This window comes from Amblyomma mixtum, chromosome 2 (assembly GCF_055824585.1).
Source record: "Amblyomma mixtum isolate Tamu chromosome 2, ASM5582458v1, whole genome shotgun sequence".
NCBI classification, from domain to species: Eukaryota; Metazoa; Arthropoda; class Arachnida; order Ixodida; family Ixodidae; genus Amblyomma; species Amblyomma mixtum.
Window position 1 is genome coordinate 235,929,370 of NC_143013.1, and position 56,183 is coordinate 235,985,552.

At 45.1% G+C, this 56,183-nt stretch overlaps 2 protein-coding genes across 2 annotated transcripts; one reads left to right on the forward strand and one right to left on the reverse strand.

Moving 5' to 3' along the window:
- The first annotated feature begins 2,767 nt into the window (after positions 1-2,767).
- LOC149363003 (uncharacterized) lies at positions 2,768-34,532 on the forward strand. The gene is made up of 8 exons (XM_089568411.1): positions 2,768-2,990; positions 6,422-6,635; positions 15,025-15,175; positions 16,765-16,880; positions 20,588-20,708; positions 24,298-24,483; positions 26,260-26,370; positions 34,377-34,532. The coding sequence occupies exons 2-8, from the start codon at positions 6,424-6,426 to the stop codon at positions 34,530-34,532; spliced, it is 1,053 nt and encodes a 350-aa protein (XP_089424537.1). The 5' UTR covers positions 2,768-2,990; positions 6,422-6,423.
- A 7,061-nt stretch (positions 34,533-41,593) lies between these two features.
- LOC149363004 (uncharacterized) lies at positions 41,594-50,230 on the reverse strand. Its single transcript, XM_089568412.1, has 4 exons — positions 50,056-50,230; positions 48,646-48,713; positions 42,450-42,539; positions 41,594-41,722 (listed from the first exon to the last, which is right to left on the reverse strand). Exons 1-4 carry the CDS (start codon positions 50,117-50,119, stop codon positions 41,594-41,596), a joined length of 351 nt encoding a protein of 116 aa, XP_089424538.1. The 5' UTR covers positions 50,120-50,230.
- Between the last annotated feature and the right edge of the window lie 5,953 nt (positions 50,231-56,183).

A 56,183-nucleotide genomic window follows, 5' to 3' on the forward strand; every position in this document is an offset into this window, starting at 1 on the left:
TAATACGCTATGCATAACTAAACAAACTGACACTCCTACTATTGATAGAAATCTGGGAATGATTGTTGAGCATTTGGAGATAACCCCGCATCCAAGATAAAATTGCAGCCAGTGAACAGAACACTACAAATCATCTAACACTTTGTCGGCAGCCTCTCAATTCCGCCAACCCATGTAGGGTTGCAAAATGCGGCAATTAACGCTCGTACAGTGCTCATGAGCATAACTACTCTAAACACGTGGGTAAATTCTCGTTTCACACGTCGGACGTTGCATATTTAGTGCTACATCTCTGCTGGTGGAACCGCAACCGCGTTGAATAGCTAAGAACCAGGCACACACTCCCAGTTATTGTGGGTGTGGTTATCGACGGAGTAGCTCAGGCGAGACAGAGGATTCCGCACAAAGAAAAAATAGTCAGTAACCAAATCTTTGGTTTGTTGATTGCGCATATACACAATATGCGACGAGCAATGTATGTAGTGCTTTACGGTTCCGGACCCATAGCAAACAAGGCATCTTTTCAGGGGACGGCGCAGTGGCGCCACTGTCGTTCTACATGCGTTGGATAGTGCTGGTGAGCAATTTAATCTAGCCAGCATTTCCTTCCTTGAGCCCTCTCCCACATTAGAGCTTGTATATGGGCCTTAAAACAAAGATACAGCAGACCGCAAACTTTTATGAGCTGAGAATTTTACATATGCACAACTGCACAGACCACTCTTGAACCGGCGGGCGAAGTGTAGCTGCCAGTCTCAGTAGCACCCCACGCCTTTTTCTTTTTTTTTGTCTGACGCTACTCTTACCAAACAAGCGTTATTAGCTGCTTGGGCAATAACAATTCATATTCGGAAGAGTGACTGTGTTCAAACCTCATTTACTTGGCTCGCATAATTCCTGTTCTTATTTATACCTTGACTACTTAAAACCGGGCAATAATGTCCGCCGTTCAGAAAGCGCATCATCCGATTACAAGACAAGATTGGCCGGGACAGTGTCTGCTAAGCTAAGCACTCAGTTAGCATGCTCTCCTAATTGACTCTGGTAGACGGCTGATCTTATTAACTATGGGACCAACGCCTGACATAATGCAGTGCTTTACCATTCTTCGCTACGCTTGCTGCGCCGCTAATTGCGGCACTGCTATGCAGCCGAGAGGCCTACTTTTTGCCCATCATCTTTTGCCTGTGCCTCCTCGGCCTGACCGTACTTGTAATCTCCGTCGTCTTTGGAACCATGGACGGTGAGTACATCCTGTCGCCCGTCGGTGTGAAACTTTCACTTTTGGATCATAGATAAATGTGGTGAATTGGTCGTGTTGGTACATGTTTGAAGCTGCGGCAGCGCAGAAAAAGACTGGGACGGAGGCCACAAGACAATAGCAGCGATGTCCTTGTCTCGTCTCCGTTCCTGTACTTTTTGCGTCGGAGCGCTTTCAGATCTTAGGCGCTCTCTATTCGGTGCGAATCCTCTTTCATTCGACGTCAAATTGGGTTGCATTGAGCTTGTAGGCCAGAATTTCGTGGTGCGTTTCTAAGAACGTCCAGTTTTTCCGAGAAATGAACGAGCAACAGTGTGGTTGAGTGGATAGACCGGCATGTCCGAAGAAGAGCCACCTTTGGAATGAAAAAAACTTCTGTTTTTCCGTAAAGTGCGCTCAATCAATTTGTAGACAAATAGCCGCCGAGATAAGCAGGAAAGCTTAAATGTGCATTAAGTAACGCATATTCTGTGCTCCGTTTACGAGGCGCGAAGAATCTCTTTTGTGTTGCCGAAAATGTTAGCGCCCTAAGACTAGCCTAAGGGTTCGAGTCTTGTTTATGAAATTGCTCCTTCTGGACATTTTTTACTCCGTTCATGATTTTATGACGGCAATCCCTTTGTCTCGCGATCAGGCGGCGAGAGATTTTTGAATGATTATGTAACAGAGGAATGGTCGAGCGACCTATGGGAGAAACGATTAAAAGAGTGCCGATGCAGGCCTGTCTTGCCTGAGCCCTTTGTATTTTGCGCTGCAGTAAGCATTCACTGCTGTAAATGAACTCATAGGAGTTAGGCTCTTGTTATGAAGCAATGGAACAAAACTCTTTAGACAGAGTACTCACACCTGGTTGCACCCGCAGCCGCCGACCCGACTGAGGACCTGGCTGACACTACCGCGAAATACATCAGCGGTGGCGGTGGTAGTCCCCCGGCTCCACACACACCGACGCCGACACGACCAGCGCCTCAGACTATGAGACCAGCGCCTTCGACTATGCGTCCGACGCCTCCGACTATGCGTCCGGCGCCTTCGACTATGCGTCCGGCGCCTCCGACTGCGCCACCGGTGCCTCCGACTGCGCCACCGGCGCCTCCCACTACACGACCAACATCTACCACTGTTGCTACCACAAGACGAACGACTCAACCACCAACAACGCCGACAACTCGACCAACGACGACGACCAAGCGCACAATACGAACGACTCAACCAACCACAAGACCGACAACTCGAGCAACGACGACGACAAAGCGTACAATTCGAACCACTAAACGAACCACTAGACCGACAACTCGACCAACGACGACGACGACGACAAAGCCAACCACAAGGCCTACAACTCGAGCAACGACGACGACAAAGCGTACAATTCGAACCACTAAACGAACCACTAGACCGACAACTCGACCAACGACGACGACAAAGCCAACCACAAGGCCTACAACTCGAGCAACGACGACGACTAGAACGACAACTAGAACGACAACTAGAACGACAACTAGAACTACAACTAGAACTACAACTAGACGGACAACTACTAGAACGACAACTAAAACTACGACTAGACGGACAACTACTAGAACGACAACTAGACGGACAACTACTAGGACTACAACTACAACGACGTCTACCACAACTACTACTACGACGTCTACTACAACCACAACCACGACGTCTACAACTACTACTACCACGTCTACCACAACAACTAGCACGACGATCGGACGTAAGTCTGCATGAGTGTGCTGTGCGGTATGTAGTCCTTCGCTTGCATGTAGCGAGGATTCATTAGAATTGTAATGTGTTTTCAGTCATGATTTCTTTACTTACCATAGTTTGCAAATACCAGCGGGTCGTAGCACTATTCAGCTGAGGTAGAAAAGATAAAGTATAACCACCTTTATGTTCATAATAAAATTGCTCCAGAATCTAATATTTAGCCCGACAGACACGAGGCAGACCACGTGGCAAAATTGTTTCGATTGAATTTTATTTTTAAGAACGTTGTGAAGAAACGCCAGTGTTGCAGCCGCCAAGAGACGGCTCCGCTCAGACAGATATTAAGTGTAGTAACGTGAAGAGTGAAGTGAGTGACAACCGTGTGACGAGGGTTCTTTGTGAACAGCTCCTTCACCCGATGTTAGAAGGCTGGTGAAGCTCGCTCAACTTCTGTGGTCATGCGGTGTTATGTGGTCATAGTAAAAAAAAAAGATTAAACAGTGTTTGTGCAGCTTTCAGAGGCTCTGCTTTTCTGCAATTCCATAGCTTCTCGCGTGTCGCTATACACTCGCACCAGAGACGCACATGCGAATGTAATAAAACTACTTTCTTCATTTCTTCTGTAAAAGCATGCAGAATGTTCCAAGTGCGGCAACGTTGCACATCAAGTGCAATTATGTCGGGCTTTAAATTATGTATTTTTATATCCTTTTTTTTCTCGGATAATCTCAGTAACGCTCCGTGCGGCCTGATATCTAGGCCAAGCGCGAAGAATTGCGGAAAAACTTTCTAGAAGCTTTTAGCGGCTGTTCGCGTCAGCGTGAGTTATCATGTTCGCAGAAGGTGCGGCAAAATCCTCCTAATCGTGCATGTCACAGGTGAAAAAACGTGCAGGGAATGTCAGTGTAAACATAAAAAAAAATATTCGCTACCGCTTAGCTGATCGGACCATGCGCTGAGCCGCCGTGAGGATGTATTGCTGCAAGTAAACCTTTCCAAGTCTTGGACACGAATAATAGAGCTGATCCCCGCGAATACTTTAATGGCTATTCATTAATCCGAAAATTCTTGCCTTTTTACATTTTGATAACGGACAGTAAACATAGCTTTCGAATACAGTACGAAGATTTAATGCATTGTACTAGATTCGCAATCGTCGTTTCCGAATAATGTTTTTAAGAAACCGAATATTCTTAAGACCCCTCTACAAATTACACGGAGAAAAAAAAAGACTCTCAGCTAGGTTACCACTGTTTACCGCGCTGGCATTAGCGAGAGTTGTTTAAGAGAGTGAATGTGATATTTTTGAATAACTAAGGCCTTTTCCTTCTTTGGTTAGAAAGAGCGCTTAACGTCTCCACGCTGTAACCCTTGAAGTCACATTTTCACATTTTTCGTACCCCTTAGTATGTCGGTTGCCATGGCGCTTGCAGTGACGGCATGCATGACGTCACTGCACTCTGACAATAGTGAGTTGCGTGGCGCTACGCCAACATCAGCGTGACAGTGCCGGTAAAAATGCGCTTAGAGGGACACTAAGGACAACTCCAGGCAATTATAGTTGTCAATTGAGGCTTCTCTGGTTCTTTCTTCCTATGTTGACTTTTGTCCAGGAACAAAATACTTATTGCCGAGAAAACTGGATTTAAAACTCTACCCGTCAGTCGATTCCTACTCGTGATGTCGTTACTGAAAAGGACGGATTGCCGCTGTTTTAAAGTCAATGGCAGTGTAGTATAGCCTCTGGGATCCGCACGAAAGGCGGTGTGTGTGGCGCACGCATTTAACTTTTGAAATTGGCCGGTGATGGCGACACCTGTAGTTCGTACTCCATGGCAACTCTTTCTGGCAATGAAGTAGAGGCAGTGAAGCCGAAGCCCCCCCCCCCCGCACTTATCATAAGTTGCGCAGTATAGTCCCCGCTCGCAGTTACTATTTTGATCTTGAAACTGTGTACTGTAAGGTTTCATTATTTGGGAGAATTTTAAATATAACTACCATTTTCCAAGGTTAGGAAGTCAATAAAAACCGTTTTCTTGATTAAAACAAAGGTGCCAGCCGCGTCTTCTTACAAAAAGCTTCAATAGATGGCGCTAGCTGCACATTCAACAGGCGCACCGACTTGCTTCCGAACTATTTGGCCGAATGGAACAATTAAGGTCCACTGGACCCTGTAGCCTTCCCTTCATTGCCAAGAAAAGCTGTGGCTGAATATAGCTGCTAAAAGCTCTGTTTTAGGTGCGAGTGATCTCTTTGATTCGAACACAGTGCACATCGATACAGGTCAAGTTCTTTTTGACCTCAATTTTCCTTCAACCACTTTCGCTCTGAAAGAAGCACCCTTGGGATCTTCACAGCATTTTCCCGCACTGCCTGTCAGCGTCCTAATTAGCTATGCATGATGGTGCTTGATTCCCTCCTTACCGGTTTGCACCGAGGTGCAGAATCACGCCTGCTACTGTGTTATTTGTCCTAATATTGTGCTAAACAAGTAGCTCCTTATTGTCCGGCGGAGACACACCAATCTAGCAAACTACCACAGCATAGCGAAATCATTAAAAAAATAACACATTCCGCATGGATTACATGGTTGCAACTGAATTCATCGTCCCTGGCTATGGAACCACATAATCACAAGCACTGCAAAGCCGGCAGGCAGGAAACCGAAATGTTATCGTTGGATGTGGTTTACGGCGAGCACAATGGTCTTTAGCCAGTCGCCTCATTTATTAAAATAAGAGCCATTATTTATTCCTGATAACCGGAAATATTTATCTCCAGCGTAGCATCTCGAATCTTGCGATGAAGTTCATGCCTATTTCTAGCTCGTTCTGCACTAAGTCGCACTTAATGGCAATATTTCAACCTTTTCTGGCGTTAAAACACACACAAAAAAATTTTCCCAAATTTTGTGAAAACGAAGCGGTCGGTGCAATACATTCGAAAGTAATTACAATAAGACCACAAAATTATTTGCTATGCGGAAACAAAATATTTAGAGCAAATTGTTAACGTACATTTATGAAGTGCCTAATATTCAGTGAGTATTTTCTCGGGGAACATAGCACTCCGCTCATTCTGACCGGACCCTGTCATTCAGAAGAAATGCTTAACCTATGCTTGCACTAGGTGGCGAGAGTTGTCATTGACGTGGAGTCCTGCTATCTTGGTATTTCTACCGTTTGCTGCTTTCGCAGCAAGTCACTCCATACGAAATGGAACATGGATATTCATTTGAAATTAATGATCAAAGAATACGGCCCCTGCGCGGTACACCCGGCACAAAAGCGTATAGTTTCAATGGGCCAGCCATTTCACAATATTGAAATTAATGTGACCGAGAAAAACTCGCTCTTTAGGCGTTGGCAGTCACAGCATCTTAGTGCTGCGAGTGCCGATTGGCGCGGCTTCACATGGTTTTTAACCGGCACGCCGCAGCGATGAAGGAGCTGGTGTGCACGGTGGGCGACACGGCCGCGCTGCCTTCGATGTACCCGCCAGACAGGCTGTGCCACTACATCTTCTACACGCACGTCTACGTCACTGAGGCAGGACTTATATTTCCCACGCGACTTGTGAAGAGCTACGATGTTTTCAAGAATGTGATCCTAAAGTACACTAAGACCGAAGGAGGTGTTTCCATCGACATCAGGTGAGTGCCCTTTCTGGCAATCAAAGGAGGGAATGAGGAGAGAGATATCGATTGTGTGCGAATGAATCAACACTGACGGAAAGAAACCTGTAGGTCTGAGTGCCCACGCCCGTGTTCGCACTGTCTTCTGGAGGACTATGTAAATGTACGTCTCTATGGCGTACAATTCTGGCTCATTTTAAGCGAAACTGTTCTCTTGAAAGATAAAATTTGGCAAAATATGAGCCTGGAAAAAAACAACAACAAATGATAGCTGAACACGGCGCCACATTTAGCTTCTCCCCTTTACTACGGTTTGCCTGCTGCGAAGCTCAGTACACAATATTTTCTTGGGAGTTTCATCTAGATTTGTCGAACAAAAAAAACTTTCAAAAAATTAAATATTCGCGATAGTGTTGCAATTTAAGAAAAAAATATATTGATACAACCGCTCTCAAGTTATCCACTAAGTACTGCACAATATGTATTTACATTTCTTCCTCTGGAATCAAAGATTGCTTGGAAGCCTCTGATAAGCCCGTTTTAATCTTTCTCATGTGGTGGAGTACTTGTCCACCATTCCCTCCATGAATCCGCCAATCAACCACCGACCGGAAATTTCCTACGGCTGCGGAGCACCTGAAAAGGTTTCGGTCAGACGTGTCACTTAGCGGCGGGGGCAAATAATCTTTCGATCCCATCCGACACCTATTAGAAACTGAACCTGGATACGCATAATGCTAGAAGCTTAGCTGTTGAACCTTATCTTATCTAGAAATGTTGTTACAGGTATTAGCTGTTGTGAATAAGCTGTCTAAGTGCTTGGTGAGGCTTGCAGGGCAGATGAACAATTTATAGTGTTAAAGAACAGATACATACTATGCTATTATGGTTTAGTCGACAGGTTAGAGTTAGGTCTGAAGCTCCTAATTATTGAGTAAATATATCTGGCAACATAGAGGAATTCTACAGCGTTAATGAGATGGAGGCAGTTAGTGAACCTCAACTTGATAACAGGCGGAGGGTGAAGGTTATACATGCTACACCTATACTTCTGGCTATAATGAAGTCGAAAGGTCGAATGAAAACATCCATTCGACCGGAATTACTAATAATTCGAATTACACTGTACTGATGGGCGACATCAGTGACAAGGTAGGCAAGAAGCATAAGCAAGGCAGGCTGTGGCAGAATGGAGCACGGATTCTAGTAGGGAGGCGCTGTTAGTACACGTAGCAGAACAAAGCATTGACGGGTCACAAATGCCGTATTGCACAATCGGCTGGGCAGAATAGGACTTCGAAGCACTTTAATGACGACACTAAAAGCAATGGACTTATATTGCACGCCCATCTTTGCATTGTGCACAATGTGCACGCGCGAATGTGAGATGTGGTGACCACAAAATGGCGAGGTATGTTTAGCCTAGATTTAAATAGGGAATGGAAGAACCAGGTAAAACACAACATGTGTGAATTAGCCGCAAAACGGAAAGTATGTGAACTGAGCATTTATCGGGGGAACGGATATACCAGTATAGCCGAATACGATGACATTAGTTTCCAGGAGATCAGTGGTAACCTCTGAAATACCATTACGGTGTTTGGCATAGATGACGCAGCTCGTAAGGATAGTGGCAAGCTATCCAAGGAGGCAAAACATCCAATTAAGAAACGCCAAAGTACGATAACCTCCAACCGCAGAGATAAAATAAAGCTTACAGAACTATGGAAGACAATAAATAAGCCTGAGATAAACGACACAGAAAACTGTATTATGGAGATAATTGAACAGGGTGTAGAAGAAGGAAGGTAGCCTTAAATTGGTCGGGAAAAAAAGTCAATGGCAAAAGAAGCCGAGGTTTTCGGACATCAGTTTTGTTGTCAGGCAACTGTGATATATTTTAAGATACTGTTATGGAGGTTTTCAACGTAATGGTCCAATCCTCCTGGGGCTAGCAAAACCTTTCCTTTAAAATTTGACCTCGCTCGCACCAAGTAGCTGAAACTTCATTAGAAAAACAATAGCGGATTTTTTTGGCTAGAGCAAAAATATTGTAAGCGAAACTTTACAAACCTTCCGAGGGGAGATCTGCGAATACAAAGATTGCTACAGTATCTTACGCTACGTGAAAAAACTGCATTTCTAAAAATCCACCCGTTGATAAATGCGCCGGTCCAGAATTTCTGGGTGTGATGACATGTACGCCCTTAGTGACGATGAAGGCAATTATATTACAAATATGTACTGAAAGTTTATTCATCAAGGAATGCTACACTGATCTTTAAGGTAATCGAAATGATCAGGTTGGTAATAAAAAAGCCAGTGTTTTTGAGGAATTGGACATTAAACTACTTACGAAAGGGGAAGTCAAGAAATCTTCGTAAGCAATGAAATAAAAGGAGAAAGAAAGGCAGATGAGGGTCATTTAGCTGAAAATTTATTAAAAGATGGTGGGAACATTGCGCATGGAATAATTGACAGGCTGTATAAGAGGCGTCTCATGACCGCAATCCTAGCAGAATCTCGGAAGAACACTACAGTTATCTTATTATAATAGAGAGGCCGTGTCAATAACTTGAAAAAATTAGATCGATAAGCTTACTCTCCGCTGTTGCAAGGCATTTGCTAACGCAATTGCTAATCGATCTATATAAACCCTAGTAGTCAAAGTACCAAGCTTGCTTTCAGAAAGGCCACTCAAAAATAGCCAATATTCGCTCTCTGTTCGCTCACCGCCATGCAGAAATGCGCACAGTATATGCGACACGCACGCACGCACGCACGCACGCACGCACGCACACACACACACACACACACACACACACACACACACACACACACACACACACACACACACACACGCACACGCACACGCACACGCACACGCACACGCACACACACGCGCGCGCGCGCACGTATAGCGAAGTGTACGCTTCGTTAAAGGAAACATATTTATCGATCTTCCGATCGAAACGTCGAGTCGAATAAATATGTTTCCTTTAACTAAGCGTATACTTCGCTATATATTCTTGTAAGCAGTCAATTACTTCATGCTTTCGCAACCTATATATATATATATATATATATATATATATATATATATATATATATATATATATATAAGGAAAGAGTTGAAGTACACTTCTTAGAGAAACATTTATTTACCGACGGTTTCGGGCGGTGGACCGACCTTCATCAGGGTAAGGTTGTTTGTGAACAAAGACGATCCACTTGCTCACGGCACCGCACACAGATGGAGAGGGAAAGACGCTCTCCTTTGAGGAAACAAAACAAAACACGAAAAGCAAGACAGTGGCGGACAAGGTTGCTCCTGCCGATTAAGGGGAAAATGAGGGCTGCAAAGCGAGCAGACAAAAAAGAAATGAACGTACTCAAGAAAGGGGAAAAGAGGGGGTAGGGGGAAGGGAAGGAGGCAAAAGGTTGTAGCGGAAGTGGAGAGGGGTGAGCTGTCTGCGAGGAAAACCGTTGAGAAGAAATATTTTGGGCGGAGGCTTCCTTCGGCGGGAGCGGGACGTTCGAACACGCGGGAGGAAAACATTATCGCGTCCGTTGCATCAGAGTGCCAACCGCCCGACAGAAGTGTGGTTACTGACTGTTTGAATGTGAGTTACGGAGGCGGCGGCGCGGTCACATCGACGGAGAGTTAACCGGCCAGACGCCGGACGGAAACCTGATCCCGTGGTTGGGCCCCGCGGAACCCAGCGCAAGCCCCCGGCCGCTACTCGTCAGCCACGCGCCCCCTCGCAAAGACACTGCGCCGCCGACGAATTGCCCTTTCAAGGAGCGAAGTGGGGGGCAGAGCAACGAAAAAGCGAGAGAAAGAGAGGGCGTACGCAAAGCAGGAAAAATAAAAAGAAAACAAAAGAAGAGAAAAGAAAAAAAAGGGGGGGGGGTGGAAGGCCCCCTTATGGCTTACTGCAGAAGTCGTTTCAGCAGCAATGTTTGGGCATAAGGAAGAAAAGAAAGATTGGGGTAGGAGACAGGCGGCTGGTAGACGCAAACACCCAAAATGGTATGACCTCAGGCGATTCAGTGAGGAAGCTGTGAATCTCACTGGGCCTCTGATTTCTGAAGTGCGGAGAGAGCTCCGGGGTTCTCATTTATACCGGCCTGCACCGTATTAAATTTGAAAATAAAGTATGACGCCCGTTGTTCCCGCTCACGGGTATTTTTGAAACCGCTCTGTAGCAGAGTGACTTTAATTTTGTCGAAATCATGATTTTCTTGACGGACGTGTTTCGACAGGGGGAGGAGAGGAAGTGATTTGGCATGCGCGCGGTGATTATTGAATCGAATTCGGAAGGGATTCTCGGTCTGGCCAATGTATTGCATTTGACAGTTGCCGCACTCGAGCGTGTACAGTACGTTACTACTGTCACAATTCAAGTTCTCTCGAATGGAGTGTTTGAAATTAGAGTGTGTGCTCTGAGCCAACGTCGTTTTCTGCATGTGCTTGCAAACTTGACACCGATTCTTCCCGCAAGGCACGCAACCTACAGGCTCTTGTTTACTGATACTAGAGTGAACCACATAATTTTGCAAATTTTTTGGTCGTCGGTAGGTGACCCGTGGAGCCGTTGGGAAAATCTTTGAGAGTCGGTCGCTTTGTTCGATGATGTTAAAATGTTTTCTTAGAATTTTGTTTACATTCGGAAGGTTGTTCGCAAAGGTTAAGACTAGATTAGAGCGGTGTTCATTGGGAGCTGCTGACGCGGGATCCCCAAACAGTTCGTCACGATTTCTCTCTTCCGCTTTTCTAATTGCATCGTCGACAATAGAGAGCGGATAGCGCTGATGATTCAAAACCTCTCGCATACGATTAGAATTTTCCTTAAAATCTTCTGAGCGTGAGCACACTCGTTTGAATCTGATGGCCTGAGAGTATGGAAGAGGTTTTGCAGTGGCGTGGGTGGCAGTTCTTGTAATGGAGGTACTGTTGTCTATCAGTGGGCTTCCTGTAGACACTGGTGATTAAGATGCCCTGTTCTATTCGAATCAAGACGTCCAAAAAGTTAATTTGATTGGTCGAATAGGTGTGCGTAAAAGAGAGGTTTGGATGTATGTTGTTAAATGATGAGATAAACTGGATGAGCTGGTCCTCAGCTCTTCTCCACTTCTCCACTTCATTCTCCACTTCCGCTACAACCTTTTGCCTCCTTCCCTTCCCCCCGCCCACTCTTTTCCCCTTTCTTGAATTCGTTCATTTCTTTTTTGTCTGCTCGCTTTGCAACCCTCATTTTCCCCTTAATCGGCAGGAGCAACCTTGTCCGCCACTGTCTTGCTTTTCGTGTTTTGTTTTGTTTCCTCAAAGGAGAGCGTCTTTCCCTCTCCATCTGTGTGCGGTGCCGTGAGCAAGTGGATCGTATTTGTTCACAAACAACCTTACCCTGATGAAGGACGGTCCACCGTCCGAAACCGTCGGTAAATAGATGTTTCTCTAAGACGTGTACTTCAACTCTTTCCTTATGTTATCAGCAGTCGAGCAAGTTTTTTCATCGTAACATATATATATATATATATATATAGAAGAAGGGGTCACAACATTGCAATTATCTTCATTTAATAACGAGAGTTTCGAACGGAGGACCGTGCTTCCATGTGTATACCCTTAGGAAGGACGGTCCTCCATGCGAAACTGTCGGTATTAAATGAAGATAATTGCAATGTTGTGACCCCTTCTTCTACAAGTATTCCTGGCCCATTGAACGACAAGACCTGCTGCAACTATATATATATATATATATATATATATATATATATATATATATATATATATACAGAGTGTTTGACTTAATATGTTATGCAATAATCAAGGACGGTCTTTCTGAGCTAGAAGAGCAATTTTCTGCACAGCATTGTCTGCACTGTAGCGCATCGGAATAGAGGTAACACGTACTAACTAGCAGGCTTCTTTTAACTAAACACTTTTAACTATTACCGTTATTCTCCGTATTTAATTAGAGGCGTGTGCTGTGCGTATGTAGTATCCGTATTAGTGTTCAGAATTTTAAAAACCCAGCTTTCCTCGTCGATGTGCCTGAACAATTTTTGGCTTTTTCAACGAGTTACACGCTGTGGAGGCGTTTCTTTGCCTGGAAGCATGTCCGAAGTGCATACATTTTAGCGCGACGTAGACTGCCGAAAAAAAATTGTTAAAACTCAAAAAAATCATTTTTTAAAATTGCAGATAGTCTTATTTGAAACACTCGGTATTACGAGAAGACGTTCCTCGAAATCTCAGCAGCGATGCATGTATTGGGTAATCCGAGGGTAGAGGAGTCGAATTTAAAGGTACAAGAGAATAAATAGAACGGCTGCACAAAGAGAAATCTACAATGCTGTCATGCAAGGAGACAAGATCTCTGCAGCACAATTCAATCCGCGTTTAGAGCACGTATCGTACTATTTTAATGAAGAATACTTTACTAGGCTTAGATTCGCTGATTATATCGCCTGGCTAAGCAACTCAGGGGCTGAATTGCAAAGAGTGATCGAAGACCTTGACAGGAAAACAGGCAAAGCAATAACGTAGGTATAAAATTCAAATTAACAAAGCCAAAGTAATCTTAAACAGTCCCTGAAGCGAACAAGTCGCTATATCGCTATTCCTCACAAAGCTCAAGAGTTAAACCGCCATTCGACTAAGTTTAACCAATAACTTTTTTAGCTTTGACTTTAGGAGGCAGAATAATATCGCAAAATTAATGGTCGTGAACATCAAAGCTGAACCCAGTTTCGGAATTTTCTTAATCGCGAATGTAGTTTAATGTACCGAAAGCCAGAAATAAGCATTTGAAAGCTCGTTGAGTTGGCTTGCTCCCCATGAACATTTATAACATAGTGTTTATCGCGTTTATAATGCAGCAAATGCGTACACCGCTTCTGTATTTTTTTTACTTACAAGAAGTTAAGGTGATTTCCGTTTTATATATGTGAAGTGCGGGATGAACAACACAAGCAGCTTTTGAACGCATATATTTGACGTTGGATATTTCGAAATACATTGCCGCTTAAGGATACTTAAACATGTGTTCACCTGCAGTGTTGCAGGCTGTCAGTTTTCGTAATTTAATCCAGTCCATGAAATAAAAAATGAGTTAAATTCACGTATTTGTCCTTTATTAATAGAGCAACAGAGCTAGTAGAAAAGTAGCTAAACAGAGCTAGCAGAATCCACCTGCACAAACCGCACTGTCGTATCTCTCATGACGTTTCGAAGGCACATCTCTGTTGAACAACTTGAAACATCCTGTGTAGGAAGTTAGACTCACCTACGACACTAATGAAAACCAACCACATCCCGCTACCTGAAGTACACTTAAAAATATCCCCTTTATTGTTTATGCACAGACTCTTAAGAAAAGTAAACCTACCTCATATCAAAGTTTTTAAATAGTTATCCTCGAGACAAACATACTAGTGAGAAAGCCATTTGCTTGAACCAGTTTTCGACACCATTGAAACATCTATGCTCTGTTTTTCTCGCGGACTGTTTGCGACTGAAACTTTCTTCCGGGGGATGTTTTGCATCCCTCTAGTTTTGGTCGCGTTTCTGAATATCATTTTTCGAGTAATTGGCTGTTGTATCTCTTTTCATTGTTTGTAGCTTCGTGAGCTTCAGTTTCTTGTGCCACTGTTAGTGTTCATATTTTGTGGAGCCCCTCCTGCACGAGCAAAAATCTGGGTCTATGGTGATTTGAAATAAATAAAACCTAACCACCGAAAATTGTAAGTGGTTAGGTATCATAAGTATTTAGGCCAGGGAGTTATCTTGGCCTCAAAACTTATATAACTGAGAATAGAAGAGAGTGCATTTAGCAGCAACGAAGAGCAGTTCTCACTATTTGGCAAAAATAAAGTTTACAAAAGCCGTATCTTACCCCTCCGAACTTATGGGGCAGAAAAGGGGGGGGGGGGGGGGGGGGGTGGACGCTACCGCAATGGGTTGAACCTTAAGTGAGGACGGCGCAGTGGGGTATGGTAAAGAAAATTATAGGTCCAGTATTAAGTAATTAGAGGAGAGCAACATGGGCAGGAAACAAACACGGCTTAATGTTATCACTGTCAAAAACGTGAAGAAATGCACTAAGCCGAAGAAATCGCAAGGGTAGTTGTGTGCGTCAGTCAGGTTGGCTTAAGCGTTCAGTTAGATTATGGGGATAAGGTTATCAGAGATGACATAGGAAAGGATTAATTGGAGACGTATGGGGAAGGCTTTGTCCTGCAGGGGACCTAATTAGGCTGAAGCTGGTAATTCTTCCTCATTCGCATTGGGGGCAAGTGGGAGTGGCAGCAAAAAGTAGGCATGTCATAGAACGCTCGAATTATTCTCTGTAACTTAGCCTGTTGTGCGGTGCTGAGAACAACTCCTGCTGTTTTATTACAGGTACCTTCAAGAAGACAAGATACACCTGTCGCGGAGTCATTTTAAGACGCTGGCGGATAACCGAATACGGCACTACGGCTTCCTCAATGTCATCGAGTACATCAATAACCTGGACAAAATATTAAGGAGCATTAGCAAGGTTTTTAAGACGGTGCGTGCCAAGAGCTTCGCTTGCGGTGTGGGTGGCATTAATGCCATGTCTTTTCGGCGGTCAACTTTCAATAAACACAGGATTATATTCCTCCCACGCGCACGGCTCGCGATTGCAGAAAACTGAGGTAGAAACTTCTTGGACCAAAATTTCGGCCAGTGATGGGTTCTTCGTGCTTTCCAGCAAATGTAACCATGATGACGGGAGTTTGAAAATCACGAACATGTGGAAGCGAGAGTAGTTGGGGGTGCCACGAAGTTGCGGATGGCCGTGTTTTGCTGCAAAAAAGCGAGCGAACCATTTTTGTGAAGGTAAAATATGTGACAAAGTGACTGTATGTGCTGTTTCTATATTTTGAGCGAGAAACGATTGATGAATAGAGGTAGTTTCCTAGCTTCGGTTCTCTCGTAACGGAGCTAAGACTGCCTTAAAAGTGCATAATTATTTGTGCCCCTAATTATAACCAATCCAAGCTGCTTGGAATCTTGGATTGTGCAGCGATAAGGTTCTCGTTCCTGAAGAGAAAGGGAAGAATAGGGAGACACGGAGATGAAACCAGGCAGTGTCCGGTAGGCCACTTTACAAGAGGGTATACGACGGTTATTATGAGCGAGGTGGTGCTACCAAGAGCCCAAGAGCTTGCATCCTTTGTTGTCATGATCAACATGCGCATAGCGGTAGCTGAGAGCGACTTTATAGCTCTGAAAGAATGGTAGTACGTTTTGTAGGACAAGCAGAAAGTCGATTAATTTGTGCTTATGATAGGCCATTGGGATCTAAGCTATGTTTCATTGACATGATGCTTACAGTGTGGCTAAGATTTTAAAGAATGAAGCAGACAGAATTTCTCTTAACTAGTTGGAGCGCATGAAAGCAATAATGTCTGATGTGCTGTTGTAAAGGAGGTAGAATTTTTTTACTTCTTATGAGCACCTGTTTTGTAGCGTTCTAAATTTAAAAAAGGGACGCTGTAATAAAATGTCGGCACTAACAACGCGACGTACAAATTGCACCTTTAATAACTAAGCGAATGCAGGAATTCTAAGGTCGGGCGGGATTATCAAATCATTATGCGTCGATATGACAACGGTGCTTACTGTAAGGAACGCAGTTGAGTACGCACAATTAGGCAGCATTTTCTCGAGAGAAACAGAGTAGTACGCATTTTTTAGCTCTCGGTTTTCGATGATGACATAAAGCACATCGCTCCTAGTCGGATTCTTCTGTCTGAACAGCGATTTCAAATAGGGATGCTGCGAGTTAAATGCTTTAAGAATGAGAGGATCATTTGCCGCTTCCTGTTATTCATGTTCCAGATGGCGGCCTTGGTGACCAATTCTGATACAGAACTTGCTCGTAGCAGCAGCAGATTACTTATTAGCGAGTTAGTGCTCGTGGCGGCGATAGACTGGAGATTGCTGTAGCCATTCAAAAGGTCGTCATTCCTGCCTTTCTCCATTGACCGTGCACATTGTTTCCATCACTATTCGAAATTCCTCGTTTACATATCATCTCTCTGGGCCGGCGGTTTTCGGGCTGTGGTCTCTGTTTCTTCAAGTCGACCTTACAGCAAGAATTTTCGTTTCCAGGAGCTCCCACCGGTTCCAGGAGGAAAAACCATAGTAGCCATTGGTGTGATTGGTTACAACTCTACTACAGACTGGAACAAGTACAAGGGTTACATCAAGCGAGCCGCTGGTGCCACGTGAGTCCACTGCACATAGGTTTCGTGCGCGCTGCACAAGAACAAGCATGTTTAGTGTGGGCACTTGGTGAGGCTCCAGAGTGTGGCACAGGTTACGAGTGAAACGCACCTATAAGGAGCCATTTTGCGGCGGAAGAAACATATATATAAGGAAAACTGAACCCGTCCCATGTACTCTTCTAGTATTTAGGGTTGTTTCACGTAATTTGAGCAAGGTTTACATGAAATGCAATTTTTTGCGAAAAAGACTTAAAAGGTCTAGCTGATGATCGCCGAGAGAGCACTTCTCAGTGCGTTTCTTCGACATATTTTTATTCTTTTTTGATAAAAGGAACTTCATAATTGTTTTTCTTACGTCTTGGAGAAATTTATGACAGAGAATTTGCGCTTGTTGGCAGTGTTTCGCGCACTGCCTCATGTTCACCTTATAGCTAGGGGCTCGGCTTTTCAATTCAACCCCCCTCCCCCCCCTCCGCGCAAAGAAAAAAAAACGAAAAATGTGCGCCGAATCCAATCTCTGAATTTCGGTCTCAACCGAAAAAGGTCAGTATCTATGGCATGGAGGCCACAGCTTGTTTGCTGTTATTACCGAATCAAATAAGGAAATACAGGGTCTGTTCTGAAAGTAGTAGGACTGGTTTTTTCCTGGGCGAACGGGCGGAGGAGAGGCGGTCTGCGCGTGCAGGATCGTTGAAGGGGGATATTGGGAATGCTGGGAAAAATCAGCAGTCGGCTCTCGGCCGTTGAAGAGAGCAGGTCACTTGTACTGTGAACCCTTGTCGAAACGTCTCGTCACGCAGAATCAATGAGCGTTTACTGGATCAGCGATACGCGATAAAATTTTGTGTAATTCTTCGTAAAATGGGCAGAGGCTCACGACATGATTAAGGAGGCCTACGGTGACGCTGCCATGAGTAGATCAGGTGTTTTTTGTGTGGAACAAGCGGTTCCGAGAAGGTCAGGAAAGAGTGGAAGACGTCGTCCGCTCCGGACGCCCTTCGACCAGCAAGACCAAAGAAAATGTGTAGCGAGTGAAACATTTACTGAACTGTGATCGCAGGATGAGTATAAGAATGATTGCTGATGACATGAGCATTCCTTAAACCCAAGTTTTTGTGATCGTGACAGAAAACTTAGCCATGAGGAAAGTGTTCGCGAAGTTGGTGCCGGGGAGTGTTGTCAGAGGAGCAAAAGGCCAACCAGAAAGCGATCTGCCAGGATCTTCTTCATCATGTGAATGAGGACCCCAACTTTTTGCCAAGCACATGGCGGCAACGCTGCCTCAGCACCCCTACAGCCCCGACTTGGCCCCGCCAGACTTTTTTCTATTCCCGAGAATAAAATCGACGCCCAAGGGGAAGCATCACGGATCGGTAGAGGTGGTTCAAAAGGTCGTGACGAGGGAGCTAAACAGCATTCCGGTCCACGCGTTCCTGGAGGCGTACGAAAACTGGAAAACTCATTTGCCGCAGCGTGTAGGTGCGGAAGGGCGCTAGTTTGAAAAGTCTAGTCGTTTGTACTATTCTCTTGAATAAATTTTATAAAATAAAATGAGTCCTACTACTTTCAGAACAGACCCTGTAAATCATGTATGCCAGCCAGGAACTTGGTGAGCGTGGTACGTTGGCAGTAAGCAGCGCATTCGTGCGTTTTGAGGCACGTTCTTGCACGCACCTGCGCAGAGCGCTGGTCACTGCCATTACCCCCTAAGCCAGCTACTTCGTCAAGTAGGTTCCTGCACTGTACGTAAGGACGCTGACGTGAAACCATGTGTATATGTCATAAAATGTCTAATGTTCTAGATATCGGGTCTGTTAAAAAGGAGTTCCACTGCTGCAGTCCACACGCAGGCTGTGCGATGCCCCTGTGTCCCAACCCAGTGCAACATTTCAATGCTAACCCGACATGCCGCCGCCTTTAAGAAGTCTACTTAAAGCTTTGTCTCAAGATTGATCGTTTAACTTCCGTTACTTTAACTAATGGCGACAACTTATCCTTTAACAAGCACGCCTCTGATACGACCATTTACGCGATGAGTAAATCGAAGGCTTGAGCCTGCAAAAAAGGCTGAGATAAACATAAGACTTTTTGCCACACTGTGATCCAACATCATATCACCGTAAAAAAAAAATCAGTGATTCGTCTGCAGAAAATAACGATCGCCGAAAAAAAAGATCGTAAACTAGGTTATGAAATTAAAGACCGCAAAAAGTACTCCGAATTTTTCGAAACCAAAACCGGCGATTGCAAGCCTACTAATTGGCCTATCCCTCCTAACGACTATGTCAGCGCTTTCTACGTAGCTCTAACTTTCATGGCAATTTGTGCGCAAATATGACGGATACAGGTATGCATAAAGCCATCTTAATGTATCCTGGCCCGTTAACACTAAATTTTGAGAAACGTTCAATGAAAAGAATCAGGGAAAGATGGCTCTACCCATAACTGTAAAACAAGAACTGGAACCGTAAAATGCAACGATCAGCCGGCCCGTTGCCATTGCCGCGGGACTTTGGTATAGGATGCTCTTTATCAGCGGTCTATGCTCGCGGTACATTACTAAGTTCATGGCTTTTATCAAAACTTCATGGCTCCTACTTCATGGCTCTTATAGAAGGGTAAGGACTACGAAAGAAGCACTAACCACACACATGAACGCAATCTTCGAAACTGCTGCGCGAAAGGACAAGAACTGGGAAATAAATACTAATGACGTACTTCAACGCAGTTTTCTTTGCGTTGTTATTCCTTCTAGGGAGAGCCAAATGTTTAGTCGCTGTTCCTAGAGTCTTGAGAGTCTTAATGGATGGAGTCCCAAGTCCAGGCTTTCCTCGGCTGCAGCTTTGGCCCATTCACCAGTGAAATCGGACTTCCGGGATTCCAGCTGGACACCGCTTCCTCCCATTGCTCCGGCGTGGCACTGTGTATGACTGGGACTGTTGCGTTGTGCTGTCATCTTCATGCGGTGTGATAAAGGATGGCAGTCTCTGCGCATCATGATCATGCGGGCCTGTATGTGGTTATGCGGGTAGTAATAACGAAGCAAAGTAAAATGATCATGGAAGCATTAACAAGACACAGAGAGAAGCCAGAAGGACAGCTGTTAGTGCGCGAGCACTGATCCGAACGCTCAAAGCCTAAAAAAGGAAAACCGTCTCTTGCCGATGTTTCTGCACAGGAGAATTAGAAACAAAAAGAAAGAGAAAAGAAACACTACGAGCTCCGAAGTGAGCGCGGTGCCTATTTCGGTGTGTCTTTTGAGCGTGTGGTATTGTTTATCCGTCCTTTGCCCTTCTGCCTGTTTTTCTTTACATGTTCACATCCTCCGGCCAGGATCCGCACATGTGCACTGGAGACATGCCATTTCATGCGGCTATAAGCAATGGTCTCCATTTGTTCTCAAGCTTATAATTTTCATCAAACTGAATAGTTTGTCAGCATGTTCGAGGATTGCGTGGTTGCAGGGAGCTTTCGTGAACAAATCACCGCGCTGCAGTCCATCTGGTATGCTGGTAGTTCAGTTCGTGCCATAGAAACGCCGTACTCCCGATTTCAACGCCGCTACAGAGGAGTAAGGATCGCGAGAATGGCAGCCGCAGTTATTTTATTCGTGTGGTTGGACAATAAAGATGGCGAAAGCGACATTAAATTTCGCCTTGACGGGGGCTCTAGTGGAGGCTGACGACGGCCTGCGTTCTGGCCTGCAGGTTCGGAGCCAGTACCGTTATCGCCATCTCGTCCATGGGCAAGTGGCACGAGGAGTTCAGTCGCTGCAAGGCCGTTCCCCCCACGGTCATCGTGACGGGCGACGCGAACTACCCGTCCCTGGTAAGGAACGGGGACGCCATTTGACCAGAAAATGCGACTATTTATTTTCCAGGCACGCCCCCCCATTCCTGTATTTTTTGTTACTCTTTAAAACATATAGGAAGATAGGGCCATTTGAATAATATTGTTACGAGGTGGCAAGCCTAGGAAAAGCACGACATGATGACAGATGATAATATGGTTTAATGGCTGTGGGCCTAGCACGAGCGCTCCGTCCCGCGCCACTGCCCTCTTCTTCTTCGTAACACGACCCGGGTCCTCCGAGCGATCGTCCCGATCGATTGGTTAAATTCTCGAAGATGAGGTGGCGATGACCATGAACACAAAGGATAGAAGAAGATGAAAGGCTTGCCACCAAGATGAACGAGATGATCCAATGAATGGTTGTCCCTGGAGCTTCAGGTCCAGCGGTCGGTCGCCCACAGCCGAAGGTCAGGGGTTAAGGACTCGCCGGACAGCTTGGGCGGGGGTGCCGTCTTGATTCGGGTCGTCGTCGGGTCATGCTGCGTCTGGTCCGGTCGTCGTGTCTTGTGGTCGGGGCTGGGGACGGGGCTGGGGAAAGCGGCTGGTCGGTTCTGGTCAGGTCGGGCTCGGGTTGAGCTGGCGGCGGAGTCCAGGTCCCCTCGGCCAACGACGAAGGCGAGCAGAAGGTGGCGATGCTCCAGGGACCAGGATGACGAGGAGGAACCCGCACCTCACACCAAATGTAACGAGGTGGCAAGCCTAGGAAAAGCACGACATGATGACAGATGATAATATGGTTTAATGGCTGTGGGCCTAGCACGAGCGCTCCGTCCCGCGCCACTGCCCTCTTCTTCTTCGTAACAATATTTTCGCTCTGTGGTCCCCTATCAACTCTATCCGACAATTCTTAATGCACCATACGAATTTCACCTTCTTTGCGCACGATGCCTGATCTTTACTTTTCTGTATACGGCACCCTCTTTACAGCTGAATGGGTTTCCGGAAGTGATGTTATCCAGAACGAAACGTCAAAAGTTGACAGCAAGTGCACTTTCCCGCATGGTGTTACATTCCTCGGCTATTGTCAAGCTAATTGCGATAAATGGGGGGGGGGGGGGGGGGGACATCCCTTTAAACAAGCCACAGGCATTGGAATTTCTTGTGCTAGTAATTTCTTCATGTGATTACCTTTCTTAATGAGTAACAAGGTAAACTTTCACACCGCTCCATTTCCTTCCTCCCGCAGATGAATGCTGTTTGGCAGTCATGAATGTTGTCGCAGGTTTAGTAACTTGTATTCAACTAGACATGTTCGTCACCGTGCACTTGTTGCAGATTAACAAAAACCTTGAGACGAAAGCTGCTCCCTTGGCTTGTGAACTTAAATAGCCTTCGTTCTGGTAAACACAGTTAGCTTCGCACTGACACGAAAGGATCTCACACAGCTGCCTGTTAGACTAGATTTGGCGTGACGCTTGTGTTTAATCAGAAAATGTTACACGGTGCCTATGAAAGTCGCAGTGCCGGAGTTTTTTTTTTCGCAAATAGGAAAACGGAAATGAAAACGCTGTTTTGCGGTTTGTTTCCGCTTGCAATTGTAATAAAAAAAGTCACTTTATTGGCTTTCAGCTTCGTATTATGTTTTTACAGAAATCAAGGAGTCAGGCTGCTATGATTTGGTACATGCGAGCACGCTAACGTCCCCTGCAGCAATGTCAAACCGTCCCGCTGGGGTGTCTCCACTCCCGAGGGTTCGCCCAAGCGCTGAAAATCTGACACAGAAGTTTTGACTAGTAGGACTTTGTTACTAATGGTCCCTTCGTTGCAGAAATGCATAAAAAAAATTGAAACCGAAATTTAGCTCGTTTTTGATCATTTTCGAATACGTGAGGAATACAGTAAGATTGCAAATAGGCAGGCGAACAGTGATATTTAAAAGCAAAATTTAAAACTTTTAAATCAGGTGCGCAATTGACTTGATTACGGCCACAGCACCGCAATGTTCAAAACTGAAATGCGCGGAATCAAAATGCCACCCAGTTTGCGAAATTTGACAGAAACAATGCGAAGTCTGAGCACCTGCATACAACAAAGTTGCCCTATAACCACTTTTTTTTTCTTCTTACTGCGGTACGTTTTAATTACTGGATGAGGTCCTGGTAGCCGTTTGAAGAGAACTCGAGTTTGGCATCTATGTGCCAAAGTTCGTACTGTATTGCTTTGAACGTAAGCTGTTTTTTCATGCAGTGAACATATCTCTATCTCAAAAGGAATTCCGCAGTTAGATTGAATGTTCAGGCATGTCTAGAATGGGTGCATAATGGCCACAAACGTACATGGTAACAAAATCACGAAAAATACTAAAAACAAACAACGCATCAGGTCGTTCCTTCCTTTTCTTTTTGCCTTATTTGTGAAATGAAAAGAATTGAATTTTGATAAGAAAACCAATTATGGTCATGGACAATTCTCCATGTGTTGAAATATTCACCCAAACCCGAAACTCTCTAATACAAAATGGTTTCTATCCGCTTTTGGCGCAAACGAAACAGCGTACTAGGTTTACGGCCTCAATTTTGGAAAATAGGCAATCAAAAATTAAGTGCCCTACTTACAAGCGACTCGATGAACGCCCCTATTGAGTAAAGGTTGTTTACGGAACTGCTCTTTAAGCAGTTAACTGCGTGCACGCTACACCAGACGGCTTCTGTGGACAGTAATTCGGAATATGCAGCCGCGGGAAAAAACATAGCGGAAAAATACAAAATTGTTTCTATTCTAGATTGACCTTAAATAAACAATTACTTTTCCTTCACTATTCAACGGGAATTGGTGTTCGCCGTTTTCGTTCATCTACAAATCTCCACCGTTTGGTGGCGTGTTTCAAGGGTAGAAATCTCCGCAGTCTTGGAAGCAATAGAGGTTCTGCGCAAGAATATAAAATTTTCTGAGCTGCTGTGCAATTAGCTATAAAAAATTTAATTGACATACAATGGATCAATAACAGGTGGTGTTCTAAAACGTGACTAAGGAGGCCTTCCAATTTTGTGCTTAGTAAAAATAGACTGGATGGCTTTGCCTGGCTATGCTTACTGCGTGGCAGCAAAAACGCATTTTTCGTCTCGAGAACTAGATTTACGTTCTCATGATTCACACACGTGATCGTCGTTTGGGACTGAACGCAGCCATAGTTCATAGCCTGTAGGGTCGGTGCTTCAGAAAAGTTCCTTGACGTCGGCGCAGTTTGCTAATGAAAACGGCCCTTCGTCGTAACACCTCTCTTTTATTTTCTAACCATTTCTATCTTATAAGAAATTTGTTTTTAGTGAATATAGCGTCTCTGTCATTTAAAACACGGTAATCAAGCGATACAGCCCTCTAAGAGTGTACAGAGTGGACAGGTACCAAAGGATGATAACGTAGCTCGGCGAGGCAGTGTCAAGTGGAGAGATCGGATCAAGAAACATAGTAGGAATGGGTGGCCCGATTGTGCAAAGGGCATATTGGGGTTTAGTTGCTTTGCTCTAGCACTGAACTGTTTTAGGGCTGATGGTGGCATAAGGAATGTTCACGTAATGTGAGCGTGTTTTGATTGCGTGCCGCAAATTTCGGGCGGGTCGTGCAGGAGCGGCACCTGCAGCTGGTGAACTCGTCGACCGAGCGCTCGTACAACAACCCAAGTGCCGTGGTGGGCCTGTCGTTGGAAATGGGAGCACTGCTGTACTACCTGAAACCCAAATACAGCGGCTCCCTCAAGGCCGACGTTCTCTACAAGACCTGCTCCAAGGCTGCCCTCTTATCCCTTGATGGGGTACGCGGGCGAGCGATGTATAGAGCGCCAAATTCTTGTTCTCAGGCGCATTTTAGTTCAGCTTTCTCTTACGACCCGCGGAGATTCACTTGTCGCCCCAATATACCTTCAAAAACAACGACTCTTTACCGCGACAAGAAACCAGATAAATTTGTCCACGATATTCGATTCTGTATCTCGAAGCGTTCAGTGCACTCAATGTAATTGCAGAATTGTGCGCACGCGAACTGTGATTGAAGTCAAAACGCATATTTAAATGCAGTTCGAAGCAAAAGCCGCTAGGTGCAAGTGTGATTGGCTTTCCTTAGCTGTGCCAGGCATTGCTCGCTAGCAGCTGCATGCGACTAAACAATCTATAACAGGCGCAGGCGGAATGCAGCTTGGACCGCGTCCGAGCTGCATCTTTGTGTATAACTATGTAGTTATACGCAAAGATGACGTCGTCTGGAGAGGGCCTCCGCTTCAATGGTGCTATTATAGCTTGCACTACGGGAACATGGACCCCGTGGCCTCGCGTACTGAAACTCTCTACATATATTCGCTGGTATATAGCGGTCTCGTTAGAATGTTCTGATGGTTACCCATGTTCCCTAAAAATATGATTAAGTTAGCGCTCCTGAACTCCAGGAGAGAAATCTGCAGGCAGCAGAAATGGAAGCACATTTTGCAGCTACGCCCAACATTTAGGCTTAAATGCAATGTACGCTACTTTACTTAGCGAGGGCTTTTCATGGCAACGAAGAAAAGTGGAGACACAGTTTATTGTTGATAACTTCTGGGCTCGCTAGCTGTATTTAAAAGAAATAACGCTCAGGCACACGGTAGTACGTGGTCGGTCTCTTATGCATAGCTACAACCTAGCTCAGGCGCAGTTAGTACTCGAGGAAAGCCACGGCCATATAAAATGCAGCTTAGTCCTTTATTTCAAGCAATGTGGACAGAAGCTATTATTAATGGTTGGTGGCTTTATTAGTGTCTGTGCTCCGGCGGTGGGGCACTGGTTTGCAGGAGCTGCGCAATTAACATCAGCTTATATTCAATAAGCGTGATGTCGCCACCATAGTCACACGGTAGTACGTGGTCGGTCTCTTATGCATAGTTACAACCTAGCTCAGGCGCAGTTAGTATTCGAGAAAAGCCACGGCCATATAAAATGCAGCTTAGTCCTTTATTTCAAGCAATGTGGACAGAAGCTCTAGAGGAATATTAATATGTCCCACACGAGGTCAGTATGCCCGGCTTCCAATAAAGAGAAACCGAAGGCACCGCAGCTCTATCCGAACACACGAATAGCTGGAAACAATACAAAATTGCATTAAAAATATGTTAATACAAATAGACAACAATATGGCGCGTACATACCATAAAAGAGAAGTTTCCTCAATTGTATTGAAGGCGCTAAGACGAACCTGAACTAACACGCAAACACTCAACCAATCTCCTGCCATATAAATTTAATGAAGGATATTCATTATTCATTATTCCTTGATAATGTGGAGAGCTGGCGTAAAAATCGAAAGCAAGAAAATGGGTTCAGTCTACCTGCATGAGCTTTCGTTGGTTTAGCTTCGTATAGATAATCTCATAGCTTGAAACCGTGGCCTATTTTTAACTGTTGGCGGCTTTATTAGTGTCTGCACTCCGGCGGCGGGGCAGTGCTTTGCAGGAGCTGCGCAATTACCATCAGCTTATATTCAATAGCGTGATGTCGCCACCACCCCCTAAGCTGCGAAATTTAACCCTCCGCCTGCACATGCTGGGCACCTTCTCTTGCAGGGTTGCGAAGGCCGCAAGCTCCGTATTGGCAACTTCACCAATGCTCAACTCGTCGTTGCCACGGACGACAATCTCATTCTCTGGGACGACAAGGACACGATGCTCGCAAAGGTGAGGAAGTTACTGGACCTCCGTCTGCGGCCGAGAACTGAGAGGCTAGTGGGTTCCTAGTGCGCAGCTTGCCTGCATAGCTCCAGTAATCAGGCCAAACGTCGGTACTGTGATAGGCAGGATGTCAGGGAACCGGTACTTGTCGCATTGTCGTCCATCGATCGCCAATTTGAGTAATTGAATTCATATTCGTTTACTATTTCCGCCTTTCAAATGAGCACCTAAGACGGACGAAAATTAATGTTCCATGTACGTAGCTTGGAAATGGCAGTGAAGTGAAAATGTAGTTTCCGGACCGGTTCTACTCTAAATAACGCAGGTAAACAACTCAAGATTTTCCAAAGAATATAGCAGCCTTATTGCTCAGTCGTCAGAATCGGGCGGAGCGAACCGTAGTGTAGGGGAGGGCGGAGGAAGTGTATTGAGCGGTTTTATTATGTCAACTGCGCACTGAAAGAACTTTCTGGAAGCGGTTATTTTTTTGCCCACTGTTAATTTTCTTAACCCTTCGAGTAAGCACGTAATGACCATAGTCAGCTATCGGCCCCAATACAAAGTTTAAAACCTTCCGCACAGTTCTTCGTCCCACTGTGTGATCTACCTCTCAGCTAGAAAACTGCACTTTCTCTTCACTTTTCTTCACGTGGCGGTGATTTTTGAACCGCTTTTGACAACAGCAGGGCGTAGAAGTTCCGGTTGGCTGCCTCCGCCAAAGTGGCACGCGCCCCGATATGCAGCAAATTTAGTGATTCAGCTGAGCACATGGTTAACTTAGTCGACCAGCTAGGAAGCAGTGACTCTTTAAATACTGCCTCATCACTTAAGTTTAGATAAGAGCCCGAAGGTGACCCGAGGAACAAACCTAAAACACGGCTCCTATTGTCTCATTTATTTTTCTTATTTCGGCCTGTGTTTCTCCACTCTGCTACTAGTTGATTTTAGCGATTTTGGAACTTCGCTGCTATCAGGACGAAGAGGCGAAAGTTGAAGGGCCGACATTTCCCGACTACGGCCTACTTTGCGAGCACGCTGTTGGCATATTGGGCAAAAATGGGAACTTTTATCGCCAACCAAACGCCTTTCTTCTCTGTCTCGCTTTCCCCGGTGCGTCTTCGTAGAGAGAAGTGCACATGGGAAGGTCCCATTGCTAACTTGCAGCCATAGTTTTATTTGAAGCAAGAAATCTCGGGTGGCAAGGACTGTCCCCTTTACTATGGACGCAGCAGCTGTATAGCAGCTGTCTCCTTTACTATGGACGCAGTTCCCGCTGTCTAAATTGCCTTATAATACGAACACGTGTTCTACAATCGCTTCGGAATAGAGCAGAAGTGTATGTACGTTTCGAGTAAGGACAAAAAGTGCGGGAGCTACGGCATTCTATGACCTGCTTCTTACAATATTCTTTCATCGCTGGTACTGCAGTAACGGATAAAGAGATATCTTTCTGACCGCTAGGAACACAGTGATCTATCTCAGGGAAGACACTTCTGCTCCTTCTGCTGCCTTTGCCTTGGCGATTTTTCCCGCCAAACATTGGCAGCTGTGTCATCGAGCAAAGCGATTCTAAGATGTTAAGGATCAATTCGAACATCTTTGTTTATTCGTTTCGAAGTAGAGACCTTCTGATGAAAGAAACTGTGTATTTTTGATTGTAGCCTAAAGAAACGCAGGAACAGGAGGAGCGAACAAGACAGAGAAGCGCTATACTTCAAACTGATTTTGTTGGAGAGCTGAATGCTTAAATGCACTGAGTTCAGTACGTAGCAGCTAATCGCACTCCGCTAAAAGCGCAGTGTCATAGTTGTGCATATACAGTGACGTAATGCTTAACAAATTGATGGGTAGTTTAGTGGTGTAAAAATCCTGTAGGTATTCTAGGGTGAAAAACGTTGTACAAGCTCTAGCATATCACCAGTTTGTGGGTTGCTGGCCGGCTGTTTCTCATCACTTCTCCAAATGCGCACCTCTGTAAAAGCAGAAGCTCACGCGTCACCATTAACATCTTTGGAGCTTTTTGAATGATGGAAAGGGGCGGTGCATGGAAGAAAGGTAAATTATTTAGGGTTTTGTACCTAGTGAACGGCCTAATGATCCGAGTGGTTGCTGCACCACTTCGTATGAAAGTATTTACGTGTGCCCTGTGAATTTTGCTTTGGGAGTGGCCTCTACTGGAGGAAGGCTCCTTAGTTTAGCGAGGAATCGGAAGGATTTTATCGATTGAATCTGTAAACGGTTAGACAAGCCACCGTTTGCAATCTTTTTTTGGTCAGCACACTGCAGAACGTAATGCAAGCCCTGCTTAGCCAATCTTTTTGGTGGTCGCAGTTTATGTCGTTGTTTCGTGCGGCAGCTACCTTCCCCTGTTTTCGTGTTTTTCAGTATAGACCGAGTGAAATTTCACCTGAATTCATCACTTTACACTGAATTCATGGAACAATTCAGGGTTACTGGAAATAGGCTGCACAATCTCAGCTCTTTATCGAGGCACTTCCTCGTGGGCGCACAATAGCGAAGTGAGTGAAAAAAAAGTTTTACAAAGATAAGAATGAATCACTCTTTCTCATCCCCACTGCCCTGAAGCATGTACTGGGCAGGTTGACGCGAAGGCGTTCCAAAAATTTTTAAAGAACTACTAGTATTTTGTTGAGCGAAAATCTTTTCTTGTTCTATTACGAAGTGCCTTTTTTTTCGCGCGAACGATGATTACAACGGAAAGGTTTATATATCCTCCATAAGGCCCGCTGCTTTCTGTGCAGGAGGAATGACCAATACAGCCTGTTTTCCACCACGTTTTTTTTTCTGTAAAAATTCCCAAATGGCTTGAGAAATTGTTTCTCCTTGCCCCCACCCGCATCATTAGATACCACCCGGCTGAGAATAGGAGTGATGTGCCATGTGATCTTCAGGGGCTGTGGATGTAATCATAATGGTTAGCGGTGCGTCGCAGACATTTGGACGCACGCCGATTTCGTGAGTTTAAGAACAAAATTTTAAGCCTTAGGTAATCCTTTTTTTCCTCTACAATTACGAAATCGGGCACTACACTGCTCACAGGCTACTTCTGAAGGAAGTGGATTGCTTTCCTTCTCACTCTCTCTTTACAAGAGTGCGACATTTGAAAAGGAGTATCATATTTTACAAGCATTATGGAAAATCTGAAATAAAGGAGCCACTGAGGCTCGTTTCGTTTCTAGAGCGTAAGTAAATCTGGTCCCGTTGATATGTTGCCCACCTGATTGCCTCTTTGTCCACTCTCTTTTGATGTGCATCCGCTTTCAATTCTAAGGACATAATTTTAAAGAAGAACCAAGGATGCCCTGACCTTCGGCCGCGCGCCACCGCTTAAGGGAGCCAAGCAGCGGGCAACCAACAAATTGCATCTCGTGTGCGGAGCCGGTACCGTCCGGATGGCGCCTCCCTAATTTACGGCTACCGCGACGGACGGCCGCGAAGATTACAAAAGATTGAAGGCAACATGGGCCTACGCTGCCAGCGGTTAATTCGAAAGAGCAGGGCATATTCCTATACCTTTCAGAAATAACACGTTATTCGTTGCCGCGAGTCCAGGAACCCAATCAGGCATTGCAATAAAAGGTAACTTCCGTAGGTGAGGAAAAAATACACTGGTAAAATACATGCGCAAAAGCATCGTAGCAAAAGCTGTGCTTATGCTTAAACAGAAGTACAAAACAAATAAACAAACCAGTTTTGGCCAGACAGGTTTTTGCATCAGTGACATACGAGAACACGCGATGCAGAGCTCATTAGCACCGGGATACTTTTCAGCCGTGGCAACCTGGTTGCTCGAGAAATAATCGAAGCTTTTCACCTTAGAAAGAAAGGTGGAATATCTATGGCAGTCATCCTTGCACAGGATTCCGTAAAGAAGAAATAGTGTTTTTTCGTAAAACATTGCGGTGACGTGTTTTTCTTGACAAGAGAAATATGTTTGCAAGTTTGTTGTTTTTGCTAGCAACCATTTATACTGATTATTTATTTTCGTAGCTGCTGAGTTATTGGTTTTTATTTTTTTCACTTATGCTTTTAGTGTACTTTGGCCAGGAGTGCATAAAATTGCTTTATCTACGATGCTTCCCTTTCTGTTCAATATTTCTAGGCGTTAAGGAGCTTTCAAGCCTGTGTTCAGTAGCCTCGGTTTTCCGTATGTTCTTAACCGGTGTCATGTTCTGCTTAATTACGGGAGCTGCTTTTGATGGCTAGGTGTAGCTGGATTCTCGCTTTGAGGCGATGAGTCACGTTATTTCGGACATGTTTAAAACGTGATCTGATCACTCAAAAGAACGATTGCTGCACCTTCTTTCTTGCGTTGTCCTCACACCCTTCACTTCGAAAGCGCGTCAGTCAGCCCAACAGGGCGCCATTCTGAATACGGCTGCCTGGGGAAACCCCCTAGACGCCTGCCAGGGAAAACCCGCGTGTGGAGTCGAGGTAACCACATCAAGCATCATGCGAGTGGTTCTGGTTTCAGTTGTGCCTCGAGAATAAACCAGCGGGCTACGTCTTGAATATCTTCAAGCACTGCCAGGCAGTCGTGTTTGAAGGCGTCGATCCGATCTTGTTATAAGGGTTTAAATTGGTTGTTTAGGAATGCTTCTTTTCATTTTTTTGTCCCTTGCAGATTTGAATCCTGAATAGTAAATAATTGTTTAAGTTCATCGAATTTGTCAGCACGTTGATTAAAATTTTCCGAAACTGGCTTCCGAAGATGCTTTCCTGCGTAGGCACGATGGCCATTGAGTCTCAGGCGAATTGGTTACCTTGCTTCCCCGATGTATTCTTTCTGACAGAAGGAGCATTACAGTATGTAGAAAAAATTAGACGGCACGTAATTAAAACTAGTTTCATATCAAAGATATACTCGCTTGCCTTACTTCTAACAATAATGTAGCTTTGCAAATACTTGCATGTCCTTCATCTAGATCGACAGCAAGAGCTTGTCTGCGGGGGTTTCTTATGGAGCCTAGCGTGGGGCATAATTCCATACATCTCAAGAGCGGAGTGGCAGGTACCCCTCAACGATGCCCTCCAGACAGTGGGCGTCGATCAATACTCATCGCACCGCGGTTAGGTGATTAAGCCACGGTTTACTGTGGCGAGAGCTACATTACCCATAGTGTCACCGTTTCGCTGTGGGCCTTCGGCGCCACTTGTGCGCATGCGCGAGAAGCCAACTGACGTCACAGCCGCGCCGCTCGGCTCCGGCCGAGAGGAGCCACCGAGTGACGTCACAGCTGCCGGCGCCGCGCGCTAACGCCGCTCGTCTCCGACCGCGAGAGAGATTGCGCCTGCGCGACACGCAGATGGCGCGCCGTGCTATACTGCGCATGCGCGGAAAAGCGAGGAGGTGGGTCGCGATGTATAAATGATGGTGATGCGGCAGTAGAAAAAACACTGTCATGGCGGCCAAGGAGAACGAGGCCGACACTGCGCGGCGTAGGAGACGGGAGAAACTCGAGTCGTCGGATCATGACGGTAAGACAAACAACAAGACGCAACCAGGGATATGTTGTACCTCTCGCTATGTATATCCTGGCATAGCTGAGATAAGCTGCTGCTAATTTTTTCCCTTATCTGCCACGTCCTGCGATTTCACGCTTGCAAGCAATATGTCTTAACCACTAGGTGATGAGAATCTGTCGGCCCTCTTGGCTCGATGGCCTGCTTTGAGGATATCTTTCTGCTTCTTTCTTCAGTGCTGTCCTGCAGTGGGATATCTGTCAGGTTTCTGCTCCTTCAGTGCGTAGCTCTGGTGCATAGGCAAATATTTTCTTAAAATGGTCGTTGCGAGTTAAAGGATCGTGGTATTTACGCAAAATGTTGTTTGTTTTAGGAAGGCCTATCGAGGACTTTTTGCACTGCTAAGGGCTGCTCACTGTTAACTTTTTGGTCATTTTAAGGCGGAAGCCTTTAATGTCTCATCGTTGTAAGCAGCAGTTGTCGACAGAAAATGTCACGCTTTTCAATTGGTGGGAACGGCCGTGACGTCACAGTGCGCGAATTTCAAACGGGGCCAATTGTACTTTGGCTAGTAACCATGCAACCTCTTGAAGGGATCGTATAGTGAGGCTCCAATTAAGTGGGACTGAGCTTAGTTAATTGCTTATTTACCCAATTAGCCTAATTAGCTTTACTAGTCAGGCCATATCAATAAATAAAACCGGTTAAGAAATTGGTCGAGCTCAGGAATCGAACCCCGGTCTTAGGCGTGAGAGACGAGCATGCTATCCACTCCGCCATGCCAGCTCGATGGTTTGGAATGAACAAAGGCGCGTCTAATGAATAACGGTGTCTTCACTCACTCTCATCCTCCTCCATTCCCTTCCCGCGAGGTTTAGGTGTCCACCGACAAATGAGAGACAGATACATTGCCTTTCCTCAAAAACCAATTTACTGACGAGCGAGGCGTAGAACCGAATGGGCGATGGCGTTCTATGCACTCCTTGGCAGCGTTGCAAGACGCTGTCGTGTTCCACTCTTAGGGGCATCAGTGACCACACTTTAGGTCAAAAAAGTGCCCCCCCCCCTGAATTTTGTGAGACAGTTACTGCGTAATTTCCTTTCCTCAAATACAATTTTCATTTTCTTCATTACGGCTCCTCTTTATCTATCATCTTTCACTCCCACTTCCTCCCTTCCTCTACGGTGCGGTTCAGGTGTCCACCGAGATGACAGAGGATTACTGCGCCATTTCCTCCTCAAAAAGCGTTGCGTTCAAAGGGCAAGGCACCGCGCTGAACGGGTGGTGTTCCGTGGACTCCCTGGAAGCGCTACAACGCGCTGTCGCGTTCCACTCCTAAAGGCGAAGCTTAAGCGTAATTAATTAGCAGTTAATTAGTATTCAGGCATTAATCATTAATTAACCATTATTTAGTGATTTGTCATCACTTAGTAACTAGTAGTCAATTATATGTGACGCCACCGATGCCACAGAAACAGCGAAGGTGGTGCGGAAAACGCTTCCGCCTCTACCCACTTTAGACAGTCAAAGTGCCCCCTGAATTTTTTAAGTACATAGTCTCCTTTTAGACTGATTTGCTCGTTGGAAAGCAGTGTTAAGAGAGTACTGGGAATGGTTCTATCATAAATGGTGCATTTGTGTGACCGGAGATGTTACAGATAGCCTTCCGCATCGGTAGATATCATTCTAAGCCGCGTTGCCTGTATTTTGTGTGCTGCCTGCTACATGTCCTTTTGTGCTACATAACGTGCTCTAATGGTGAAGCGGGTACTCTCACAGAGAGGGAGCCTTATATGTTTCAGTGAAGTACAAGAAATGAAGCGCAGGTATCGGATGAACGGACCGTTTGCAGAAGAAAATATTGACAGCTTTAAAATATTTTGTTTCGAAATGAAGACGGCTTCGTCCAGGACACGTCGCCATCAGTTTCGTGACGGTGACCGCTGAGTCCGTAATTTTCTCCTTGTCATAACCGTACTCACCAGTTTCAGTTGGATGGGGAAAAAAAAACCACATTTCCAACTGTAAATTTCACCTGGATAAATGCGCCTTTCTTGGCCGAAAAAGTATCGGCACAGCTCAAAAAGCGCATCTCTTAAACTGTACTGAGAACAAAACTTGGTGCTTTCTTCAGGACCCCTAACTGTTAATGTTGCTGCTATCTTAAAATATCCTCGGCGCAAGCTTAGAGAACATTCTTTCAAATTAGTGAGCAGCGCTCATTAAGCTCATCTTTCTGGAAGTAGCATCTTTGGTGAATCTCTACGCGTGAACGATGAATGGGGTGGCTTATTATTGCTCACACTTTATATGGCAGTTTCAAACTACCGAACGTCCACAGCTCTTACCCACGATACTTAGGTGTTGCGAAACAGGTTAATTTTCTTCTTTCTTTATGCTTAGAATCACCTGCTCATGGAGCTTCACAGGTGGAGCACTTTTATTGTTAAACCTTTAACCCGTGCCAACATAGCGTATCTTTTTGTCCTGTGGTTCCGTCATTGAACTACGTCGCCATTGTTCGCAGGTGCGCTATGTGAAGCAAAGCAGCACTAGGACGCGATTCTCTTGGCTATACTTCGACGTGCACCTGACTGACTTCTCGGGAAAGTGTGGCCTGGCGAATCCTTTCGAGCTTATTCAAGTTTTGCGCACTGAGTTCGGCATCAGCGACACGCCGTGAAGGTGTTTTCGATAAGGTGTTTCGATAAATATGTAACACCGCTATCCGCTTCGAATAAATGCATCCCAAATATAGGCTTTTGAACAGGTCACCAAATTTCCTTTTTTTTCCAAGCTTTCGCTTTCGGTGAGATGCATTATGAGCGCCTACTGGCCTGACTGGGAGAGCGCCGAAAAACGCAACATTGAAAATTACGACAGTTTGCTCTTAACGTCGCCAAAATTTTGAACGCGCAGACTTGTTCACTAGAACACCGGTAAAGGGTGACGAGTTTGATCTTCTCCAAGCGGAAAAAAGCAGTGAAACTAGCCTTGGAGAAGCAAAAAGTACTAAGGCGCGGATTTCTCCAAGACGTATTTTCCGACGCTTTGCAGCCCACCTGACCAAGCGGGCTGAAAATATATAAATATATATTGATTACAATTACCCATTGGGCTGGTGCAAAACTTTTTTCTCCGGTTATTACATGATAATTATTTTAGTAGTAGGCTAAAGTCTACGTCGTGGTGAACTATGTAGCACCTAATCCAGTGGTAAACACGTGCTCCAAAGCTGCACCCTTTATTTAAACTCCGCAAACGTCGGCACGTACAAAAATTTTTTATTGCCAACTGCGAAACAGGCATGTGAATGAACCCGTATAGAGCATGAACCATTGACGGTGCCAACAAGGGTTTGTTGTTCCTAGAGGTGCCTACCACTGAAAAATAAGGAAAATGATGGAATGTGAATGGTAGGAAGTATGCATTGTTCAATTTTTACCTAAGCAATGCACTTTTTGAGAAGCAAGAAAGGTTGTTTGTGCTACAGATTGCGTTAATGGAGCAACTAAGTCTGATGCACAGTACGGTTCAAAAGCGCTGTAAATGCCGGCTACCTACGGACACCTTCCGTCAAAGGCATAGTGGGGAGGCGTCTGTATGAAGCAATGTTTAGTTCCGCTCTCTTGAACCCCATCGCGGGGCTGAACTAAATTAGCGTTCACACCGGACTTGCGCTGGACGAAAGTGAGGAGGAGGAGCGGAGAGAAGAGAACCTGAGCTCTTCGTTGATCACGCCACCAACGTTGTCCGCCAGCTCGGCGCCTCGCGGCTCGTGCTCGAGTGAATGCTCCCGGTCCTTTCAGTAGCGCAGACTTGGCAGAGCCCGAGCGTGCTCCGCATGCCGTTTTGAGACGACTAAGGCGACAGAGTCAGCGGGATGAGCACGACCTTATGGAACTGCCGCAAGAGCGAGAAGCTCGTGCTGAAGAACCGTAAGGGCGTTATGACCCAGCGGTGCGGGCGGCCGAAGTGGAGAGGCTAAGATGAGGTGACAGGAGCTAGACTCTTTGTAATAGCAGGGACGACAAGAAGCCCATGCAGAGTGCAAGAGAATGGACGCCGGGGCTCGCACGAGCGGGCGAAGCGGATGTGAAAGAGACGCGGTGTGCCGGTGGTGCGAGCAGCCGAATTGGAGGAACGCGTAGGAAACGCAAAGCTCAAGCGTAAATGGCATTGATGGCACCCTGCTGACGAAGGCTTGCCTCATGAGATAAAGAAGTTTGAGGGGATAGGATGGTCGCAGCTGGAACAGGCAAGGGTTAATTAAAAGCTATTGAAGAGGCTTTTTTGTCCTTCAGTGGGCGTAGTCAGGCTGATGATGATGATTGTATGATAACCAGTGAATTTGTTCACGTACATGAATCCATCCAAATGGCATGTCGTTTCGACAACAACAAAGCGAAACAACAACAACAATGAAATTGAAGGTGCAAACGTTTGCGAAGTATGCGGTAAATACAAAAGCATTGCCCAGGAATGCTGCATGCAAAGCCTCGGTAGAACTGCGAAAATATGAAAAAATGAAGCGCCGGATGCGGTGGGGATATAGTGTGGCATTCGGCTATGCGGATGAAGATTGCGCATGAGCCCATGGTACCAACTTCGTATTAATTCATTACAAGTCTGAGTAGTCTGTTAATTTTGCAAAGGCTTCTCATTCTAACCCATCGGCTGTCTGATTATACTGAACAGATTTGGCCAAGATACGATAGTCGGAACTATACAGTATCGTACAGTTACACAGTGTCTTATTTAAGCTGACCTCTTCATACTTACTGAGCGCGATAACAGGATATGAAAAAATACAATAATGCTTTTTTCCCGGGTCTCGTGAATAATAAAAACGAGGCTATACTTTTCGAACTCTTGTCGCCTTATCTTCACTATCCCACTGGCGTTTTGTTGCTCAGCAGAATATCGAGTATACATCACCTGGCCATCCTATCTGTCCTTGATACCCTTTTAATTGTAGCACTCATGCACTTTGAAATAACCTCCTAAGCGTTCGGTTTGCGATTTGCAATAAAATTGTGCGATGATAGAATACGCGAAGGTCAAAAAGAAAGGAGGAAAGCACCCCTGCGAAATGAAGGCAGACCCGAGTTCTCGAATCTCCGACGCAGGGATAACGCGAAAACCACTAGGGAGCGTATGTTTGGAGGCTTGTATGTGACGCTTGTATCAAACCGCATCGTGTCGTTTGCGAGGGGAAGGAGTGGAAAGCGCTCAAAGATAAACCGACGCGTTAAAAGCCGAAGGAAATGCCGAAACGCGGTAACAGGAAGACGATGGCATAATTTGTTTGAAATACAGGAATAAATAGACAGCGATCGTGAAATCGTGAATAGTGGAAGAATGTGATCTAAAGACCGGTACATTTGTAGACGGAGTGCTTGCTCCTAAAATGGGGCCCTTAAGCCAATGGTGCCGACTGAATGGCATCACGTTGCAGATAATCGGGTTAATCCGTGTTCTGTGTACTTGCAGCTGCCAGTTCCCTGCGGTGCCACGCTAGCGGTTGCAGGGTTGTCGTGACAATCGTTCGACGTCACTGGCTGAAGGACCTATTTTGAAGTATATTACGGCTTTGTCCTTGCTTGTATTGTCTAGAGCCGGTATTTATAAACGAAATACTGCGCTACGGGAACGCAGGAAAAAAAGCAAGCCAAAAGAAAGACACCAATGAAACATAGCGCAGCACACTGCCTCATAGAAAGGAGGGAGCTTAAACGGCGGCGAAAGGCCATATTTGCATCATGACTGGGTCAGAAATAGAGGGCCCTTTTTTATCGTCGTTTTATTTGATGATTTATGGGGTTTAACGTCCGAAGCAACTCAGGCTATGAGAGACAAGATTTAGTTTTATCTCTTAGTTGCCTGCTCATGCTACATCTTGGCTGAAGATAGGGAGGAATTGGACTGATTTACGGGGCTTATTGCGCATTATTCTGAGTGTTTGCTCCCGCAAAATTTATTGCAAGCTAATGCTGTTTTTCTTAGCTGATGGTTCCTTGAAGCTATTTCCCTATTTCATTTTTTTCCTCAATGTCAGGAGAAAGCCAGTAGTTCTTTCATCGCTCTCAGGAGTTTCTCATGTATAGACCTACACCGATCTTTGATTTAAGCAGGATGCGGTTGTGGAGCTGTCGTCACCTGGTCTTCCCGGGGTAAAAACTGCAGTTTCGCTGCAAATAAATATGGGCCGTCGCTCTGGTTGAGCGCTTATGGCGCTCGGCTGCATACCCGAAAGACGCGGGTTCGATCCCTGCCGCGGCGGCCTAATTTTGATAGCGGCGAAATTCTAGAGGCCCGCGTACAGTGCGATGCCAGCGCACGTTAAAGAATCCCAGGTGAACGAATATCCGAAGTCTTTCACAACGGCATCCCTCATAGCCCGAGTCACTTTGGGACGTTAAACCCCCGTAAACCCATAAATCATACCAAATAACTATATATCAACAAAAGTTCGCAAAATGATTTTTTGATTTCACAGTGAACCTGCGAGGTCGTCCTTTCGTGAACAGAAGCCGAGTTGAACTGAGCGTGAAGGTATGAAAGTCATCTGACCGTGCTCTATTTGTTAAACACTGCGATACGGCGCGTGGCAGCCCCCCACCGCTAGGGTACTTCTGTATCTGCTTAGGCACTGGCTATCATTAACGCAAGTCCGACTTCTCGCGCCTTGACCAACCCTTTAGAGGCATTGAAGCGCCCTCCTCGCCCCTCAGATCACGAGGTCATCGACCTGTAAGATGGGCGTCCGTACACGGCGCCGGTAATCGACAGATAATTGTCACCCTTGACTAACTCTCTGCATGCGCCGAGATTTAAGCTGTACCTGCGGCGTATGTTCTTGATGTCGCATTCTTCATCCTTCAGCACTATGTCCTGCATCACAACGCCGCATATATAAGCCTTTCTGCTTCCCCGGGCGTGTTCTCTGGTGTGAAGTGGTTCGCAGCTGCTCGGTGAGTGCTCGCCAAGGCCGTTTCTCAAGAATGGCATCTTTCAGGGCTAGTTGGTGCGATTCCGTTGAACATCTCAAATAAAATCAAATGTTTATTTGCACATCGAAAGTTGTTACATAAGAGACAATGCAGAAGGAGGTCCCATAGTAAATGTCTTCACCGGAACATCCTGTTAGTGCGAACATGCAAAAAAAAATACATTAAAAATTAAAAAGCAGCAGTTAAAATACATGGGTCGCGGATTATTGCTGCGAATGATATCAATAAAAAAGCTTGCAGTTATACATACCAGGAGTCATTTATGTATGAAAAAGTTATACAGTATAATATATTCATAATGCAGGTGTATAATCAAACACAAAGAAATAAAGCATACAGTTGAGTAATCCAAGAACAGCAAGAAAACGCTACGTCATGTGCAAAACAGAACTTATATGTAAACACGGTAAGTGTAACTATAAAATAGAAGATCTGAGACAGCTATCGAGCTTCAAACAATCAACTTGTCAGCAGTTTTTTGAATATGTGCAGAGATGAAGACAGTTCAGCGATAACTTTTGGACTGTTTCACAGCGACACAGCAGAAAACTTGCGGTGTGCTTACCGCTTACCGCAGAAACAGACACATTGAGACACGCAAGTAAGAAGACAAGCAGGACACATCACTGACTTTCAACTTTAATAAAGATGGACTTGACCAAACGGAACAATGTTACCTCCTAAAGCTTTAATTGGGATCCCGTCCTTCCCTTTCTGCTTCTCAAGCAACAATCCTTTTTCCCCCGTTCTTTCTATCATAAGGCCGTCAACCTTCCTGTCTCCTGAATACAATCTTGCCCCACCACCCTCGATGCACGGAATGCACCTGAATGCACCTTCAATTCTAACATTCCCCGCCATGCTAAGCAGCGCAGGAAGCTGGCTCGCTCATTCTCAAGCAGATAATGAAGACCTCTAAAAATACAGAGGGACCAAGGCAAGCCTCTCCCTGACTGCCTTTTCCGTCCACATACATATTTTCGGTCACTACCTCAGCATCAAGGTTTCTTAGCGCGTATGTCCCCTGTCACCTACACCGTCGAACCAGTGGCGCTTTCTTCGGACCATCGCCGCCATGGTCACGAAGTCGTTCATGTGATCCGCCTGGAACTTTACTGCAACAGCCTCGTCACCTCTTTCCGCAGAGGCAATTGCAATGAAAAAGACGCCATGCACAGGCCCCGAGGACAACAATGTTAGTTGCGCTGTCCCAGATTCCGGCTGGTGCACGCACTTGAGCTCTGCGACATTGGTTCTTTGTTTCCACTACTTGATCTGCTTGCGCTTAGGTTTGCGCTTCCAGATCTTCAGGCGCTACAATAAAGCCTAATTAAAGAATTATCGTTAGGGGACCGGATGCACCGCGAGCTTGAGAGCAGTACTATTTAAAGACATGCACTAGTTTCTTACCAGACAGGAAAAAGAACTTCACAAAGAAATTCACTCTAAAGGCCAGTTACTCGCTGTCCTAGAGGTTAAGAAAAACAAACCGCAGAGTGAACAGAACCTTAGTGAGGCGTTTCCAGAGCAACAATGTGAGGTTTGCATATCGCTTTCAATAAATGGGAAATTTGAAATAGGTGGAGGAGGGCTTTCGGTTTCACTGTAAATAACTTGCGTTGTGACGCTAACTGCGCACAGTTAGGCTCTGGAATGCTTTCCAGTAAGCGTTTCTTCTGTGCTGCTGTGTGTGTTGTGTGCCGCTGTGAAAAGGCTGAAGTACTGTATGAAATGACTTCCTAGCTACTCTTAATAGCTCTGCGGTTTTTTATCGGCAGAAAGAACACGGTTATATGCATGATTATGATTATACTCGTGTCGTTTGAGTTGGGCCGTCATTGAGACTGGCTACAATAACTTTGCCGGAGAAATCACCGTAAATATGTGCTGAAGGACGCGAAAGGAACAAACTATAAGCGTAGTAGTGAACGCTTCTGCTATGTTCGGCTCAAATATCAGTAAATTACATTAATGAGCATAAAATAACCCTGTATCTTGTCCTCCCGGAAGAGCCTCAGAAAAAAAAAGTATGCACCACCAAGGACCGAGAAAAAGTTGGTGATGAGCACTGCCCCCGGAACTGGGGTTCGCTCACTGACGGGAGTGCAAGGCGGTGGCAACCATCTTACTGCGCGAAGTCACGCAGCACATTACAGAAAGGCTAAAATTTTTCAATTATACCTGGGACTTATTATTTCTGTCCTTCCGAAAAAAATACCTCGCGATCAGTTATACTTAGTTGATACGGAATGGCGATATTCAAATCGCACACCACATGCCTTGCTGCTCCCTGTTGTGAGTGTTGCAGACAATGGGAGAGACGGATTAGAAATGATAGGTGACCTTTACTTCGCAATACAGCACTCCATTATCGGGCATTCTGTTAAACGCTACACTCTCGCAGTTCCGAACGGCATCAGCAGGCCCTTAAGCTTTCTCACTCGGCACCAGAATTGAGTTCCCAAAGACGACCTCGTCGCTTTCCGAGAGGTTCCTGAACTTCTGGGGCGCTTCAGTTACTTGACGCATGACATTCACAGCCGCTCAAGAGGCGAAAGGTTGAATACTATCTTTAATTTTAGAGTTTTCAGGATATATTGAATACAAACGAAATTCGAACAGTGGCAAACGTAACCCTGAAAAGGAGAACTGGGGAACTTTCGATTTTCTACTCATTTCGTTGGACATAAAAAGTGGTTAGGACCTCCAACTGTAGCTGCGGTCAGACACTCTATTCTGTACCCGGCTGCACTGATCTTTCGGTTACACTCGCCAAATCGAGGAAGGACACCGTAGTGTTCTCCGGCCGAACGCAGTTTCCATGCATGCAGACACCCGGCGGGCGTCTCCTGCCGCGGCGCTGAAAAGATTTGAGCACAGTGTGAATGTCACAAGCAGTTTCACTGCAATATGAACCAGTAAAATATTGATCCGCATTGTAAATATCAGAAAACACTTATACAGTTAAACAGCGAAAGAAAAAACGGAAAACCGACAAAATCGCTTACCCCAATTTCAGGATTATTATCTGTACTAAGTTTCTGCCTTAATTATACAGGAGACGAAACCATGAAAAGCAATGATGTCATGGCTTGTTAAGTTAAACTATGAGACGAAACTAAAAAACTGGCATTCAGGGAATAATTGCATAAATTCTCCCATTGGATGAGGTTGAAATGAATACACTCGAATCTGTCTGGGTAGAATTTTTATTATTTTTTTCCAGAGCTCGTCGACAAAAGCGCAGTCCTTCCTTTGCGCTCTGCATTGCTGATGGCGAGTATCTTTGGATTTTTTGCAAGCGACACTATGTCAAGTCAGCGCAAATAATTGTGGTGCCTAATTCAGTCAGCTTGTTTACTGAATGAAAGCTTTGTTGCGCTGCCCTTTTCTTTTTCTTTCCCATTAGCTTCGTATGCAACATCACACAACCACTAAAGAAATTCAGTTGACCAGTGTACAAACGAGCTGAAAGTGATGATTCAGGTCATTGTTACTGAAAAAAAAATCCAAGGCTGTGAACATCAAATGGAAGCGTGGAGGTCTACGTAGTGTCGGCGCATCGTGGAAAGCACGCCTTCACTCACATCGCAGGGCATGCCGTCTGGCTCGTAGCCTATCCGCCTAGGTGACCCTCTGCACACGTACGTACACTTGGCTCTTCGACCAGGCCGCCTCTGTAACAAGGGAAGCTGTATTAACATCCGATGGGATGTTTAGAACTCACCAAAGCATGACATACATGCGACGCAAATTATGAATTTCATATTGCCAGACATTGAAGACAATTTAAATCTAGTCAGGTAGCTGTTAGTAGCATGTGCTTCACATTCTTTCTCTTTTTGTTGTCTCTGCAGAGCTAAGTATTTGTTGCTCAGATTTCAAATGCATATTTCATTTCCAGAAGCGTGAGCACATTGTCCTGAAAGTTTCCCCTTTGGTAGATTTGCAACTCGTTGCCTCGTGGCTACCGTGCGACTGAAAACTCCGTATTTACTAGTGTAATGAAGGCTCTTCCGTTATAAGCCCAAGATCCACTTTGGCTGCCAAAAGTGCAATTTTTTCCTTTCTTTTCGCACGGAGTCCGCTGCTAATGATAATGAATGCTAGCAGGCGCCATTTTGTGGCTGGGTAAACAACTACTTTGTATTATAAAGCGCCTTCTGCCTAATGTGAGGAGTACTATATCTCATTCCGTGACGAACGGCAATACAAATGTTGCGCGAAGATTCGGGGAACGAATAGAAACCATGGCTGGTAGCAGTGGTTTTATTTGTTCGATCTGTGAAAAGAAGGTTTGTAGCAACAGCAACTTGTCGCGTTGGTCTTGGCGCAGTATACTGTTGATTTTGATAGAGTCACGGTTAGTTGTGCTCTCTTTACACAGCTTCATGGGCTGCTAAGAGAGTCATGTGGTCTGGTTTAAAACAAAAGATGTGGAATACGCTCCCGAAGACGCAAGCCGTGCTGAAGAGTGTTTTGTTTTATTTCCTAAGCGGGTCGTACCGGATGAAGTATTTATTCGGGAAGATATTTTATGTCCCGTTTTTACCCCTTACTTTGCTGGGAATACTCTACCCCGCAATAATCGCACCACGGAAATATTGGCAAATTAAAAAAAAAAACTGGAGGGGAAACATAAGCTCCTCTTTAAGGGTACGACGCGATATCGTTAATAGGCCCCTTTAGCAGCCTTGGGTCCTCTTTGCGTATTACTTCGCAGACAGGCATCACCTAACGCTCCACGTAACCTTAAGAGTACAAAGCGATACCATCAGAGATTGCTCCCGTGCAAGTACTCCTTTTGTGACGCTAGGTTCTGCCTACATGTTCATAAAGCACTGTTCATTCTCAACTTCACATTGATAGATCGCAGGGAGTCCTCATAGCAATCCTGGTGCAGCGGTGCTGTAGTTAAACGAGTGTCCGCTGCCTCGGAGCAGCTGTTCCAAGTGCAGCTACCTGCTTGGACTTGTGAGACTGAAGTTGCTCATCCCGAGCAACGACAGGGGCAATCACCAGGATTGCCAGGGCACTTTGGCAACTAAAGTGTTAAGAGGTGAAAGCCGAGGACACTCTACCGTGATGACTTCCGGTGGATGTGACGTCACACCTTTCCCGTGGCTATATCGATACCTCAATTATACATCTTTCAGGGATGTTAAGTGTTGATTACGCTTAATTACACATTTTTCCATCTAATTTGACACAAATACGAAGTATTTCTGACCATTCTATAACAATTTTCACAATGCCGTGACGACTTCCGTTTGTAGTGACGTCACACCGTTCCCGTGGCTATATAGACGTCCGCGCTATTTCAACGCAATTTAGACATTTTTGTCTATAGCTAGTTAACTAATTAATCCAGTATTGTAAAATATTTTATTCGCCGGGAAGAGCTTGGCAAGAGGTCGCGTTAAGTGGTCGAGAGTACATAGCCCTCGACGACTTTGTCATCAAACTAAACTTCTAGGTTCATTTTTCCCTCCTGTTTGAAGTGACCATTGATTTTCTTCTATCTTTTTTAGTTCCCGAGTTAAACGCGTGTGGCACGCTATGTTAACGGACGACAGTATGAGCCATTAAAGGGTTTTGCCTTAATAAATTAGCTGCCACATGCCATGGTGGCCACTTAGGTGCCTAGACGGTGGGTAGATTTTCATGGCGTCACAAGGTCACGTGACCTAGGTGGCAGGTAGACCACCTGCTTTCCCTCTCAAAGCGAGGATGCCGACGACACCGGATTTTATACAGGGAGTCTTAACGCTTTCCCTTTACAAGTGCCCTCATCATAAGAGTAAATACGACAACACTGAGGGCAGATCAATTGATTCGTGGTCTGTCATCGGGTTGTACGGGAGAGAAATAGTTTTCTTTTTATTCTTACATAAATAAAGCCCTGAAGCAATGTGCATCCCCTTTGTTTTTTTTTATGATATTTGGGATGTAACAATTTTGCAGAGAACTATTTTAATGAAAACAATTAAGAAGCCTTATTTTTTAGCCTATGTCAATGTATTCATACTTTTTCCTCTTTGGAATATTAAACGCACATTATTTCCACATATCTCTCATAACTGTGCCTGCATCAGCCGAAGCTATCGGTGCTGCTATTTTCTTTCGATTTATTGTAGATTATGTGCAGCTTTGAGATTTCACCCTGTTGTCTCTCTGCACGCACTGCACAGGCCGCAGCAAAAGGCTGGAAATATCTCTTTCATTAGAAGCGCTGATTTCGCAGGATAGATATTGGATATATGAATATAAGCGTCTTCTTCTTTGATTTCTATAACGCAGTTTTTAGGGCTAGTATTAGTTTTCAACGTTTTTGTGTTTTCAGAGAGATACCATTCCCAACCGTAATTTTCGTGGCGTCTGTATTTTTTTCTTCGCGTTAACTAGTTGCTAGCCTGCGCCAACCGCACTAAGTTGTTTATATATTTTAAAAGAAGCAACACATTCCGTTTCTTCGAACGTGAAAATTTCGCGAAACACAAATCAACAAAAGGAAACCTGTTAACAGCGGAGCCAAACGCCTCTGGGCAACGGTTTCAGCGTTCAAAAGCATGGGCATCATCTTATTATACTGCTGACCCTAGTTTCAGCGGCCGTTTCCAAATATAAGCAAAAGAGACAATGCATTACCACGGGTTCCGCGCGTTTTCGGGTATATCTCTAAGAGTCCGGCAAGCATTATAATTAGGTTGCATAAACTCAACATTAAGTTCGGGCATTTCGGCTTCTAGAAGCAGTAGAAGCAGTGAAAATAGCGTCAACTCACGTATAAATATTGTAACCTTTGCTGCAACATGCGTCTTCCACATGTCATCATCATCATCATAATCATTGTTCGAGTCCCTTTCCGCCTCGGCGGAATAAAGTTCACTTTCAATCTCAATCTCACTGCACGCAAAGCAGGGCAAAGGCCTCCCCCGTTATCCCCAATTAACCATGTCCTGTGCTAGCTGTTCCCTCCCTATCCCCCTCAATCGCCATCCTAGCTTCCTACCGCGCCATGCTACACTTGCATTCTCTTGAAATACAAACCATTGCCCTTAACGACCATCGCTTGCCTTCTCTTTGCATTACTGCGCTGCCCAAGCCCCTTCCTTCCTCTTGATTTCCGCTAGGATGTCATTAACCCGCTTTTTTTCCCTCTCCCACTCTGCCCCCTTTATCTCTCTTAAAGTTACACTATTATTTTCCTTTCTATTGGTAGCTGCGTTGCCCTCAGTTTAAGTTCAGCACTTTCCGTTAGCCTCCGGAGTAGCGGTAAGATAAAGCTGTTATACACTTTTCTCTTGAGGGATATTGATAAACAGCCATTCATGATCTAAGAGAACCTGCGAAATTCACTCGACCCCGTTCTTATTCTAGACATTTCGCTTTCACGATATGAATCTGCGGTCACTACCTGCTCAAATTAGACGTATTCTCGTACCATTCCGCAGCCTTGGTAACAACTATAAACTGCATTTCCTTTTCCCAGCCTGTTGAACATAACTTTCGTTTTCTGCGTATTAGTATTTAGAACCACGATTCTGCTCTGCCTGTGTAACTCATTCATCATGCTTTGCAGCTCATCTATTGAGTGACATAGCAAGAAAATTTTATCAGCGAATCGCTGATTACTAAGATATCATCATTAACTTGTATCCCAAATGTTCCCCATCCAGGCATTTAAATGCCCTCTGTAAACAGGCGGTGAATAGCATTGGCCAGATAGTGTCTCCCTACTTGTCACCCGTGTTTTTTGGAATTTATTTGCGCACTTTATGAATGACTGTGTTGGTTGTGCAGGCGCTTAAATATTTTCCAGTACTTTTGCTTATTTCTACTCTTAGTCCTTCGCTAACGCCAGTGTAAGCGTCAGTGCCATCCTGTGTGCACCACTGTTTTAAAGCGACAGGTTTAAAGGCCGCGTTCTCCAGAAAATCCGGTTTTGGCGTTGACGTTGTGAACAAAAAGTTACCAGCATGACTCTGGGAGCTGCTGCCCAGAGAGCAACCAGGAATCATGTGAGTCACCTAGGTCTCATGACCTTGCGACGTCATTACAACCTGTCCACCGGATAGTGAGAAAACTGCCCTGGCTGGTGGCAGTTAATTTATTCATTAATCAAATCAGAAGAGCAACCTGAGCTGCACAAGGCTCACCGCTGGGAGCAGCTGCCATCGCAGGGCAGTGGCGTATCGCTTGACCGCTTCACTACTGCGCCAGGAGGAGTATGAGGACTCCTATGGAACTTTGAATGCAATGTATAGGACGTCCTTCTCATATATGGGAATTAATCTATTACGCTATCATGTCATGTCACAAGGGAACGTCCCCTCCATTTCTTTTTCTCTGTGCGCGCTTCAGAATTATGGACATTCATACTTACAGGAGACAGACACTTTTTGAAGCGGGAAATAAAGTTTCCGTTTATATGAGGCCGTGTTTTCTTTCTTTTTGTGACACTTGCAACTCTTTCGGTAACTGCTTTTCCAAGGGGCTTAAATATTATTCTCGCATATTGTTCCTGCGCCCACTGCTATTCGGCTTGCTTGTGCAAAAAACAAAAATTTCTTGGTTTCGATTAGGAATTCCTAATGACTTTTTTTGTGCAACATTTTATTGTGCACTTTGTCAGCCTGGATATTTGTTGCGCTAGAAGCGCAAAGATTCTGAAAAAAAAATTGGCAAAGGTTCAGCTTGGTTAAGCCTGGAAATTGCGAAAGCAACTTCATTCGTTTCTTCAGCCCGCATCCGCTGTGTCTACCGCCGCTTTGCGCCGACGGTTGTTATTGTTGCGACTGTGAGAAGAATGAAAAGGAAATTGCACGGGCCTACCAACTACCGCGTCCACCGAAGCGGACGCTGGCTGAAAAAATAGATAAGCGGCCGCAGCCGCGATTCGTCACCACGAGCTGGAGCTCTGTTTATACAACTGGTATGACGTCACTCCGATCGCAGGGCTCCTAGCGGTAGAAGTGAGAGGCTTACCGCCCGCCGTGTCTACCACCGCTCTACGCTGACGAGCCGAGCCGGGGCAGCCGGGGCCCTTTTCTTCCACAGATGGTGTGACGTCACTCCTACCGCAGCGTCTCTAGTGGGAGAAGCCAGAGGCTCACCGCCCGCCGTGTCTACCACCGCTCTACGCTGACGAGCCGCGCCGGGGCAGCCGGGGCCCTTTTCTTCCACAGATGGTGTGACGTCACTCCTACCGCAGCGTCTCTAGTGGGAGAAGCCAGAGGCTCACCGCCCGCCGTGTCTACCGCCGCTCTACACTGACGAGCCGAGCTGGGGCCCTGGTTTTTTCGCAGCTAGTATGATGGCACGTCTAAGGTCACGCTAAAGGTCATACGTGTCCGCCGCCGCGCTACGCTGAAGGGCTCAAACTGTGAGCAGTATTGCTTTCGCAATAAAAAAATGCTGCGAAAGCATTTTACTATCTGCACTGTCCTGAAATCATTTTGTGTCAACGGAACACCTTGCTTAGCAAAATTATTGCAATTTCACACCCTTGTGTCTTTCCTTCAATCGATTTACGCTGTGGAGATATTCACGTATATTCTTTAGTTTGAATCACAGGCGCTTATGTTCTTTGGTCGTGAAAATATCTTAGTCAGTTATTTGGTATCCTTGCGCTCACTTATTTCGGATTACTGACTGGGTGTTGCTGTTTGACTGCAGGGGAGATTATTTTGCAGTGACATTTGTGCAGGATGCCAGCTTATCTTTACTCAATATATAAGTGTATTGATTTAAAATATTGAAATATGAAAAAATTTATCTCACTGTCTCCAGCATGCGCCCTCTCTCGCAGTCGGGATCCACAGGGCGTCTCCGCCGTTCAGAGTCTGAGGCTGAAAGGAAATGTATGAGGGGGGTGGGGGTGGAAGCTAATATAACAGGCTGGCATGAGGGGCAAGAAAAGTATTTTGTGCGATCAGAGTAAATCCCGGATATTGGGTGCAAAGCGGACCGAGCCCTTCTTGCGTCTAATGTTTCGTGTCCAAATCCTACAAAGCGGGTGTCTGAAGTAATTTTATTCTGTTAAGTAGAAGTTGCGCCAATGTTTTCGCTCTCTCTAAGTGTTTTATAGCAGCTTTCAATATGAGATGAAATGATATTTTGGCGGCCATATTATATTTCACACTATCAAAGCATTAGATAGGGCCTGGTAGGTTTTGCTGAAAGCCCGGCTCTTTCGCTGAGCTGCTAGATGTGTTCCTTCTCACAACGATTGTGCTTCCACTGCTTAATGAAGGAACTTCGGTCTACCTCTAGTGTATTTCAAAGCTGAACTGATGGCTACTGTCTGCCCATCAGTTTGGTGGCCGCTGCCGCTTTGTGGGTTGGTAGCTGCTGCCTGTTCAAGCCTGGATGGGAGAAAACAGGTCACGTGTCACGCCCGCCTTCGAGTAACGCTTGCGGTGGGTTTGGCAGTGCCCGCTCCATGGCAGCGCTGTTTCTGCTGGACGCTACAATTCATTGCCACCAAGCGTAAGGGCGTTCTTGAAATTGTATGTAATCATATGAGTACTGTGAAGAACCGGCTAGAAGTTGCTAATCAAGGCCAAAATCACCATTGTAATGAATAAAAGCTGCCGATTAGAATTTAGTTGTGCAGGTTTTCTGCTAATGTTGACTCGTTTTGTGATGCCTGCAACCAGTCTTGCTGCTATGGCGCAAATCCTGTCCTCAAACCTGAATGAGCAGGTTTTTATACTACAGGTTCCCTTTCGCGAAGCACTGACTCTGATCCTGTGCTGAAAAGGCAGCGCATAATTCTCTGAATTTGCTTTGTACTGGGCTATAATAGGAAAATGAATCGTCTCGTTTTTCAAACTTGTTCATCATCGATTCTTTTTTTTTTTTGGCTGTCCACTAAAAAGTCCTGAATGCAGGCTAGAATTACGAATTTATAGAAAAATCCGGGAAACTATTCAGAAAATGCCAGCGAACGTGAAATGCGCGCGTACAACACGCCGAAAGCAACACATTTATTTTGCAATATTATATGTTTCTTCTCTTCTAGTAAACTTCTAACTTTGACACATTTTGATGAAACGCTTTACACGCGGATTTATCCACGTAGTTAAGTGAGAAACTTTCAGTAACTGAGACGAACGAGAGCAGCCAGCTGTTTGGTTTCAAACCTATCTCTCAAAAGGGCAGTAGAAGTTGTTCTGAAAGAAAACTTACTTGTTTCAGTAGGGGCCAAGATCATGCATACCACAACGAGGAGAAACGCCAAACACCACCTCATATTCACGACGTTCCCGAGTAATCGCCGGTGAGTGTATATTCAGAGTGATCCGCTAGAGCTGGTTTTTCTTACTGCCGGGAACTGGTTACTGCTGGTCTCCCTTACTGCAAGTGAACGCCACGGAGCCGTGAAAATGCGCCGGGAAGTTTGCACACTGATGCTTTATGCGGAACCAGAGAAAGTGTCTGTCTACAAGATAGCCGCCTTCCGCTCGACACTTACGGAAGGAAGTGAGAGATACCGCACGTGCCATGGTCGCAGTTCCTTGTCCACACAAAGGCATTATGGGTATATGAAGCCTCTCTGCGAAGTTTATGTCCTCTCGATGTTGGAGAACAGGGCGCTCAGTACGGTGGCTACGTTACAAAAAATATTACTTCTTATAAAAGAGCCAGAAATACTGTTTTTCCTTTTATAGTCGCTACATTGTTTTACCCCACTTCTTGTTAAATTATGCGCACGGCACTACTGCTGACAGTTGAGTGACGTAACTGTTATGGTTCACTGTGGCGTCATGTTGCACATACAAACACTCACTGGCCTGCGACAGAAGAAAACGCTCTAAAACTAATTTGTTCCATGATATTCTTATCATAGTGCTAACAAATATTAATACTATTATTAACCGAAACTCTGTGCGGTGCTAGCTATACGCCTTTCCCAAGTCCTTCTTAATATATCATCCTGCTGCCATCCACGGCCAGTGTATTTGAGAAATATTTCAATCCCTTCACCACTATGTGGCCGGTTATTTCATATAATGTTCAATCAATCAATCAATCAATCAATAAATCAATCAATCAATCAATCAGTCAGTCAGTCAGTCAATCAATCAATCAATCAATCAATTTATATTCGCATAAAAATACAGCGAAAAACATTGACTGAAGTAAAGGTCGCTGTGTTGAGAGTTGACTAAGCTCTAGTCAGCCACCACCATCAGCAGTGACGAACGATGCACCTACATGTAAAATACACAGGGAAAAAAAGAAAACATGCATAATCAGAAAATACTGGACTAAAGAAACAAACATGGCATGTTACATCAGTACAGTTTGTAATGGTAGCAGTATCCAACCTTTATATGAGCACATAAGAAATTTGTTAATGGGTTTGTTGTTCATTATCAATTTGTCATGCATCCCAGTATTAATTTAGTATTGTTGGTAGCGTATGTTGAGTCATTTTTTTTGCCGTAATTAGTTCGCGATGATGGAACCAGCCAAGCTGATTGATTACGGGATTAGTAGTTACTCAAAGGTTTGTTTAGTTCCGCTAGGTTTAAAAATAAATCTATGGTACCTTTAGTTACACTTATGCATGTGCAAAGCAATTTATGCACCATCTTACTTTCAAAATTTACCTTGCTTTCAAAGCCCAATGCGTTTTGTTCTTTGGTGTCTACTCTTTCACACTACCAAACCAAGTGGGCATGTTTTCGGTATTTAATACGCTGGAATGATTAAATTCTCTTCAATTTTCACTTGGGTCAGACTGAAAAATATCTCGGTATTTAATGATTGCAGTTGGCGCAGAAGCGTGTTCTTTGGGGACATATAAGAGAGGCCTTTTTACTGCTTGGTTTCATGGTTTTAGGGGGTTTAACGTCCAAAAGCGACTCAGGCTATGAGGGAGGCTGTAGTGGTGGGCGCCGGAAATTCCTACCACCTGGGGTTTTTTAACGTTCACTGACATCGCACAGTACAAGCGCCTCTAGAATTTCGCCTCCATCGAAATTCTGCCGCCGCGGCTGGGATCGAACCCGCGTCTTTCGGTCAGCAAAATTCGTGCTTTCGCACTGGTTCGAATGTAGCAAACATTCTCTGTCGTTTTCTTGGTCATGAAATACAGAACGATTGCGCGCATGGTAAGCTATGTTTTATTAACAAAACTGCATGAATCATGTTCTAGCTTCTCAACGTATACCACGAAACAGAAACCCAATTGACGACCGTATTTTTACCATGCCTTGGGAATGATTCCCTGCTTTTTACTTTCCTTGACTTGCACATTGTTGCTTAAAAAAAGGCGCTCATATCAGCCTGGCCGAGCGGCAAGGTTAATAATGGCGTTGTAGAACTTCATGTCGAAGGAAACATTTCACAGAACGTTTTCCACCAGGCAGGAAATTATGCGAGAGCCACGAAATATTCCACTTGTTAGAGACAGTGTTTAATAAATGGCAGGGCAGAGCGAAGAGCTCAGCTCTTAAGGTTCGTTTGTTTCTCGCATGTAACTCATTGCTTTTGTTGCGGACTTCCCATGTTTCATGTGTCATATGTAATTGGTTCTCTTCTCTTCCCTGTAGTTCTTGGATGTATGATTTTGCCGCTAAGCCTTTTTTGTGCGCTCTTTTATGCGGCAGTAATGCCATTATCTGCCTCATATATGAATTGAGCAGAACTCGTTTGAAAAACCCTCCACTCCAACTTATACAGAAATACCACAGAAGGGCGCAACCTTTGTCTGAATTATGAAAAATTCGAGTTTCACTAAAGCCCACGAAAATTATGTTGCAGGAATCAGCTGCTGTTTTTTATTCATTTTTTTTATTTCTTAACAATGTTAGCCCTTGCGGGTTGTTACTGAGTGGGAATGGTATAGTCAGTCAGTACAACACAGTTCTAGCTGTTTTACAGTTGGAGTTTCGGGACTGGTTTCCTAATAGTAGCTTCAGCAACTACTCAAATGCAGCTTAACGAACTCTGCGGGATACTGACGTTCGTAAGTAACTCCTAATTCATAAGAGTTTGGTCAATCTTCCATTTCAACAGATTCAAGAAAACGGCCCGAGAGCGTACATCACAGCCTTGATGGATCCAGTGGATGGCGAGCATTCTCCACTCGGAACTGCTTAGACGCCTCATGCGTGTCAGCCAGCAGAAGAAACAGAACTTGCTGGATAGAGTGGCATAAGAAAGGAAAACTTGAGGACCTTCCTAGCCACATTGTTAAAGAATAAACTGCTACTGCATTTAGGTTGCCTGCTATGGTGTCTACAATGAGTGTCGTGTGCTCTTGCGATTTTCCCGCCAAAGCTATGATTAGAAATGATTGCATTGCACTAACATTGTATGAATGAGTCATCACTGTCTGGAATGTACTAGTATCTTTCATTAGATTGTCATATGCGGTTATAACATTCCGATCCAATAATCCACCTTAACTCGCCCACTAATACACCATAATCTCTTTTCTGGGATGAGCCTACTTCAAAAATTCTGTGCGTGCTTCGCAATTTTTGGAAGTGCAACAACTACCAAGTTTTGAGGGTGCACAAATCTTAAAATTGCGGTGTCCTATGATTGGCCCACTGGTGGTCACGTCGGGTTGATAACTTCACGACGATAAAAGAAATGATCACGAGGAGTACTTATACCAGTACTGGAGCAGTGATGCAGCGGTTAAGCGATGCGTTTCAAGCACAGCCACCTGTGAATCAACCATGTGAGTCACCGAGCTGCCGTAAAGCTCACGCACAGCGCACAGTGGCCAGTTGGAACTTGTACTGACCTTGTTTGAATCAATTTCAGCGCGATGTGACACGGATATGAGGAAGACAGTGATTATTGTGGCTTTTTTAACCTCGAGTTCTTACTTTATCAGTATCCCGAGTGTCTCCGAATGTGTGTGAAAAGTTATTGAGGCAGAACGCTAACTTACTTGGTGCATAGATGCCAGTGCGGGTCTGAGCGACAGAAAAATACACAGAGCGAGAAAATAAAAAGGAGGGATAAGGCTGCGGACGAATAATGTTGTATGCTGCACGAAAAGTGTGATAGAAACGGCACATCGCACACAAAAATCTACAGATGTTAGTGTAGCGCATTGTTTACGTCTTCAAGCTTTATTTTCTTAATTAACCATCTTTAATTGATTCCTGCGCCGGCATTGTGAACTGCATGCACTTCATGAACACTGCACTTGTGTAGCGCTTCGCAGCATCACAGTTGCAAAGCGGTACAACGACGAGCCGGTGTAGCAGTGCTCCTTGCTGAGCACCGGAAACAATAGGCTGAACTGCATGCAGAAGTACGCCCGTACAAAAAAGAAACTTGCAAAAATTAGAACCACCTCTTCATAAGGCCACTTACCAAGGATATTCAAAATGCACTAAGGTAACCAGCACAAAAGCAGACAGCAGCCAAGTAGTATAGCCGCTGTGAAGTGCCGGTGGAATCCAGCCAAAAATGGTCGTCGAAAAGGCGTAACGCACAACGTGGAGGACCACCGCTTGTTTATAGATAGTTACGTGGCTAAAAGTCATCAAGCCAAATGAGATCTTGCTGCAAAGCCGCGGTAGTGAAGCTGTCTTATTAAGCCGAGAACATTATAAGGCTCCTCCGCAGCGGAGACCTGCGTTTGTCGAGGAAAAATTGCACCAAAACTCACGTGACCTCGTGACATGCACGGCAATGCAAAATAAAATTTCTTCGGAAAGTGCAGGTCCTTGACCCAAGGACCTCCAGATAGCGAAGTGAGCTCGCAACCCATAGGCGAGAAAACTGCGTTGATATTTGGAGAATAAAGGTGAACCTAGTGTATGCGCTTCGTTACGTCTTTATGCTAATAGTAGGCGTATTGTTAGAAAGGAGGAAAAAAATGTAAGTTAAAGAATAAATGCTTCTGCCTTAAAGCACATTAGTAGTCTTAAGTGCGCTCCGTCATTTTGTTACAAACAGCACCCGGAGACTATTGCTACAGAAACGGCAACTCGTGTGATCGCCACCACAGAGAATCTCGATGCCGAACATACCTTCAGGAGGCTTTATGCACCGTTACATTGCGTGCGTATGCTTTCAACGTCACCAACCACGAACTTCGCTGCATTCGTACAGCATATCTTCCAGGCTTGGATGATAATGTGGACGGCATTGGCTGACACAGCGAGATTTTGATGCTTATATTCATGGGCCTCCCTGCAGTGTGGAGGACAGACAGACAGAATATTGACAATATTCTCACGGGTCCCTGTGGTGTTTGAGACGTAAATTGGCAAAAGCCCCGATGAAAATGAAGTTGGCAGTATATAAAGCTTTTGATGCGGCCTCATATTCAGTATGCGTCCCTTTTCTGGGATCCATTCACAGAAAAAAAAAGTCGCAAAGCTTGAAAGAGAGCAAAGAATTACAGCTCAACTTTCCACAGTTGTACTGCATCTATATACGCCGTTTTACTGGAGTTCATAACATTAAGTAGTACTCACAAGGCACGCCTTTCGCCTACCGCTACACATGACAAAGAATTGAGTCAAGCGTATTATCTTGCCCTCCCCACTTACATTTCCTCCTGCCTGGCAGAAAAGCTGTTGTGGGAGCAAGAACGGATGTACGTCGTAAAACTTTCCAGCGTTCGTCCCGGCAGGCTTTGTTATCAGCACCTATGTTCTGAAAAGAATGTCACTTTACAACCCTGCGTCCTTGAACAAATTTTGCGACTTCGTACCTGTAAGCGGAATAGACGCCGAGAGCAACGCACTCTTTCATAAAGCGGGGCATCCTGCCGATACATTAAGTTTTTTGTGTATTTTAAAGCGTTTCCGCTGATACCCCAGGCAAAGGGAAATATATTGCGCAGCTTCATAAAAAACAGCTGCCGCCAGAAGGTAGAGTTAGGAGGTTTATCTTTCTGATGTCCAAAGTGCAGTCAGCTGCATTAATAACCCTCCCCTTTTCAGCATAGCCAGCGTGATGTCAAGATATCAAACAATAATAAGTTTTTAAGAAAGAAACTGACAACCGTGAGTACGCATGTGTCTACACCTGAGCAACAGCAACAATCAAAGTGCGGACACAAAACAGCGACGGTATACCGAGGACACAAAGTCGCGACTGTGCCTGTGTTTGCGCTTACTGAGCAGCTCGAAATTTAGCGCGGAGCCAGCTTTCTACATAACGCTAGTTTGCAATGAAAGCCAGGATATTGGTCAGCTGATGTGTAAGTGCTGTCCGCAGAGTACCTGCGCTGAGCCTTTCACTCAGGTGGAACTCTATTTTTTACAGGCGAATGAAGGCAAGCGCACTACTTGCCTAATGCAGCTGCTCACAGTCGCGCATGTGGCACT

Coding starts and splice junctions, on each gene's coding strand:
- LOC149363003 (XM_089568411.1), top strand. CDS start 6,424: ATGAAGGAGCTGGTGTGCACGGTGGGCGACACGGCCGCGCTGCCTTCG. Junction 15,176..16,764: donor TTAGCAAGGTTTTTAAGACG/GTGCGTGCCAAG, acceptor TTTCGTTTCCAG/GAGCTCCCACCGGTTCCAGG. Junction 20,709..24,297: donor ACGCGAACTACCCGTCCCTG/GTAAGGAACGGG, acceptor CGGGTCGTGCAG/GAGCGGCACCTGCAGCTGGT.
- LOC149363004 (XM_089568412.1), bottom strand. CDS start 50,119: ATGAGGTGGTGTTTGGCGTTTCTCCTCGTTGTGGTATGCATGATCTTG. Junction 42,540..48,645: donor GAGGGCGCATGCTGGAGACA/GTGAGATAAATT, acceptor CCCTTGTTACAG/AGGCGGCCTGGTCGAAGAGC. Junction 41,723..42,449: donor CAGACGGCATGCCCTGCGAT/GTGAGTGAAGGC, acceptor AAATCTTTTCAG/CGCCGCGGCAGGAGACGCCC.